Source organism: Oncorhynchus clarkii, chromosome 32 (genome assembly GCF_045791955.1).
Source record: "Oncorhynchus clarkii lewisi isolate Uvic-CL-2024 chromosome 32, UVic_Ocla_1.0, whole genome shotgun sequence".
Taxonomy (NCBI): Eukaryota; Metazoa; Chordata; class Actinopteri; order Salmoniformes; family Salmonidae; genus Oncorhynchus; species Oncorhynchus clarkii.
Genome location: NC_092178.1, coordinates 39,966,965 through 40,039,053, shown reverse-complemented (window position 1 = coordinate 40,039,053; position 72,089 = coordinate 39,966,965). Strand labels below are relative to the sequence as shown.

The 72,089-nt window shown below is 41.1% G+C and overlaps 2 protein-coding genes across 6 annotated transcripts; both read right to left on the bottom strand.

Annotated features, from left to right (window-relative positions):
* Window positions 1-20,936: 20,936 nt before the first annotated feature.
* LOC139392208 (myelin basic protein-like) lies at window positions 20,937-27,661 on the bottom strand. Of its 4 annotated transcripts, XM_071140012.1 has the most exons (7): window positions 27,364-27,641; window positions 24,330-24,422; window positions 24,017-24,052; window positions 23,749-23,769; window positions 22,634-22,717; window positions 22,500-22,517; window positions 20,937-21,783 (listed from the first exon to the last, which is right to left on the bottom strand). In XM_071140012.1, the coding sequence occupies exons 1-6, from the start codon at window positions 27,481-27,483 to the stop codon at window positions 22,512-22,514; spliced, it is 360 nt and encodes a 119-aa protein (XP_070996113.1). In that variant the 5' UTR covers window positions 27,484-27,641; the 3' UTR covers window positions 20,937-21,783; window positions 22,500-22,511. The 4 variants fall into 4 exon arrangements, with proteins under 4 accessions (XP_070996113.1, XP_070996111.1, XP_070996114.1 ...); XM_071140010.1 differs by lacking the exon at window positions 22,500-22,517 and having other exon boundaries at window positions 27,364-27,661; XM_071140013.1 differs by lacking the exon at window positions 23,749-23,769.
* A 16,783-nt stretch (window positions 27,662-44,444) lies between these two features.
* On the bottom strand, window positions 44,445-64,092 carry LOC139391976 (sodium channel regulatory subunit beta-1-like). Of its 2 annotated transcripts, XM_071139586.1 has the most exons (8): window positions 63,797-64,017; window positions 60,621-60,793; window positions 60,235-60,456; window positions 59,909-60,075; window positions 51,148-51,385; window positions 50,814-50,955; window positions 49,248-49,322; window positions 44,445-44,813 (listed from the first exon to the last, which is right to left on the bottom strand). In XM_071139586.1, exons 3-7 carry the CDS (start codon window positions 60,281-60,283, stop codon window positions 49,253-49,255), a joined length of 666 nt encoding a protein of 221 aa, XP_070995687.1. In that variant the 5' UTR covers window positions 60,284-60,456; window positions 60,621-60,793; window positions 63,797-64,017; the 3' UTR covers window positions 44,445-44,813; window positions 49,248-49,252. The 2 variants fall into 2 exon arrangements, with proteins under 2 accessions (XP_070995687.1, XP_070995688.1); XM_071139587.1 differs by lacking the exon at window positions 60,621-60,793 and having other exon boundaries at window positions 63,797-64,092.
* Window positions 64,093-72,089: the final 7,997 nt, after the last annotated feature.

The following is a 72,089-nucleotide window of genomic DNA, read 5'->3' as shown; positions in this document are numbered from 1 at the left end:
ATCCATAATAAATACAAAATGCAAAAAAAAAATCTAGCTAGTTGTCTTGATTACTTTCTTCTCTCTTTCTTGCATCAAAGGTTAAAAAAGTATTGATAAGAGGCAGAATATGATCGGATCATCATCAAATTGGCCTTCACGTAATTTACAGAATTTCCACGCTGACGGGGATATTGGACATTTTATCAAAGTCTGCTGGAGGACAATTTTTTTTAAACTAAGGCAAAATAATTTATACCTGAATTTTTCCAGTGCAATATAGGTTCAGCAAATCCCCTTACTTTTTGGGATACCTTAAAATGTACCTTCAGAGGTCATTCAATTCAATATTCATCAATAATAAAAAAGCAGTTTCTGTCTAGACACAAGACTGACAAGGGAAATACATGAACTAATAGTACAGGTAGATAGCAATAAAGATGATACCACAGAGATACAAAATAAGTTAGATGAAAAACAAAATGAACTGGAGGAACTTATTTAAGAATGATCTAATGTAATCTATTACAATAATAAAGCAAACTGGATGGAAAATGGACAAAAATTCAACAAATTCTTCCTGAATCTCCAACACAGGAACACTACCAAAAATAATTTGGAAAAACTTGTTACTAAAGGCAGAATCATCTATGATTGTCCAAATTATATTTTAAAAGAGGAAGATAAATGTTTTAAGCAGATGCGTTCTGCTTTCTTTACAAAAAAAAATTAAATAATTAACTAAATGTATAAAAAGGGCTTGATGCGTACTGTAATATCAAGACGTTTTTATATACAGTACCAGTCAAAAGATTGGACACACATACTCATTCAAGGGTTTGTCTTTATTTATTAATTTTTCTGCATTGTAAAATAATAGTGAAGACATCAAACATATGAAATAACACATATGGAACATGTAGTAACCAAAAAAGTGTTGAACAAATCAAAATATATTTTAGATATTAGATTCTTCAAAGTACTTTGCCCTTTGCCTTGATGACTGCTTTGCACACTCTTGGCACTCTCAACCAGCTTCATGAAGAATGCTTTTCATTCTTGAAGGAGTTCCCACATAGGCTGAGCACTTGTTGGCTGCTTTTCCTTCGCTCTGCGGTCCAACTCATCCCAAACCATTTCAATTAGGTTAAGGTCGGGTGACTGTGGAGGCCAGATCATCTGACGCAGCACTCCATCACTCAATTTAGAACTAAGAACAGATATAGCCCTTGGTTCACTCCAGACTTGACTGCCCTTGACCAGCACAAAAGCATCATGTGGCACACTGCACTAGCTTCGAATAGTCCCCACGATATGCAACTTTTCAGGGAAGTCAGGAACCAATATCCACAGTCAGGTAGGAAAGCAGAGGCTAGCTTTTTCAAACAGAAATGTGCATCCTGCAGCACTAATTCCAAAAGGTTTTGGGACACTGTAATGTCCATGGAGAATAAGAGCACCTCCTCTCAGCTGCCCACTGCACTGAGGCTAGGAAACACTGTCACCACCGATAAATCCACAATAATCAAGAAATTCAAGAAGTATTTGTCTACGGCTGGCCACTCTGTTCACGTGGCTGCCCCAACCCTGGCCAAAAGTTCTGCACCCCCCGCAGCAACTGGCCCAAGCCCCCCCACACACTTCTCCTTCACCCAAATCCAGACAGCTGATGTCCTGAAAGAGCTGCAGAATCTGCATCCCTACAAATCAGCTGGGATAGACAATCTGGACACTCTCTTCCTAAAATTATCCGCCGCCATTGTCGCAACCCCTATTACTAGTCTTTTCAACCTCTCTTTCGTATTGTCTGAGATTCCTAAAGATTGGAATGCGGCCGCAGTCATCCACCTATTCAAATGGGGAGACACTTTAGACCCAAAATGTTACAGACCTATATGCATCCTGCCATGCCTATCTAAAATCTCCGAAAGCCAAGTGAACAAACAGATCACTGACCATCAAGAATCCCACCGTACCTTCTCCACTATGTAGTCCGGTTTCCGAGCTGGTCACGGGTGCACTTCAGCCACGCTCAAGGTACTAAACTATATCATAATGACCATCGATAAAAAACTGTACTGTGCAGCAGTCTTCATTGACCTGGCCAAGGCTTTGACTCTGTCAATCACCATATTCTTATCGGCAGACTCAACAGCCTTGGTTTCTCAAATGACTGCCTCGCCTGGTTCACTAACTACTTCTTAGATAGAGCTCAGTGTGTCAAATCGGAGGGCCTGTTGTCAAGACCTCTGGCAGGCTCTATCGGGGTGCCACAGGGTTCAATTCTCGGGCCGACTCTCTCTCTCTGTATATATCAATGATGTCGCTCTTGCTGCGGGTGATTCTTTGATCCACCTCTACCCTTACGACACCATTCTGTATACATTCTGTATACTGTATTCTGTATATATCTGGCCCTTCTTTAGACGCTGTGTTAACAAACCTCCAAACGAGCTTCAATGCGATACAACACTCCTTCCATGGCCTCCAACTGCTCTTAAATGCTAGTAAAACTAGATGCATGCTCTTCAACCGATCGCTGCCCACACCCGCCCGCCTAGCATCACTACTCTGGACCGATCTGAGAATATGTGGACAACTATAAATACCTAGGTGTCTGACAAGACTGTAAACTCTCCTTCCAGACTCACATTAAGCATCTCCAATCTAAAATTAAATCTAGAACCGGCTTCCTATTTCGCAACAAAGCCTCCTTCACTCATTCTGCCAAACATACCCTCGTAAAACTGAATATCCTACCGATCCTTGACTTCGGCGATGTCATTTACAAAATAGCTTCCAACACTCCACTCAGCAAATTGGATGTAGTCTATCACAGCCCATCCGTTTTGTCACCAAAGCCCCATGTACTTCCCACCATTGCGCCCTGTATGCTCTCGTTGGCTGGTCCTCGCTACGTATCTGTCGCCAAACCAACTGGCTCCAGGTCATCTATAAGTCTTTGCTAGGTATAGCTCCACCTTATCTCAGCTCACTGGACACCATAGCAACAACCACCCATAGCACGTGCTCCAGCACCTATTCCACCTCGCCGCACTGGTCGGGCTACGGGGAGCATTCAACCAGGTAAGGTTGGGCAGGCTCGGTGCTCAAGAGCTCCAGTACGCCTGCACGGTCCGGTCTATCCTGTGCCACCTCCACGCACCAGCCCTCCGGTGGCAGCCCCCCGCACCAGGCTGTCTCTCCGTCTTCTGCCTACAGGGTCTCCCGCCTGTCCAGCGCTGCCAGAACCTTCCTCCTCTCCAGCGCAGCCAGAGTCTCCGATCTGTCCAGAGCTGCTAGAGTCTCCCGTCTGTCCAGAGCTGCTAGAGTCTCCCGTCTGTCCAGAGCTGCTAGAGTCTCCCGTCTGTCCAGAGCTGCTAGAGTCTCCCGTCTGTCCAGAGCTGCTAGAGTCTCCAGTCTGTCCTGAGCTGCTAGAGCCGCCAGTCTGTCCTGAGCCGTCAGTCAGCCAGGACCTGCCAGAGCCGTCAGCCAGCCAGGAGCTGCCAGAGCCGTCAGTCAGCCAGGACCTGCCAGAGCCGCCAGCCAGCTAGGAGCTGCCAGAGCAGCAAGCCAGCAAGGAGCTGCCAGAGACGTCAGTCAGCCAGGCGATGCCAGAATCGCCCTTCACTCCGGAGCTGCCAGAGTCTCCCGCCTGTCCGGCGCTGCCGGAATCCCCCATCCATTCGGGACCCATGTCTAGGGTTCTCAGTCCAAGGTCGGTGGCGAGGGTCGCCGCTTTAAAGGCCACAGAGGTGGGCGAAGAGGCGCATTAGAACTATGGTGAAGTGGGGTCCAGAACCGTCACCGTGGACAGACGCCCACCCAGACCCTCCCCTATAGGTTCAGGTTTTGCGGCCGGAGTCCGCACCTTTGGGGAGGGGGGGGGGGGGTACTGTCACGTTCTGACCTTTATTTTTCTTTGTTTTGTCTTTATTTAGTATGGTCAGGGCATGATTTCGGGTGAGCAGTCTATGTTTTGTGTTTCTATGTTTAGGTTTCTGATTCAGCCTAGTATGGTTCTCAATCAGAGGCAGGTGTCGTTAGTTGTCTCTGATTGAGAATCATACTTAGGTAGAATGGGTTTCACTGTTGGTTTGTGGGTGTTTGTTTCCATGTCTGTGTGTCACCACACGGGACTGTTTCGGTTTGGTTTTCGTTCATGTTCACATTTATTGTTTTGTAGTTCTTAGTGTTCAGTTTATGTTTTATAATAAACAATATGGACACATACCACGCTGCGTTTTGGTCCGATCCCTGTTACACCTCCTCTTCAGACGAAGAGGAGGAAATCTGCCGTTACACTTATAGATCACCGCAACTGTACACAGACCATCTGTAAATAGCCCATCCAAACAACTACCTACCTCATCCCATATTTGTTTTTTGTTTTTTTCTGCTCTTTTGTGCACCAGTATTTCTGCTTGCACATCCTCATCTGCACATCTATCACTCCAGTGTTAATTGCTAAATTCTCCACTATGGCCGATTTATTGACTTACCTCCTTACTTCATTTGCACACAATGTATACAGATTTTCTATTGTGTTATTGACTGTGCGCTTGTTTATGTGTAACTCCGTGTTGTTGTTTGTGTCACACTGCTTTGCTTTACCTTGGCCAGGTCGCAGTCGTTTTTTATTTAATCTTTATTTAACAAGCCTACCTGGTTAAATAAAGGTTAAACAATCAATCACACCTCCTGCTCCATGCTTCAAGATCAGAACCACACATGCGGAGATCATCCATTCAACTACTCTGAGTCTCAAAGACATGGAGGTTGTAACCAAAACTCTAAAAGTTGGACCCATCAGATGAAAGGACAACAGATTTCCACCGGTCTAATGTCCGTTGCTCATATTTCATGGCAAGTCTCTTCTTATTATTGGTGTCCTTTAGTAGTGGTTTCTTTGCAGCAATTCGCCCATGAAGGCCTGATTCACGCAGTCTCGTCTGAACAGTTGATTTTGAGATGTCTGTTACTTGAACTCTGTGATGCATTTATTTGGGCTGCAATTTTTCAGGCTGGTAACTCTAATGAGTTATCCTTTGCAGCAGAAGTGACTCTGGTCTTCCTTTCCTGTGGTGGTCCTCATGAGAGCCAGTTTCATCATAGCACTTGATGGTTTTTGCGACTGCACATGAAGAAACTTTCAAAGTTCTTAAAATGTTCCGGATTGCGTGACCTTCATGTCTTAATGTTCTCTTTGCTTATTTGAGCTGTTTTGGGCATAATATGGACTTGATCTTTTACCAAATGGGGATGTATTTTGTGTACCACCCCTACCTTGTCACAACACAACTGATTGGCTCAAACGCATTAAGAAGGAAATTCCACAAATTAACTGGCACACCTGTTAATTGAAATGCATTCCAGGTGACTACCTCATGAAGCTGGTTGAGAGAATGCCACGAGTGTGCAAAGCTGTCATCATTATGATTTGTTTAACACTGTTGGTTACTACATGATTCTATAGGTGTTATATATCCTTCCTGTTTGGCCCTGTCAGGGGGTGTCTTCGGATGGGGCCACAGTGTCTCCTGACCCCTCCTGTCTCAGCCTCCAGTATTTATGTGTCGGGGGCTAGGGTCAGTTTGTTATATCTGGAGTACTTCTCCTGTCCTATTCGGTGTCCTGTGTGAATTTCAGTGTGCTCTCTCTAATTCTCTCTTTCTCTCTTTCTTTCTCTCTCTCGGAGGACCTGAGCCCTAGGACCGTGCCTCAGGACTACCTGACATGATGACTCCTTGCTGTCCCCAGTCCACCTGGCCGTGCTGCTGCTCCAGTTTCAACTGTTCTGCCTTATTATTATTGGACCATGCTGGTCATTTATGAACATTTGAACATCTTGGCCATGTTCTGTTATAATCTCCACCCGGCACAGCCAGAAGAGGACTGGCCACCCCACATAGCCTGGTTCCTCTCTAGGTTTCTTCCTAGGTTTTGGCCTTTCTAGGGAGTTTTTCCTAGCCACCGTGCTTCTACACCTGCATTGCTTGCTGTTTGGGGTTTTAGGCTGGGTTTCTGTACAGCACTTTGAGATATCAGCTGATGTACGAAGGGCTATATAAATAAATTTGATTTGATTTGATTATTTCATAGTTTAGATGTCTTCACTATTATTCTACAATGTAGAAAACAGTAAAAATACAGAAAAACCCTTGAATGAGATGGTGTGTCCAAACTTTTGACTGGTACTGTACTCAAAACTCCATTATAAGCTGTATTTAACTACTCCAATAGAAATTGTAGTGTGTCAGGTACTCAGCAGGAAGTTCTGATTTCACTATTAAAACAAGACCCAGATAGCAAATATAAAGATCCAGACAATCTTAAAAAACCTGAGGCCTCTTACACTTCAAATCAAAATGTATTGGTCACATATACACATGGTTAGCAGATGTTAATGAGACCATAATCTAACAAATTCACAACGACTACCTTATACACACAAATGGAAAGGGATGAATAAGAATATGTACATATAAATATATGTATGAGCGATGGCGTGCGGAATGGTATAGAATACAGTATCTACATATGAGATGAGTAATGTAGGATATGTAGACATTGTTAAAGTGGCGTTTTTTAAAGTGACTAGTGATACCTTAATTAAATCAATTTATTAAATGTATTAAAGTGGCCAGAGATTTGAGTCTGTACAGTGCCTTGCGAAAGTATTCGGCCCCCTTGAACTTTGCGACCTTTTGCCACATTTCAGGCTTCAAACATAAAGATATAAAACTGTATTTTTTTGTGAAGAATCAACAACAAGTGGGACACAATCATGAAGTGGAACGACATTTATTGGATATTTCAAACTTTTTTAACAAATCAAAAACTGAAAAATTGGGCGTGCAAAATTATTCAGCCCCTTTACTTTCAGTGCAGCAAACTCTCTCCAGAAGTTCAGTGAGGATCTCTGAATGATCCAATGTTGACCTAAATGACTAATGATGATAAATACAATCCACCTGTGTGTAACCAAGTCTCCGTATAAATGCACCTGCACTGTGATAGTCTCAGAGGTCCGTTAAAAGCGCAGAGAGCATCATGAAGAACAAGGAACACACCAGGCAGGTCCGAGATACTGTTGTGAAGAAGTTTAAAGCCGGATTTGGATACAAAAATATTTCCCAAGCTTTAAACATCCCAAGGAGCACTGTGCAAGCGATAATATTGAAATGGAAGGAGTATCAGACCACTGCAAATCTACCAAGACCTGGCCGTCCCTCTAAACTTTCAGCTCATACAAGGAGAAGACTGATCAGAGATGCAGCCAAGAGGCCCATGATCACTCTGGATGAACTGCAGAGATCTACAGCTGAGGTGGGAGACTCTGTCCATAGGACAACAATCAGTCGTATATTGCACAAATCTGGCCTTTATGGAAGAGTGGCAAGAAGAAAGACATTTCTTAAAGATATCCATAAAAAGTGTTGTTTAAAGTTTGCCACAAGCCACCTGGGAGACACACCAAACATGTGGAAGAAGGTGCTCTGGTCAGATGAAACCAAAATTGAACTTTTTGGCAACAATGCAAAACGTTATGTTTGGCGTGAAAGCAACACAGCTCATCCCTCTGAACATACCATCCCCACTGTCAAACATGGTGGTGGCAGCATCATGGTTTGGGCCTGCTTTTCTTCAGCAGGGACAGGGAAGATGGTTAAAATTGATGGGAAGATGGATGGAGCCAAATACAGGACCATTCTGGAAGAAAACCTGATGGAGTCTGCAAAAAACCTGAGACTGGGACGGAGATTTGTCTTCCAACAAGACAATGATCCAAAACATAAAGCAAAATCTACAATGGAATGGTTCAAAAATAAACATATCCAGGTGTTAGAATGGCCAAGTCAAAGTCCAGACCTGAATCCAATCAAGAATCTGTGGAAAGAACTGAAAACTGCTGTTCACAAATGCTCTCCATCCAACCTCACTGAGCTCGAGCTGTTTTGCAAGGAGGAATGGGAAAAAATGTCAGTCTCTCGATGTGCAAAACTGATAGAGACATACCCCAAGCGACTTACAGCTGTAATCGCAGCAAAAGGTGGCGCTACAAAGTATTAACTTAAGGGGGCTGAATAAATTTGCACACCCAATTTTTCAGTTTTTGATTTGTTAAAAAAGTTTGAAATATCCAATAAATGTCGTTCCACTTCATGATTGTGTCCCACTTGTTGTTGATTCTTCACAAAAAAATACAGTTTTATATCTTTATGTTTGAAGCCTGAAATGTGGCAAAAGGTCGCAAAGTTCAAGGGGGCCGAATACTTTCGCAAGGCACTGTATACTAATAAGTACACTCAATCCCAGGATTACACATAGTGCCTTTGCTTACTCCCTTTTAGTGCTATTCAGCTTTTTAACAAGAAACACATTCTCTTAACAGAAAACACACATAATAGAAATTTAATTCAGTTACCTTAGCTTGCTTGGTAACAGGAACAATGGTAGCCATCTTGAAGATGTGGGCACAGCAGACTGGGATAGGGACTGATTGAATATGTCCGTAAACACACCAGCCAGCTGGTCTGTGCATGCTCTGAGGACGCGGCTAGGGATGCCGTCTGGGCCGGCAGCCTTGCGAAGGTTAACACATTTAAATGTTTTACTCACGTTGGCCACGGTGAAGGAGAGCCCACAGGCTTTGGTACCGGGCTGTGACAGTTGTATTGTCCTCAAAGCGAGCAAAGAGGTTGTTTAATTTGTATGGGAGCAAGACGTTGATGTCCGCGAAGAGGATGGTTTTCCTTTTGTAATCCGTGACTGACTGTAGTCTCTGCCACATACGTCTCGTATTTGAGCCATTGATTTGCAACTCCATTTTGTCTCTGTACTGACTCTTTGCTTGTTTGATTGCCTTGCGGAGGGAATAGCTACACTGTTTGTATTCGTTTGTGTTTCCAGTCGCCCTGCAATGATTAAAAACATTGGTACGCGCTTTCAGTTTTGCGTGAATGCTGCTATTAATCCCCAGTTTCTGGTTAGGGAAGGTTTTAATAGTCAGTGGGTACAACATCACCGATGTACTTGCTAATAAACCCGCTCAACAAGTGTAGTATACGTCAATGTTGGTGTCTGAGGCTACCCGGGAACATATCCCGGTCCACGTGATCGAAGCAATCTTGAAGAGTGGAATCCGATTGGTCAGACCAGCGTTGGATAGACCTGAGCATGGGCATTTCCTGTTTTAGTTTCTGTCTAGAGGCTGGGAGCATCGAAATGGAGTCATGGTCAGATTTGCTAAAGGGAGGGCGGGGGAGGGCTTTGTATGCATTGTGGAAGTACCAATGGTCCAGAATTCTACCAGCTCAACATGAAACATCTAAGAGGCCAGGCCTGGTGTTTATAGCAGATTTTGAAAAAGCCTTTGTTAAAGTAAGACTGGATTTTATTTATAAGAGTCTCTTATAAAATGGGTAAATGTAATGTATAGCAACCCCAGGTGAATAGTAAATAGTAAAATCGTAAATAGTGGCTACTTCTCAGAGAGTGAATTGTCAAGAGGAGTATCTGCTGCCACCTTATCTTCTCGTTATGGCCACCATAACTAGCTATTATATTAAAATATGATCAAATAACAACATTAGAGGATTACAAATCCAAGGCTTGAAAACAAAGGTGTATGTGTCACGTTCTGACCCTAGTTCTTGTGTTATTTCTTTGTTTTAGTTGGTCAGGATGTGAGTTGGGTGGGTATTCTATGTTTTGTTTTTCTAGGTTTGGTTTCTTGTTTGGCCTGATATGGTTCTCAATCAAAGGCAGGTGTTAGTCATTGTCTCTGATTGGGAAACATATTTAGGTAGCCTGTTTTCTGTTGGGGTTTGTGGGTGGTTATTTTCAGTCTTTGTGTGTCTGCACCAGATAGAACTGTTTCGGTTGTGTTTTTGAAATGTTCAGTTTTCCATTAAAAAGATTAATACTAACCATATCAACTCTCTATCTCCAGACGACAACCGTTACAGTATGCCGATGACTGAAGTTTTATATTAAGTCCTCAAGCTCGATCCCTGCAATGTCTCATTGAAGATGAAGATAACTTAATTATGATAAATATTACGTATTGGATCTTTAAAAAAATTAACTTTTACATTACCTTGCAGTTTCCCTATAAAATGGGCTGAAGGTGAAGTAGACACACTTGGTATTCATATATAAGTATCTCTCTTTTTCAAACAACCATTGCAGAGCTTGTTACAATTTCAATTTCTTGCCCCTGAAAAGATAAGACAAATATTACAACAAATGTGCTGGTTTATAAAAGACCTGTGTATATAGAAAAGGGTATTTTGTTAATTGGAATGCTAGAGTTATGTCTATCATGGAGTTATCAGAATATCAATCCAAGATTACAACCAAATGATTACGGCATTACCCCAAAAATGGAGGAGGCAGGTGGCAGCGGGAGGAGGTAGGAAACTGGTCTGTCTGCCCAATATAAAGGATCAAAACTGGCGGAGGAATAAAAATGGCATAAATAGGAAAGTATACCAGTTTCATTTAAGAACCAGGATGTTGGCAGCTGTGCAATACAGATTGCAAAATAGATGGGAAGATATGTTTTGATGTAATGATTCCATGGTACAGGGTGTATGAGTTGATATATAGAATGACACAAGATTCAAGCCTTCATTTTTTTCAGCTAAAATTAGTCTACATAATTTTTGCCACCAACGAAATTGTAAATACTTGGGGAATACAATCATCGCAGCGCTGCAAATTTTGTTGTGAGGATACAGAATCAATAGACCACTTGTTTTGGTATTGCCATCAGGTAAACTGTTTCTGGTCTCAGGTTCAGGATTGGCTAAAAAAGCAAAATATTAATCTAAAATTGACCCTAGAAACAGCATTGTTGGGAGATCTGGAGAGGCCTGGTCAGTCAATTACTAATATACCAATACTCTAATTAAAAGTATTTATGTTCATCTCGTCATCTGTGGATTCTAATCGATTAGATAGATTCAAATTGTATGCTAAACATCACAGCATAGTTGAAAGATACTGTATGTGGTGTGTAGAAATCTGAAGAGGGTGGCCAGCAGAGATAGGTGGGATGGGCTGAGGGAAGCTAAGGGTTGGGATATGGAATTGGAGACAAGTGGGAGTGGAGTTGCTGGACATGGGATAGAATGAAAAAAATACAACAAATCAAAAAGTAAGTTGACACTGAGGGGCAACAATGTAACATCGAACGCATGTTTGCCTGAGGCTGATGCCACGCAGGTGTTTCTACTCATGTACACATGCATATAACACACACTCATTCAAACGCATACACATGCACATACACGAACACACACACACACACACATACAGTGTCTTCGGAAAGTAGTCAGACCCTTTGACTTTTTCCACATCTAAAATGTATTTAATATTTTTTTTTACCTCATCAATGTACACACAATACCTCCATAATGACATAACAAAAACAGGTTTTTAGATTTTTTTAAAGTAATTTACCATAAAATAACAATGGAAATATCACATTTACATAAGTATTCAGACCCTTTACTCAGCACTTTGTTGAAGCACCTTTGGCAGCGAATCCAGCCTTGGGTCTTCTTGGGTATGATGCTACAAGCTTGGCACACCTGTATTTGCTCTGTTAGGTTGGATGGGGAGCGTTGCTGCACAGCTATTTTCAGGTCTCTCCAGAGATGTTCGATCAAATCAAATCAAATGTATTTATATAGCCCTTCTTACATCAGCTGATATCTCAAAGTACTGTACAGAAACCCAGCCTAAAACCCCAAACAGTAAGCAATGCAGGTGTAGAAGCACGGTGGCTAGGGGAAAAAAACTCCCTAGAAAGGCCAAAACCTAGGAAGAAACAGAGAGGAACCAGGCTATGAGGGGTGGCCAGTCCTCTTCTGGCTGTATAACAGAACATGGCCAAGATGTTCAAATGTTCATAAATGACCAGCATGGTCAAATAATAATAATCACAGTAGTTGTCGAGGTTGCAGCAAGTCAGCACCTCAGGAGTAAATGTCAGTTGGCTTTTCATAGCCGATCATTAAGAGTATCTCTACCACTCCTGCTGTCTCTAGAGAGTTGAAATCAGCAGGTCTGGGACAGGTAGCACTTCTGGTGAACAGGTCAGGGTTCCATAGCCGCAGGTAGAATGGTTGAAATTGGAGCAGCAGCACGGCCAGGTGGACTGGGGACAGCAAGGAGTCATCACGCCAGGTAGTCCTGAGGCATGGTCCTAAGGCTCAGGTCCCCCGAGAGAGAGAAAGAAAGAAAGAAAAAGAAAGAAAGAAAGAAAGAAAGAGAATTAGAGAGAGCATACTTAAATTCACACAGGATACCGGATAAGACAGGAGAAATACTCCAGATATAACAGACTGACCCTAGCCCCCCGACACATAAACTACTGCAGCATAAATACTGGAGGCTGAGACAGGGTTCAAGTCCAGGCTCTGGCAGGGCCACTCAAAAACATTCAGAGACTTGTCCCGATGCCCCTCCTGTGTTGTCTTGGCTGTGTGCTTAGGGTCGTTGTCCTGTTGGAAGGTGAACCTTCACCCCAGGCTGAGGTCCTGAGCACTCAGGAGCAGGTTCTCATAAAGAATATCTCTGTACTTGCTCCGTTCATCTTTGCCTTGATCCTGACTAGTCTCCCAGGCCCTGCCGCTGAAAACATTCCCACAGCATGATGCTACCACCAGCATAATTCCCTGTAAGGATGGTGCCAGGTTTCCTTCAGACTTGGCATTCAGGCCAAGGAGTTCAGCCTTGGTTTCTTCAGACCAGAAAATCTTGTTTCTCATGTTCTGAGAGTCTTTAGGTGCCTTTTGACAAACTCCAAGCGGTTGTCATGTGCCTTTTACTGAAGAGTGACTTCTGTCTGGCCACTCTACCATAAAGGCCTGATTGGTGGAGTGCTGCAGAGACGGTTGTCCTGGAAGGTTCTCCGTCTCCACAGAGGAACTCTAGGGCTTTGTCAGAGTGACCCTTGGGTTCTTGGTCACCTCCCTAACCAAGGCTCTTTTCCTCTGAGTGCTCAGTTTGGCCGGGCGGCCAGCTCTAGGAAGAGTATGGGTTGTTCCAAACTTCTTCCACTAAGAATGATGGAGGTCACTGTGTTCTTGGGGACCTTCAATGCTGCATGAATGTTTTGTGCCATTCCAAATCTTGTCCAATCAATTGAATTTACCACAGGTGGACTCCAATCATGTGTAGAAACATCAAGGGTGATCAATGGAAATGGATGCTTCTGAGCTTAATTTCGAGTTTCATAGCAAAGGGTCTGAATACTTTTTGTAAATTAGGTATTTATGTTTTCTATTTTTAATACATTTGGTAAGATTTCTAAAACCTGTTTTCACTTCATCATTATGGGGTTTTGTGTGTAGATTGCTGAGAATTGTATTTATTTAATATGTTTTAGGATAAAGCTGTAACGTAAAAAATGTGAAAAAAGACAAGGGGACTGAGTACTTTCCAATGGCACTGTACACACATGTAAATAGATAGTGCCAGAAATGCACTCAAACGTATTTAGTTGACCTTGCTGTTAGGATTTTTGTTGGCCTTTGTCTTTTTTTCTTTTGTTTATTTTGTTGGTTGTTGGTGCATTGGGGGACGGGGCTGGGGGGGGGGGGGGGGGGCTGGTGATTGGGAGTTTGGGCTGGTGGCTGAGAGGTGTAGACTGTGGATTGTGGACTGAAATGGAATGCAGAAGAGAAGGTAAAATTGGTCAGCAACGCTGAGATTGCGATTGAAAATGTTTGTGCTGCTTCTTGGTTGTCTTGGTTTACTGCACGCCAATACTGCAATGACCAACGAGTTCCCAATCACACCGAGGAGAAAAGTTAGCCAGAATATTAGAAAGGTAATAAAGTTGTTTGTACCAACACCGAACTAAAGATTGTGCCTCCCTCTTACTTTGGTTAACTAACCCTTCACTTTGATTATTCATTGCTGACTTGTGCATCTCCCCCAGTTAGTCAACATACAATAACTGAAAAGTTCATTTTTACTCTATCCATCGTTATGTATGCTAAAATTGGCAAGTGTCTTCTTCAGTAGAACCAATCGTTTTGTATTTGAGGTAGAGAGCAATGGTGGCTATTTTGTGTTAATGACAATGATGATAATAATAATAATGATAATAATAATAATAATAATAAGTAATAATGATAATGTATTACATTAATTCAGAATCATTTAGAAGGGGATAAATGTGTTTGCTTTTCTGTGTCCATCTGTCACGACTTCTGCCGAAGTCGAAGCCTCTCCTGGTTCTGGCGGTGCTCGGCGGTCGAGGTCACCGGTCTTCTAGCCATCATTGATCCATTTTTCATTTTCCATTGGTTTTGTCTTGTCTTCCTACACGCCTGGTTTCAATCCCATTCATTACCTGTTGTGTATTTAACCCTCTGTTTCCCCTCATGTCTTTGTCAGAGATTGTTTGTTATTTCAGTGTTGTGTTGTTTTGTATTGGTGTGCGATCAGGTCCTCGTACCCACTTTGTTTTATTTGTTACATTTAGTGTTGGAGTTATGTTTTCGTCTGTTGTTATTAAATAACTCCATTACACTCAGTTTGATTTTCCTGCGCCTGACTTCCCTGCCACCTATACACACGACTCTGACACCATCAAAGACAAAACGCAATTTACAAGATCATTTTGGCTAAAGTTGTCCTCAGGGGCTGACAATTGATCAGGGTTGGGCTCAAACTTGCATGCGTGTAGAAAAGACGTAGAAAAGACAAGGCCCTGTTTGAATGGCGCAAGTTGTTTCTTTCACTCCTCCCTAATAGACTTATTATAAACACATGAATTGGTAAACTCTGAACAATGTAGCCTAATATATTTGTCAGTGTGCGGAGATCCCAAGTTTTTTTTAAATCAACTTGAAATGGGGAATGTTAAGCCGACTGGTTGCTCAGGAGACAAAGGCAATGTCAGACATATGGAAGACATTTGACTTGAGCTCATAGAAAGAGGAAGGAGCCAGCGCTGCGTGCATGTGCCAAACAAATCAAATTGTATTTGTCACATACGCCGAATACAACAGGTGTAGGAAGACCTTACAGTGAAATGCTTACTTACAAACCCTTAACCAACAATGCCGTTTTAAGGTTGGTCAATGCAATGCTGTAGGCTACTACATTTTTCTTGTCTAATTGCTTGGTACAGTGTAAACAACACAAAATAAAGTATACGTGTACAAGAGAGTTGATCTGTACTAATGAAAAAAATGATAAAGCCTTTATTGTTATTATTAGGCCATTGTAGGCTAATTATTCAAGAGAATGCTTGACTGCATTTAAATGCAGGACTAGTAGGCTGTGTGATGAAGAGAAGTAATAATGACTAATTGATAACAGGCCAGAAAGCTAAACAAAACCAGCATAATGACATACTAGAGTCTGCTCTAACGAAGAAAAAAATGGTAAAGAATTTATTAGGGCTACAGCATAGGAACATTTAAAAAAAAATAGAATTAGAGAAAATGTCACGCTGGGCGGACCGTCATACATTTTTAGAACTTGGGGGTCAATAGGTTAATAGGCCATTAAGGTCACGTGATTACCTCATTCAAAATTGGCAAGCTCCTAAAACCATTCTTTGCAAAGATGGACTACACAAATTACCACCATGCAAATTAATAATTTGTTTAGAAGAATCTAGCCTATTAAAACAGACAGAGCAGGTCATTTTGATTGTGCGACCCTTTAAGCAATGGGAGGGTGTAGTAAAGGCTTTTCTTATGCACAACGCAACTCAGCGTAACTGGATACAGACTGTAACCATGTATTGTCTGGTTACGGTACCACAAAACCCAGAAAACGTTGCTTTTACGGCTATGGCACTCACAGCCATGATAAAAATGTGATTATAACACATGGGCTCTCATGTATTATTGCTTAAATATACCATGGCTGTCAGCCAATCAGCTTTTAGGGCTCAAACCACCCATACAAAATATACTACAGAATAATGACATGTTTGTAGGTACCGTTGACAACAGAGTACACAGATGTGTTTCCTAATTCCCACTTTGTGTGATGGCCGTTGAAGTTGAAGAAGGACATCAGGCCATTGGTAAAGAGCCTGAAAGTCAAGCACACATAGGATGTACTTTATGAATTGAACACTTTCAAACTGCTGAGGAGATAAGGCTGGATTGTTGCTTTGTTGTCTTTGATGCTGACAGTTTGTATCACTAACGATACCTTTAAAATTACTTTGTTATTGGATCCATTCTAAAGATATGACAACCCTATCTATGACCTTGTTGGCACAGTCCTTTGTGTCCTCACCACCAATTTTGCTTAACCTTGCAATCTGTGTCAAGAGACTTTGTTTGAAACATCGGAAGTTATGCAGTAACAACTGTTTCTGAATGACTACTTTTTTTAGTATTATACAGGCATTGCTTGTAAGAGTGGAATTAACTAATTGTATCACTTTAGGTAGGGTGAATAATGCTGACTAAATCTACAGTGTAAATTAAATGTCAAAATAAATTTCAGTTTCACCATCAGATTCTGTGCATCCGCACTTTGGAGCTGCTGCCCTAGTTGCTCAACGTCTTGCTCTGTCTCCATCCTCTTGACATGGAATTGGGGCTCTGCTCTCCCAACACGTTTCACCTCCTCCTTCAATATCTCCACCAATTTAGTTAGGACACACTTCTGAAATTCTGAAAGAAGAACATTTTGTTGACACTTGAAATATGTGGTTGTCACACGCAAGAGGATCCTGACAGATGAGATTGTGGATTGCAAATATAAGTTACATTTTACTTTCAATAATACATATAATTCAACGTTTCAATAGTATTCTATATTCTAATGGATTCAGTGTTGAACTTTAACACAAGTTTCAATTTTGTAGTACATTTTGAGTCGTTCCACGAAATAGGTGCCTTTTGAATTAGTGCATAATTGATAAATCAAATCAAATCAAATCAAATCAAATTTTATTTGTCACATACACATGGTTAGCAGATGTTAATGCGAGTGTAGCGAAATGCTTGTGCTTCTAGTTCCGACAATGCAGTAATAACCAACAAGTAATCTAACTAACAATTCCAAAACTACTGTCTTGTACACAGTGTAAGGGGATAAAGAATATGTACATAAGGATATATGAATGAGTGATGGTACAGAGCAGCATAGGCAAGATACAGTAGATGGTATCGAGTACAGTATGTACAAATGAGATGAGTATGTAAACAAAGTGGCATAGTTTAAAGTGGCTAGTGATACATGTATTACATAAGGATACAGTCGATGATATAGAGTACGGTATATACGTATGCATATGAGATGAATAATGTAGGGTAAGTAACATTATATAAGGTAGCATTGTTTAAAGTGGCTAGTGATATATTTACATCATTTCCCATCAATTCCCATTATTAAAGTGGCTGGAGTTGAGTCAGTGTCAGTGTGTTGGCAGCAGCCACTCAGTGTTAGTGGTGGCTGTTTAACAGTCTGATGGCCTTGAGATAGAAGCTGTTTTTCAGTCTCTCGGTCCCAGCTTTGATGCACCTGTACTGACCTCGCCTTCTGGATGATAGCGGGGTGAACAGGCAGTGGCTCGGGTGGTTGATGTCCTTGATGATCTTTATGGCCTTCCTGTGACATCGGGTGGTGTAGGTGTCCTGGAGGGCAGGTAGTTTGCCCCCGGTGATGCGTTGTGCAGACCTCACTACCCTCTGGAGAGCCTTACGGTTGAGGGCGGAGCAGTTGCCGTACCAGGCGGTGATACAGCCCGCCAGGATGCTCTCGATTGTGCATCTGTAGAAGTTTGTGAGTGCTTTTGTTGACAAGCCGAATTTCTTCAGCCTCCTGAGGTTGAAGAGGCGCTGCTGCGCCTTCTTCACAATGCTGTCTGTGTGAGTGGACCAATTCAGTTTGTCTGTGATGTGTATGCCGAGGAACTTAAAACTTGCTACCCTCTCCACTACTGTTCCATCGATGTGGATAGGGGGGTGTTCCCTCTGCTGTTTCCTGAAGATGATACATAAACTATCAGAGAGAATTAAATGGCACACATTTCATGGAACAATCCACTTACTGGCATTATTCATGGGAAACAGTTCTGGTCTAGCGGAGGGAAAGGGAGGGTGAGAGCTGCGATGCCCTTGGCTCCGTTAGGATTGGCAAGCAGAAGCCCTGGATGAATCTGCAAAATTCAAAGCCAACTCAGTGTCAACACAAGAGGTAAACAGCAAAAATAAATAGCATTTGATTTTTGTAAACCTATGCACTACAATGCATATTTTAAGGATAGTTTTAATCTTCAGTTATCAAGACTGAACATGATGTGTATAATTTCTGCTCATTGTAAGGAAACCAGCAATGATGAGCGAACGTGTCCCCATCGTGTGCTTGTTGTCTGTGTGTGCTCTTTAGTTACTACATATCTGCTCTCACCTTGTCTGATAGAGTAACAGGATGGAGATGGAGAACATCTGTGCTCTCTGCTCTGGAGGTGGGACTGGCTAGTAGAAGCCCTGGATGATTCTGCAACATTCAACCAATGAACAAACCTTCTTAAAAACTTTAAGAAGTTTAAGACCGGTTAGCTGATTAAGAATTCTAGACTTGTCTGGCAAGCTTTACTCTTGACCTACTGTGTGCGAAGTGAGATGTGGAAGGAGAGCATCTGGAACGGCCGGCTGAATCCCTGAATTTCCCTGAAACACAAATAAAAACCCAATCTGTGTTTAGTCCAGATAGCAAACAGGTACACCAAATGGCAGAGGGAGAGTTCGAGCTGTTGTGTCCGCTGAATCGACTCCTGGCCAAACTGTTGGATGGTCCTGAAACACAAACATTATCTAAACCTTTTTCTGTCTGTAGGTGGACTACACATTTGATTACTTAACTATTGTCACTTACCAAATACATCCCGAACATGGCTAGAGGAGGAAGAACGAGAGCGGTTTCGTGAGGCAAGGAAACCTCTCAAGCCAGCGAGGGCGTGAAAGCCCGATGTGGTGGCTTAGGCACCCCTGGTTCAATCGGCGGTGGAATCCACCCCGACGTCACCAACAAAACAAAAAAACAAACAAAAGAACTCCTGGACCGACTGGAGGAACAAGAACTGATAATCTGGATGAGGCCCGACGTGGGATGGGTGCCATCCGAGCCAACTGGGGCAAGGAAATCTCTCGAGCCAGCTAGGGCGTAGATCACGACGAGCTGGATAGGCACTCCCAATTCCATCGGTGGCGACCCAGAGCCGATGCCACCATACCAACCAGAGCGCCAGTACTCCCCGATGCTTCGTTTAATGTCTTCTGCATTCTGTCACATTAGTTGACGCTGGAGAGACGAAGCAGTTAATCATTTAATAAGGATCGGACATGGAACGAGACAGGAACAGCGTCAGCATACAAGAAAACATAGACAAAAAAAACAATCAATGCAGAAGCGGGGAACAGAGCAGGGAAACTGACAAGTATAGCCAAGGTAATAACAGGTGATGAGTGAGTCCGGGTGAGTCCAATATCGCTGATGCGCATGACAAGGGAAGGCAGGTGTGCGTAATGGATGATAGGAGTGCGTGATGCATGGCAGCCCTCGAGCGCCAGGTGTGGGGGGAAGAGCAGGAAGAGCAGGAGCAGACGTGACATAATTTGTGCATGACAATAATTTTTCCAACAATTGTTTACAGACAGATTATTTCACTTATAATTCACTGAATCGCAATTCCAGTGGGTCAGAAGTTTACATACACTAAGTTGACTGTGCCTTTAAGCAGCTTTGAAAATTCCAGAAAATGATGTCATGGCTTTAGAAGCTTCTGTTAGGCTAATTGACATAATTTGAGTCAATTGGAGGTGTAACTGTGGATGTATTGCAAGGCCTACCTTCAAACTCAGTGCCCCTTTGCTTTACATCATGGGAAAATCAAAAGAAATCAGCCAAGACCTCAGAAAAAAATTATAGACCTCCACAAGTCTGGCTCAGCAAGGAAAAAGTCACTGTTCCAAAACCTCCATAAAAAAGCCAGACTACGGTTTGCAACGGCACTTAGGGACAAAGATCGTAAATGTCCTCTGGTCTCATTAAACAAAAATAGAACAGTTTGGCCATACTGACCATTGTTATGTTCGGAGGAAAAAGTGGGAGGATTGCAAGCCGAAGAACACAATCCCAACTGTGAAGCACGGGGGTGGCAGCATCATGTTGTGAGGGTGCTTTGCTGCAGGAGGGACTGGTGCACTTCACAAAATAGATGGCATCATGAGGGAGGAAATTATGTGGATATATTGAAGCAACATTACAAGACATCAGTCAAGGAAGGTAAAGCTTGGTCGCAAATGGGTCTTCCAAATGGACAATGACCACAAGCATACTTCCAAAGTTGTGGAAAAACGGCTTAAGGACAACAAAGTCAAGGTATTGGAGTGGCCATCACAAAGCCCTGACTTCAATCCTATAGAAAAATTGTGGGCAGAACTGAATAAGTGCGAGCAAGGAGGCCGACAAACCGGAGTCAGTTACACAATCTCTGTCAGGAGGAATGGGCCAAAATGCATTTATTGTGGGAAGCTTGCGGAAGGCTACCCGAAACATTTGACCCAAGTTAAACAATTTAAAGGCAATGCTACCAAATACTAATTGAGTGTATGTAAACTTCTGACCCACCATTCTCTCTATTATTATTCTGACATTTCACATTCTTAAAATAAAGTGGTGATCCTAACTGACCTAAGACACGGAATTTTACTAGGATTAAATGTCAGGAATTGTGAAAAATGTAGTTTAAATGTATTTGGCTAAGGTGTATGTAAACTTCCGACTTCAACTGTATAAGACACTTATATGTACCGACATTTGTTGTTTCTTTAAAATCTGCGATCTTGACACAAGGCGCTGCATGATTTACAATTGTCCTGTTGGCGGGACGCCGTTCCCTAAGAAGTCCTCTTAAACAGTTTTGAAAAGGTTTAACAGTGCAGTTTGGAAGGGCATTTGTTTGTTGTTGTTTTATTAGGCATGGACAACATAACAGTACACAACATTGATTATTTAAGTGCATAAGTTAACCAAGATTTTCGTAATATGACTAAACTAATCAAATGTAATTGTTGTTATATTACAATAGAATATTACATAATGTTAGTTTATAATTTGTACAGGTATTTTTCCCATTACATTTTCAAATGCAAAAACACTGCATTCATGAAATACTTTTCACAAGACAAGTTTTACTATTGCATGCATAACAAGACCCACAAACACTTAATCAGACTAGATTTCACATCAATGGCAACATACAAAACAAAACACCGTTTTGTGTGAGCTCCTAAAAGCAGCAAAGGGGAATATAAAGCATATTTTTATGCATAGAAGAACAGATACAAAATGCAGACAAATAGAAAAACACATAACATGAACAACAACTCATTGATAGCAGACACTAGCGTCATTAGAACACGGTGCTAGGATGAGGTGAATAGCCCTTTGAGCCAAATGTTACAGTAGAATCATTTTGAAGCATTACCCTAAAAATCTGAAAGCTATGAAAAATACATCTAAACAAGAACTTTCCCTTAGAGCTAAGATTATAAGGCTATTGATGAACTCAAAGACTGCATATTGTGATCCCAGCAGGCTAAATATTAGGTGCCAAGATTGTGTCACTATGTACAAACAAAGGAGACTGGCTGGTGTTAGTGTGTTAATGTTGTCGAGGGTTGTTATGAGTTTTTCAAATGGATATATTATTTCTCTTCATCCTTTTCCCTCTCTGTTGGATCTAAAGACAGCTCAGAAGATGGTGCTCCAGCGTTTGGGAGGAGGGCGGGACTTGGTCTCCTGTAGACAGAGGGAAGTAGAAGTAATACATTAGATGATTGACATCTGAATAATAAATTATATACAACCAAAGGAGGAAATAAAGAGTTTAAAAGTGCTTGTCATGGTTTGACTGGAGTGTCTCTGTATTAGATGGAAATAAGTATTTATATTTTCCATGAGATAAGATTGGGGTTTTAAATTGTTATTTGTATTTATATGATTGTCAAATGTCACATTTTCAGGGATTCTTAATTAGTACATACTCTCGGGAAAGGGAGGTAGGTATGAGGTAGGTATAAAGACATCAATAAAAAGAGTGATGCAATAGAGATTAAACTGAAAAAGCATGAAAAAGCAAAACTGAAAAAGCAAAATACACAGTTTGTAATTCATTTCCCTAATACCCATATATTTACATGAAAATTGCCTAGCCAAATAGTGTAATTACAGTGCACTTACATATCTGTTTGCTTACTGTTATACCTGTTTATAACAATGTGTTCCTACACTGTGATTACACTGTAACTACTATGTAAATGTATAGGAACGTATATCAAGTGGAACCCAACCTTAAATATATATGCTTTTTTCATTTAATTAATTGCTGATGCATATTTGTTAGCTTATTATGATGGCAAATACATCTCAATGTAATTAGCTTTTTGGGGATTTTATGTATGTATGAATGATGATTCAGGATGGATATGGCTAGGTTACAACTCTAATTTACTCACTGATTCATGATATCACCACTGTTGTTTTGAGAGGTAAAAAAAACAAGAAAACAATGTTTATCAGGTGCATCTTTAGACAGTGTAACTGTGTAGTGACAAGATAAACTTGCGACACAAAAGTCAGGATGTCTCACCAGGTTGAAGATTTTGGACAGTGTTCCTTGGTCTCTGCGGCGTCTGTGAGGTGACTTTGTGGCATCAGCACGCGGTGGCGTGGCCTAGAACAAAATGCTTTATAAACACAAGGAACATGGCTGGACCTGAAACCTTATCAGTGCTCAGTTCTTATTAGATGAAGTAGGGAGAGAGGACACCAAAATGGTGTCGAACTAGTAGTTATGTTGAGTTTGAAAATATTTTGATAAATACAATGGGTATAAATGTTATAATACTACAATTCTCGTTTGCATTAAATCTAGAAATGTCATGTTGCTATCCAAATGAATTGGCTTCATTCAGTTATCTATTAGTGTAAAAGAATGCTGTGAATTAGACAGGTAGAGAGATAAATAAAGAACGACCAGCATTACAGCGCCCTTTAGGGGGAAAGATGGAAGTCAAAGGCATGCATTACTTCAGAACACACATAACACAGAGAACTGGTGAAGAGCACATTTCAACTCTTACACACTGGACAGCTCACTCTATGGACACAGAGGAGTTGAATGAAGAAACACACAAATGCAGGAAGATTAGTGAGTCACTATGAACAGAGGAGGGGGCAGAGAGGAAATAGTCTCAGACTGGTAAGGAAAGGAAAGGTGGAACTTTTGTATATAGGGGTCCCTGAGTCCTTAACGGTTGTGGTTCAGAAATAGTTGAGGAGTGTCAAAGTCATCCAGAAGCAGTGACTGAATTGAATCGTCAGAAACACAATGAAATATAATGGCACTGTAGTCTAAGCTACTTTTCCAGGAGAACGGCGTTCAACGTTGACATTTTCCATCAGAGTAAGAATAGTAACATTTCACGTAAACAATGTTTGTACTTAGCAAAATTCAATTCAAGCTATGTATGGAAATATATATATTTTTGATGTTAACTGTCTTGAAGAATCACACAAGGGAAAGGATGCAGAGCTGGGAGAGTAAGAGTTAAGTAAAAGGGAAGAACAACATATCAAGACGGTCACAGAACGACATTAGAGAACGTCTTCAGACAGAGGGAGACATTGAGATGTCATTATTACGCACAGGGATGTAAAGTCAGCAGTGTTTGGGGGGTTTAGGACTGAGTTTGAATGACCTACCAAGCCCAACACCTTCCTCCACTAGACATGAAAGAGAAAGAGAGGATCAGGAAGATTCATGAAGGCCTACTGGAGCAGCGCCTGTTACTATGACTGCTGAAAGTCTAGCTACCCAACTTGCACAGGCCCATGAAGAGATGTAAGTCATGCAATGTAAAAAGCAAGGACAGTTTAAAAGCTAATTAACATTGTTTTCTTGACAGAGGCCTAAAGAAACTGTAACCACAGTAAATACAAAAATAATACAAAATGAGGAAATGAAACTCACCCTGGACTTGGGATGGGGAGAGGATGTCGCCTGAGGCTACAGAACACAACAAATGATGAGGTCCTATTCTATGAGTTCAAAGATGGTTACATGAAGACATTGGCTAATTGGTCAAATCCTTTGCAACACCAGAATTTGATTTTAAAAAACTGTATTTTTTTCAAGATTTTCAAGCAACGGTGCAGACCTAGAGACACAACTTGTCTTGTATTAAATAACTACTTTTTCAACTTTACAATTGTTTATATAACTAATCAAATACATGTTATAACAGATACAAATGCAGTGAGGTATTCAATCCTAAAATACTCACGCTCAAGCTCCTGAAGAAATGCATTACAGCATTCTCATTAGCCCGACGTCGAGGGGCTGGCTTGGGGGAAGTGGCATGACCCCGGAAGGACCCCTAAAGTTATAAACATGAGTCAAAAACTCACTGATGTCTTACTGCTACCGTTGGACATTCAGGCTCAATGAAATGTCTACATGGTTATAGAGCACATGTTAATCTACTCCATAAACATCTTGATATGTATTTGAAATACCGTTTTCAACCTGAGGTGACTTTCTGAACAGATACTATGCTCTGTATCTCTTCATAATAATAATTTGTTAATTTTATTTGTCATTTGTTACCTATCTATTTTTTACTTTAACACCTATTTTTCTTAAAACTGCATTGTTGGTTAAGGGCTTGTAAGGGGGAGGTGGTATGATTCAGCGCATGTGACAAATAAAATTTGATTTGATTTAATGTTATGCATCTTAGTTCACCTAGTTAGTATTCTTACATTGTCTGCTCAATGGAATTAGAAATTAAATTAAATGCATACAGATGAGTACAAAAAGGGTTGCATAACCAAATCCTCCCTCATGAAGGTGATTAGGAGTTGTTTTTTTAAAGCTGTCTGACTGGAGGATTGCACTTCAATGGAAGATGCTCAAAACCTGTATAAAGAAACTATTCTAAAAACTATAATTGGGCAGAAAGAAATTCAGATTTCCAAGAAATTGGCAAACAATGAACCTATCTAGAAGTACAACTTTACTACAGCAAGAAAATTCAGCCGGAATTCGAGAATCCTCCCTTTTTTTTTAGATGTATGCAGATCATAACTACAGACGTAGGATCTTAATTTGATCACTCTTTTGTTGCTGCAAATGTTCCTACACTGCAGGAAATGCAGATGAGCTTCGTGATTTAGATACATTTCTGAAAACCCGTACTAACTCACGTTTATATTAACAGTATTGCACTTTGTAGCCTACTTTTGTCCAGCCTAACTGCCAATCAAGAAACATTATTGGCTAAATGTTCAAATCTTGTTGGTGCAGGATTATTTTGCTACGACAATACTGGTCAAATTAAGATCCTACATCTGTAACACAAACTACGGCATTATGTTCATTTACATTCTCATATCTGTAAGTGTTTAACACAAGCACAGAGCAGAGTAGAAGACAGGATATTCTTTCAGTATGTCTTCAATGGGAAAATGCTCAAATTTTCTGGTCTAAAATGCATATATATTGATAAAACATTACAAACAAATGCATATCACCAGGGATAAGCTGTTGTTGACCTGCCATCACTCTGCAACGTGCCCCCTTCCTTAGATTTGGTTGCGATAAACTCTAGAGAAAATAAGCTAAAGGTGGAGCTCAGAATCATTTGGGGGTGTTTGATCGACATGCTCAGCATTAGGAAAAAACATTCAACCTTATAACCCGCAGAGGACCACCTGGTGCCTAATGCAGACAGATCACATTTGATATTCTGTTTGCTATCAAATCTGTACAGCTAAACCAATGGTGGTCAAAGTTTTATGAATTAAAATAAACTATGCAGTAGTTGTATTTCAAATACAAACACCAACTATCCAAGATCTTCCCACAAGTTCCCCTGAGAGCTGCCCCTAAAACTGACTGTTGATTCTAACTATTTCAATAATTTGAGGAACTCTAACTGCAAATATATTTTATGAGGTAAGGCACTGATTTTTCTACATTGGTAAAAACATTAAAGACATGCTTTGGAACTTTGGCAACTAGTAAGTATTTATTTTTACTCTTTTAAACTCTGGGCTGGATGTGTCAATATGTAGTTCATACATGCATAATCTACGATCAGAATTACTGTTGTACCTCAATTAGCCACGAAATCCCTAGTTTGAAAGTGACTGTTTACTGGAAGCTGTGCGGCGCCATTTTCCCCCATGTGGGCCAGTCCCCTAGCAATTCAGGTTCCAGTCAATGAGCTTTAGCCCCTCCCCATTTGAGTGACAGCTAGCAAGATGCACATACAACAGAGCGAGATAGAGAGAGAGCAATGGCGTGGTGCACATACTGTACCTGCACCTAAACTGAGTAAACCAAACATTAGGAACACCTTCCTAATATGGGGTTGTACCCCCCCTTTTTCCCTCAGAACAGCCTTAATTCGTTGAGGCACAGACTCTACAAGGTGTCGAAAGCGTTCCACGGGGATGCTGGCCCATGTTGACTCCAAAGCTTCCCACAGTTGTGTCAAGTTGACTGAATGTATCTTGATACACACAGAAAACTGTTGAGCATGAAAAACCTAGCAGCATTGCAGTTCTTGACACAAACCAATGAACCTAGCACCTACTACCATACCCCATTCCGAGGCACTTGAATCTTTTGTCTTGCCCATTCACCTTCTGAATGGCACACAATCAATTGTCTCAATACTAAAAAATAATTATTTAACCTGTCTGCTCCCGTTCAAATACGTGGATTGAAGTGGGTTTAACAAGTGACATTAAAAAGGGATCCTAGCTTTCATCTGCATTCACCTTGTATACTCAGTGTACGTGACGTAGTACACCATTTTCGGGGACCACTTTTGGCTCGTGAATGCTACTCTCTTAAAGAGAAAATAAATTAAATGTATTCCTGTTCATCAAAGCGAATTCCTGTTATCTTTAGCGGTTCTATAGCTAGCCTAAAAATATTCCTCAACATAGCAGCCATAGCATTAGCTACTCTTCCTGGGGTCCAGAAAAATTAAGTCAGTTATATACAATTTTACAAAAATTATATTACATTTCACAATAGATTTCACAACACATTAGCTCTAGAATATAAATTACATTTAACCAATTATCTGAGATTATTACATTACATCAGGTATTCTAGCTCTACAAGTATTTTAGTTCTGCACAATTAGTAAATCACACATTTTCAAAGAATCTCTTTCTTGTCCGCAGACTTCAACACAAAAACTGGACAGATGCATCCTTACCATTGTCATCTTAGACCTCTATAGACTGGAAGAGTCTTTGTGAGGCAATTGGTTATGTCAGTTGGTAACTCCAGATGCTCACCTTGCTCCCTTTCTTTTTGTCGCCTCCAAAGAAAGTGCTAATCTGATCCATCAGACCAGGGGCCTTCTTCCTCCTGCTCAGTCCAAATGAGCTTTGCCCTGAGCTACTCGCTGTGGTCATGCTGGACGATGGTTAGGTTGGGTGGGGTTGAATGCTCTGTATCTGGGAGTAAGACTTCTTGCAAACAATCCAAACCAACTCTGTAAACTCTCTGCTGTTGCTCCTCTATCTATGTTACTTTTCTATCCGTCTGACGTTGGATGGGCAGTGTTTGAAGGTGTCGTCCCCATGCTCCAATGCACCATGGGAGATGATGCGGGTAAGGTGGGGGTAGGCGACCACAGTAGCATCCATGGTGCTGGCTTGACTCCAGGCATTCTTTGGTCCCTCAGTGCCTGCAGAGTCAGTCACTACCGCCCTCTGCATGGGCCAGCCATTGTTCTCTCCCCTCCCCCATATGCCTCACCAAGTCTGAGGAACAACAAGGGTTATGTATGAGGCTGAACTAGGGCCCTGATGAGTAACAGTCTCCAGCACTGTGAACTCATTGTTGAAATGGACCCCATTTATCTTTTTGATAGATTATATTGAAATAGGATTTAAATTAGCCCTGTTTTCCATACAGAGTTGACTAGAAAAGGAAACACCCAAAAGCTAACAAATGTTCAAACATATGGAAACATATTAAAACAAACTATTTTAAAGAGAAATAATAACTACACAAATGTTATGGTCAGCCATGGAAAGAGCTTTGACCTCCATTACTGTTAATATGATATTGTAGGGCAGCCTCCAAAGAAACTCTTCTTAAAAACTGTATGCAAGGATTCTTCTGTGTTGTTTGAGGAATGCCTCATTATCTTTCCAACCCCCAATGTCACGCTTCTAGGTAGCAGAGGTTCTGTTGTCTTTACAGGTCAGTAGGTCTGATATCTGATTGGAGGTTAACTTCACAGTAATGCTATTGGTAAACAACTCAGATGTTTTAAAAGGGTCTTATATGTATTTTGTTCCTAAACTGCTGTGGTTCTTTCTTTCTGTTTCTCCCATGGTTCCTTCCTCTCTCTATCTCTCTCTCTCTCTCTCTCTGTCTCTCTCTCTCTCGCTCTCTCTACCATGCTTAGAATAATGCCTTGTAAAGCTTGTTAATGCTTTGTAGCTTATGCTTTACGCCTTGTATGTGAATCCATTCATTTTACAAAGTAATTAAATACTATTCTATTTAGAATTCCATTCTCAGACATTTGCTGATTGCCTATTACTGTAACTCAACTATAGCCTTGCATGTTTTAATTACAGTGCCTTGCGAAAGTATTCGGCCCCCTTGAACTTTGCGACCTTTTGCCACATTTCAGGCTTCAAACATAAAGATATAAAACTGTATTTTTTTGTGAAGAATCAACAACAAGTGGGACACAATCATGAAGTGGAACGACATTTATTGGATATTTCAAACTTTTTTAACAAATCAAAAACTGAAAAATTGGGCGTGCAAAATTATTCAGCCCCCTTAAGTTAATACTTTGTAGCGCCACCTTTTGCTGCGATTACAGCTGTAAGTCGCTTGGGGTATGTCTCTATCAGTTTTGCACATCGAGAGACTGACATTTTTTCCCATTCCTCCTTGCAAAACAGCTCGAGCTCAGTGAGGTTGGATGGAGAGCATTTGTGAACAGCAGTTTTCAGTTCTTTCCACAGATTCTCGATTGGATTCAGGTCTGGACTTTGACTTGGCCATTCTAACACCTGGATATGTTTATTTTTGAACCATTCCATTGTAGATTTTGCTTTATGTTTTGGATCATTGTCTTGTTGGAAGACAAATCTCCGTCCCAGTCTCAGGTTTTTTGCAGACTCCATCAGGTTTTCTTCCAGAATGGTCCTGTATTTGGCTCCATCCGTCTTCCCATCAATTTTAACCATCTTCCCTGTCCCTGCTGAAGAAAAGCAGGCCCAAACCATGATGCTGCCACCACCATGTTTGACAGTGGGGATGGTATGTTCAGAGGGATGAGCTGTGTTGCTTTCACGCCAAACATAACGTTTTGCATTGTTGCCAAAAAGTTCAATTTTGGTTTCATCTGACCAGAGCACCTTCTTCCACATGTTTGGTGTGTCTCCCAGGTGGCTTTTTATGGATATCTTTAAGAAATGTCTTTCTTCTTGCCACTCTTCCATAAAGGCCAGATTTGTGCAATATACGACTGATTGTTGTCCTATGGACAGAGTCTCCCACCTCAGCTGTAGATCTCTGCAGTTCATCCAGAGTGATCATGGGCCTCTTGGCTGCATCTCTGATCAGTCTTCTCCTTGTATGAGCTGAAAGTTTAGAGGGACGGCCAGGTCTTGGTAGATTTGCAGTGGTCTGATACTCCTTCCATTTCAATATTATCGCTTGCACAGTGCTCCTTGGGATGTTTAAAGCTTGGGAAATATTTTTGTATCCAAATCCGGCTTTAAACTTCTTCACAACAGTATCTCGGACCTGCCTGGTGTGTTCCTTGTTCTTCATGATGCTCTCTGCGCTTTTAACGGACCTCTGAGACTATCACAGTGCAGGTGCATTTATACGGAGACTTGATTACACACAGGTGGATTGTATTTATCATCATTAGTCATTTAGGTCAACATTGGATCATTCAGAGATCCTCACTGAACTTCTGGAGAGAGTTTGCTGCACTGAAAGTAAAGGGGCTGAATAATTTTGCACGCCCAATTTTTCAGTTTTTGATTTGTTAAAAAAGTTTGAAATATCCAATAAATGTCGTTCCACTTCATGATTGTGTCCCACTTGTTGTTGATTCTTCACAAAAAAATACAGTTTTATATCTTTATGTTTGAAGCCTGAAATGTGGCAAAAGGTCGCAAAGTTCAAGGGGGCCGAATACTTTCGCAAGGCACTGTATATTTATGGAGTCAGATAAACATTTTAATAGGCTAATTAAATAGTCTTATCACAGGTCGCATGTAAGGTACATACAATATACACATATCAAATATTACCCCACTACAGTAAATGGTGACCCCAACGTGCTCTATCATTAGGATTTTGGAAGTGTAGTAAATGGTGACTTCCGACTTGATCTTACGGATTCTTTGGATTAAGTTAGCGTTTATTATATTATATTCCTCGATATATAACGAATACGTACTTTACGTGATGTCGAATATGCAAGCAACAGATATTTCTGAGCTATGGCAATCAACTTGTATTAATGATTTGATCAAATGGAACCAAATGGAACCTAGTCTTTGCTAGATAGACAGAGAGACCAGTACAGAAAGAGAGAGAGGAAGGAAGTGAGAAAGAAAGTGACAGAGGCAGAGAGAGAGGTGGGAAGAGAGTGAAAGACAGGGAGAGAGAGAGCGAAAGAGAAAGACAGCAGTGCAAATTTACTTAGAATTTTCATGTGTCTTGTTTGTCTCATGTCGTCAATGTGAGTGAATTTCTGTCCATCGTGTCCATCGTCCGTCATCTGTTTTGTCTGTTTTCCCCACCCTTGTTTTCACTGCTTGGCCGGCTCCCCACCGCAAGAAGGTAGGTATTTTACTACATTGCATCCTGTTGTGAATTGTATGTTATTATAAATAACCTTAATAACCTGTTGTAATGTTGTTTTTAATTTATATAAAGATGTGTTTTCTTGCAGACATTGGCTGTGAGTATAAGTTGGTTGGTAGGTATATAGTACATAACTGTCTTGTATTGTAAAGTAACGTTTACAAGCATGTAAATAATTGTATATTTTTCCATTTGTTTGCTGGTAAATATTTGAAACTTGCTCGAATTGGCTGTAAATGTATACATTTGCATATTAAATGTATTCATTGCAAGTTGTCACTTGTACTCCCTATCACCAGGTCACCAGGCTGCTCATTATTACGCACACCTGTCACCATTGTTACGCGCACCAGCCTCATCAGACTCACCTGGACTTCATCACCTGCCTGATTACCTTCCCTATACAGTGGGGCAAAAAAGTATTTAGTCAACCACCAATTGTGCAAGTTTTCCCACTTAAAAAGTGGGATCATTTTGACCCCACGGGGTGAGATCTTGCGTGGAGCCCCTGATCGAGGGAGGTTATCAGTGGTCTTGTATGTCTTCCATTTCCTAATAATTGCTCCCACAGTTGATTTCTTGAATCCAAGCTGCTTACCTATTGCAGATTCAGTCTTCCCAGCCCCGTGCAGGTCTACAATTTTGTTTCTGGTGTCCGTGGACAGCTCTTTAGTCTTGGCCATAGAGGAGTTTGGAGTGTGACTGTTTGAGGTTGTGGACAGGTGTCTTTTATACTGATAACAAGTTCAAACAGGTGCCATTAATACAGGTAACGAGTGGAGGTTAGAGGAGCCTCTTAAAGAAGAAGTTACAGGTCTGTGAGAGCCAGAAATCTTGCTTGTTTGTAGGTGACCAAATACTTATTTTCCACCATAATTTGCAAATAAATTCATAAAAAATCCTACAATGTGATTTTCTGGATTTTTTTCTGCTCATTTTGTCTGTCATAGTTGAAGTGTACCTATGATACCTATGATGAATTACAGGCCTCTCTCATCTTTTTAAGTGGGAGAACTTGCACAAATGGTGGCTGACTAAATACTTTTTTTGCCCCACTGTATATGTCACTCCCTTTGATTCCTTCCCCAGGCGTTATTGACTCTGTTTCAGATTTATGTCTGTGTGCTTTTCTTGTTTTGTATTATGTTCCATTTATTTATTAAATGATTCACTCCCTTTACTTGCTTCCCGACTCCCAGTGCACGTTACACAAGTAAAATGTTAAATTGACTGTTCAGTTGCCCAGTTCATTAATGGTCCTTCTCCCTAGCCATTAATCTTTTGTGTCCAAATAAAAATTTTGCCCAGGTTTGGTATGGAATTGGATATTGGTTTATAGTTAGTGTTTGCATATCTGGAGGGTCTACATTTGTGTACGTAATATGGCAGGAGTGTCCGGGAGTCCATTACACAGCAGGGTTGAGTCATCACCATATTGCTATGCTTATTCAAGCCCCATCAGCTCAAACACTAAAAAAACAGAGTAGGGGGTTATAGAGGCCTTAATTAAATTGGCCTGTACCTTGACGTGGTGAGAGGGCTTCCAACTAAACCAAGCCAATGTTATTGAAAATAAAGTATCCATTGCTTGCTTTTCCATCCCACCACCCCTGACTGAGAGTGGCTGCCTTTCGAGGACACAGGAAGAACTTGCCGCAGCACCTGTCTCTTGATTTTGCCTCTTTCCTCATCCTCTCTCCTGTCTCTCCAGATGAAATTCTGCATCTAGTGACGTCTGATTGCCCAACAATCTGCCCACTCATTCCATCCCCTCCATCTCATCAAACCATCTAAATCTGTTAATGTCATGTCATTCATTATCTACTAAAAACATTTGCTAACCGTATCGTACTGGGCACATAATATACACAGATGAACTAAAAACACTAGCACTGCAAACACAGAACAAAGAGAGCAGCAGTGCATGGACTTCGTAGTCTCCCTCTTCAAGTCCCCCTTCTGAGACTAGCTGCCTGTTGACAACCACTGACAAAAAAAAAACTAAACAAAAAAAAAAAAAAATCTGTGAAAATAAATGAATGACAAGCCTGTGTCACAAAAATACAAATGTTTATTTATTAAAATCAGATAGGTTTTCATAGCTGTTTCACAAGGTATTCATTATTGTAAATTGTAAGGTATACTTTGATGGTATTTATTTGTTCCACATTATTAATTATTGTATTATAGAATAGTTTGGACACATCTAATATTTATTTTTACTATTTTCTACTTTGTAGAATAATAGTGAAGACATCAAAACTATGAAAAAACACATATGGAATCATGTAGTTACCAAAAAAGTATATATATTTTAGATGTTAGATTCTTCAAAGCAGCCACCCTTTATCCTTGATGACAGCTTTGCACACTCTTGGCATTCTCTCAACCAGCTTCAGGAAGTAGTCACCTGGAATGCATATCAATTAACAGGTGTGAATTCTTAAAAGTTCATTTGTGTAATTTCTTTCCTCAAAGAGTTTGAGCCAATCAGTTGTGTTGTGACATGGTAGGGGTAGTATACAGAAGATAGCATGTGTGGTTCCCAATGTGAAGCATGGAGCAGGAAGTGTGATGGTGTGGGGGGGCTTTGCTGGTGACACTGTCAACGATTTATTTAGAATTTAAAACACCCTTAACCAGCATGGCTGCCACAGCATTCTGCAGCGATACGCATCCCACCTGGTTTGCGCTTAGTGCGACTATAATTTGTTTTTCAACAGGACAATGACCCAACACACCTACAGGCTGTGCAAGGGCTACTACCAAGAAGGAGAGTGGTGGAGTGCTACATCATGTTGAACTGGCTTCCACAATCACCTGACCTCAACCCAATTGAGATGGTTTGGGATGAGTTGGACCGCAGAGTGAAAGAAAAGCAGCCAACAAGTTCTCAGCATATGTGGGATCTCATTCAAGACTGATGGGAAAGCATTCTTCATGAAGCTGGTTGAGAGAATGCCAAGAATGTGCAAAGCAGTCATCAAGGCAAAGGCTGGCTATTTGAAGAATCTCAAATATAAAATATATTTTGATTTGTTTAACACGTTTTTGTTTGGTTACTACATGATTCCATATGTGTTATTTCATAGTTTTGATGTCTTCACTATAATTCTACAAATAAAAACTCTTGAATCAGTCGGTGTGTCCAAACTTTTGACTGGTACTGTATATATTCAACCACAAGGGTGTACTAATGTGCTATGCAAGATAGGAAAAAATTATCATAATAGAGGACTTCTGAAATTATATTATTTCAGTTTAGATAAGCGAAGGGCAGGTTAAACTAAAAACATGACAGCGAGACAAGCCAGTGCATGAATCAAATGGATTTGCATATGAATGGATTGGGAATTAGCTGACTTCGTGATCTGTAAGGTAAGTAACTTTAATGTGTCAAGCAGATTACACGTTTTCTTTGCCATTTCCCAAAATTAGAAATGTTTAAATCAAATAAAATTAAATATATTTATATAGCCCTTCGTACATCAGCTGATATCTCAAAGTTCTGTACAGAAACCCAGCCTAAAACCCCAAACAGCAGGCAATACAGGTGTAGAAGCACGGTGGCTAGGGGAAAAAAACTCCCTAGAAAGGCCAAAACCTAGGAAGAAACTTAGAGAGGAACCAGGCTATGAGGGGTGGCCAGTCCTCTTCTGGCTGTGCCGGGTGGAGATTATAACAGAACATGGCCAAGATGTTCAAATGTTCATAAATGACCAGCATGGTCAAATAATAATAATCACAGTAGTTGTCGAGGTTGCAGCAAGTCAGCACCTCAGGAGTAAATGTCAGTTGGCTTTTCATAGCCGATCATTAAGAGTATCTCTACCACTCCTGCTGTCTCTAGAGAGTTGAAAACAGCAGGTCTGGGACAGGCAGCACGTCCGGTGAACAGGTCAGGATTCCATAGCCGCAGGTAGAACAGTTGAAACTGGAGCAGCAGCACGGCCAGGTGGACTGGGGACAGCAAGGAGTCATCATACCAGGTAGTCCTGAGGCATGGTCCTAGAGATCAGGTCCTCCGAGAGAGTGAAAGAAAGTGTCACGTTCTGACCTTTATTTCCTTTGTTTTGTATTTATTTAGTATGGTCAGGGCGCGAGTTGGGTGGGCAGTCTATGTTTGTTTTTCTATGATTTGGGTATTTCTATGTGTCGGCCTAGTATGGTTCTCAATCAGAGGCAGGTGTCATTAGTTGTCTCTGATTGAGAATCATACTTAGGTAGCCTGGGTTTCACTGTGTGTTTGTGGGTGATTGTTCTTGTCTCTGTGTTTGCACCAGATAGGACTGTTTTTTGGTTTTCCACATTTATTGTTTTGTAGTGTTCGTGTTTATCGTTTTTTCATTAAACATGAGTAACCACCACGCCGCAATTTGGTCCGCTTCTCCTTCACAACAGGAAAACCGTTACAGAAAGAGAGAAAGAGAGAATTAGAGAGAGCATACTTAAATTCACACAGGACACCGGATAAGACAGGAGAAGTACTCCAGATATAACAAACTGACCCTAGTGGAGGCTGAGACAGGAGGGGTCAGGAGACACTGTGGCCCCATCCGATGATACCCCCAGACAGGGCAAAACAGGAAGGATATAACCCCACCCACTTTGCCAAAGCACAGCCCCACACCACTAGAGGGATATCTTCAACCACCAACTTACCATCCTGAGACAAGGCTGAGTATAGCCCACAAAGATCTCCGCCACGGCACAACCCAAGGGGGGGCGCCAACCCAGACAGGAAGATCACATTAGTGACTCAACCCACTCAAGTGACGCACCCCTCCTAGGGACGGCAAGAAAGAGCACCAGTAAGCCAGTGACTCAGCCCCTGTAATAGGGTTAGAGGCAGAGAATCCCAGTGGAAAGAGGGGAACCGGCCAGGCAGAGACAGCAAGGGCGGTTTGTTGCTCCAGAGCCTTTCCGTTCACCTTCACACTCCTGGGCCAGACTACACTCAATCATATGACCCACTGAAGAGATAAGTCTTCAGTAAAGACTTAAAGGTTGAGCCCAAGTTTGCATCTCTCACATGGGTAGGCAGACCATTCCATAAAAATGGAGCTCTATAGGAGAAAGCCCTGCCTCCAGCTGTTTGCTTAGAAATTCTAGGGACAATTAGGAGGCCTGCGTCTTGTGACCGTAGCGTATGTGTAGGTATGTATCAAGACGAACAGTCTTGATATGTTCGTCAAAAGAGAGATCAGGGTCCAGAGTAATGCCGAGGTCCTTCACAGTTTTATTTGAGACGACTGTACAACCATTAAGATTAACTGTCAGATTCAACAGAAGATCTCTTTGTTTCTTGGGACCTAGAACAAGCATCTCTGTTTTGTCCGAGTTTAAAAGTAGAAGTTTAAGGCTTGGATTTCATGTTGTAATGTTAACAAGGTACCCAAAAGTAGTTTGAATTATTGTTTTCATTTTATTAGCTAAACAAAACATGTTCAAACAGCAAAATTGATGATGAAAAGAATGTCATTTAGGCAGTAATGATCTCCAAAATTCTAATCATTAGGACGTTTAGTTTATAGTTTATCGAATCCCATTGTGATGCAGAGCGGGACACTATATTTGGCCGGGGGACATTATTTGGAATGACAGGCCCCCGTGTTGAGGATCAGCTTTGGCAGATGTGTTGTTGCCTACCCTTACCACCTGGGGGCGGCCCGTCAGGAAGTCCAGGATCCAGTTGCAGAGGGATGTGTTCAGTCCCAGGGTCCTTAGCTTAGTAAGAGCTTTGATGGCACTATAGTGTGAACGTTGAGCTGTAGTCAATGAACAGCAATCTCAAATAGGTGTTCCTTTTGTCCAGGTGGGAAAGGGCAGTGTGGATCTTTTAGGGCGGTACGCAAATTGTAGTGGGTCTAGGGTTTCTTGGATGATGGTGTTGCAATGAGCCATGACCAGCCTTTCAAAGCACTTAATTTCTACAGACATGCATGCTACAGGGCGGTAGCCATTTAGGCAGGTTGCCTTAGCTTTGTGGGCACAGGTACTATGGTGGTCTGCTTGAAACATGTAGGTATTACAGACTCAGTCAGGGAGAGGTTGAAAATGTCAGTGAAGACACTTGCCATTGGTCAGTGCATGCTCTGAGTACGTGTCCTGGTAATCTGTCTCGCTCTGCGGCCTTGTGAATGATGATGACCTGTTTAAAGTTTTTACTCACATCGTCTATGGCTACGGAAAGCATGGATGGAACAGCTGGTGCTCTCATGCATGCTTCAGTGTTGCTTGCCTCGAAGAGAGCATAAAAGGCATTTAGCTCATCTGGTGGGCTTGCGTCACTGGGCAGCTCGTGACTGACTGGGTTTACCTTTGTAATCCGTAATAGTTTGCAAGCCCTGCCACATCTGACGTGTATGAGAGCTCATGTAGTAGGATTCAATCTTAGTCCTGTATTGACGCTTTGCCTGTTTGATGGTTCGTCGGAGGGCAAAGCGGGATTTCTTATGAAGTATCTCATTAGTTTCCCACTCCTAGCAAGCAGCAGCTCTAGCCCATAGCTCAGTGCGGATCATGGCTTCTGGTTGGGATATGTACGCACATTCACTGTGGGTACGACGTCGTTGATGCACTTATTGATGAAGCCGGTGACTGATGTGGTATACTCCAAAATGCCATTAGATGAATCCCGGAACATATCCCTGTAGCTTAACATCTGCGTAATCTGACCACTTCTGTATTGAACAAATTACTGGTACTTCCTGCTTGAGTTTTTGCTTGTAAGCAGGAATCAGGTGGATAAATTAATGGTCAGTTTTGCCAAATGGAGGGCGAGGGAGAGCTTTGTACACGTCTCTGTGTGTGGAGTAAAGGTGGTGTAGAGTTTTTTTCCCCCTTTAGTTGCACATGTGACATGCTGATAGAAATGAGGTCAAACGGATTTAAGTTTGCCTGCATGAAAGTCCTCGGCCACTAGAAGCATCGCTTCTGGTTGAGCATTCTCTTGTTTGCTTATGGCCTTACACAGCTTGTTGAGTGCGTTCTTAATGCCTGCATTGGTTTGTGGTTGTAAATAGACAGCTACAAAAAATATAAATTAAAACTCTCTCAGTATATAGTGTGGTCTACAGCTCATCATGACGTTCTCTACTTCAGGTGAACAAAACCTTGAGGATTCCTTAATAGGCCTATAGCCTACAGGTCTGTAGGTTTGATATTTGATTGGAGGTTAACTTTACAGTAATGCTATTGGTCAAAAACTCAGATTTTGAATCCAAAGAACCAAAATGTTATAAAAGGGTCTAGATTCCTTGTCTCTTTCTTTTTGTTGTTGTTTCTGAACTGATGTGGTAAGATACTGCAGTATCTCTCTCTTCCTTCTTTCTCTCCCTATCCCATGAGATATGGGCCATGGCTCAAGTCATGGTTTCTTTGTCTCTCTCTCTCGCTCTCTCTTTCTCTGATCATGCTTAGAATAATGCCTTGTAATGCTTTGTAACTTAAGCTGTATGCCTTCTATGTGAATCTATTTATTTTACAAAGTAATTAAATACACTTGTATTTAGAATTCCTTTCACAGACATTTCTTGATTGCCTATTACTGTGCCACAACTATAGTCTCCATAGTCAGATAAACATTTTAATAGGCTAATTGCGTAGTCTTATCACAGGTCACATGTGAGGTAAATATAATATAGACATATCAAATATTACCCCACTACAATATTCTCCCCCTCAAATCTGAACAGACACAAAACCATACCTACTTAATTATTTCATAATTAATCATGTTCAATGCATTTTATAGGTAATAGTAATTATAGCCAATATTTATGAATGCTGTTTTGTCAATGCAATATTGAAGTTTACCAAATAATGTTTATCAAACTGTATTGTGTCATTTTTACCCATAGAAGCTGCAGCAGTTGTGAAACAAATCTGATTCTGTAGCGCTTTCCAAACATTCCAAATAGTACTTTCACAGAACTCACTCCGGTGATTGATGGTGTCTAAAGTTTCTGTTTTCTGACTAATTCAGAGACCTCTGCTCTGCACACCAAAGTAGAGTACAGATAATAGCGTTGACAAAGTGAGATTAAACATGAGAGTAGAATCTCAGACTGCTTTGAAACATCAGAAGAACACATGAGCTAAATTAAAATGGAAGTGTTATGAGAGAAACACACTAATCTCAACTAGTCTAAGTCTAAAAATGCAGCAAGCTTCATTTCCCCCAATACAATTAGAAGGAACTTAAAAGAAAATGTTTCGTCAGAAAGTGTGAACTACACATTGTATGCCATGTCAAAAAAAGCTATTATACTTTAGCCTGACACATAGGCCTATAAACGAAACGTAGGAGATGTGTCAAATTAAATCTGCACAATGCTGGTGATGAGAGTCAAAACTCCATGAGAACTGTGGCTTGCACAATAGAGTTATGCTGTTCGTGGGTGAACACATTGCTTTTCTTTAGAAATAGTAGCACGGTTTTAATGGCTTTTGGCCATTCTATAAATGGAGTACACTTGGAGGGAGACATGTTTGACATTTATCTAATGTCTACAGTCGTCCATCTGTTTTGTCAGGGAGGGTCTATGAACAGAGATAGAGAGCAGGAATGCATGGAGTGGGTTGACTGCACTGCATGTGCCCTCGTGTCCAGAAGACTCTTGGCTTTGTCCCTCCAGTTTGAAGGTTAAGAGAGACTGCGGGGGAAACAATATGGGCCATGGAGGAAGATAACCTTGAACCACGAGAAGAATGTAGATCCAGAGACCAAGACACCCACCTAGGGTAGCAGCTGAGAATCTGCTACTTCACAAGGCATTGTGTTGCCACTGTGCCTTAGGAGCCCACCAGCCAGGGAGACAGCTCTCCTCTGTTTCATCACGTGTGGATGGGGAAAGATAATATAGGAGGTTGTTTGCTAGGCCTCTAATTGCAACAGCAGTTATACTGGTTGTAACTTAACCTGGTGCTTTCTTGCCTAGTTCAATCAAATCAAATTGCATTGGTCACACACACATGCAGATGGCTCGGGTGGATGATGTGTTTGATGATGTGTTTGTCCTTTCTGTGACATTGGGTGCTGTCGGTGTCCTGAAGGGCAGGCAATGAGTTGGACAAACTGCACCACCCTCTGGAGAGCCCTGTGGTTAAGAGCTGTGCAGTTGCCATACCAGGTGGGGATACAGCCCAACAAGATGCCCAACAGGATGCTCTCAATGGTGCATCTGTAAAAGTTTGTGAGGGTCTTAGGGGCCAGGCCGAAATTCTTCAGCCTCCCGTTGCGCTGACTTCACCACACTGTCTGTGTGGGTGGACCATTTTAGATTGTCATTGATGTGTACATCGAGGAACTTGAAGCTTTTCAACTTCTCCACTGCAGTCCTGTCGATGTGGATAAGGGTGTGCTCCCTCTGCTCTCTCCTGAAGTCCACGATCAGCTCCTTCGCTTTGTTGACTTTGAGGGAGAGGCTATTTTCCTGGCACCACTCGGCCAGGGCCCTCACCTCCTCCCTGTAGGCTGTCTTGTCATTGTTGATAATCAGGAACTTGATGACTAAGTTGGAGGCGTGCGTGGCCACGCAGTAATGGGTGAACAGGGATTACAGGAGGGGGCTGTGCATTCACCCTTGTGGGGCCCTGTGTTGAGGATCAGCGTAGTGGTGTTGTTTCCTACATTCACCACCTGGGGGCGGAACGTCAGGAAGTCCAGGACCCATTTGCACAGGTCGGAGTTCAGACCCAGGACCCCAAGCTTAATGATGAGCTAGGAGGGTACTTTGGTATTGAAGGCTGAGCTGTAAATTAACAGCATTCTTACATAGGTATTCCTCTTGTCCAGATGGGATAAGGCAGTGTGCAGTTTGCATAGACGATTGCATCGTCTGTATATCTATTGGGGAGGTATGCAAAGTGAAGTGGGTCTAAAGTGTCAGGTAAGGTGGAGGTGATATGATCCTTAACTATTCTCTCAAAGCTCTCAGGGCTCCCGAGTTGCGCAGCGGTCTAAGGCATTACATCTCAGTGCTAGAGGCGTCACTACAGACACCCTGGTTTGAATCCAGGCTGTCTCACAGCCGGCCGTGATTGGGAGTCCAATAGGGCAGCGCCCAATTGGCCCGGTGTCGTCCGTATTTGGCCGGTGTAGCCCGTCATTGTAAATAAGATTTTGTTCTTAATTAACTGACTTGCCTAGTTAAATAAAGGTTAAATAAAAAAAATATATATTAAAATGCTCTTCATGATGACTGAAGTGAATGCTATGGGGCGGTTGTCATTTAATTCAGTTACCTTTGCTTTCTTGGGTTCACGAACAATGGTTTGTACTTCATTCATTTCAGACATTCAATACGGTTGAAAGTATGAATTATATCCCTCGTGCTCTGCGCAGGTTGAGTAATAATAACAACAAAGTCACGCCGGTGACATGATAGCATGGGAGGACCACACACGGTCTCTTATTTCTTCTTGCAAAATTAGCTTAGTTGTCTCACACAAGTTGACTGCTCCTGTTTTTTTTTTCAGATTGCATCTTCCCAGGTCCCGTTAGGGTAAGCTAAACTCTGTGTGAGTTGTGTGTACTGTCAGTCTGTCATCAACAGGTTGTGACCTGTGGGTCAGAGTGCAAAATTCACCCTCCAAGGCTGTATGACAGCTCTCCCCTACCTATCCATTTTATTGGAAAATATCGGGCTTCTTTGTCTTGTGCTGACTTAGCCCACCAGCTAGTGTGTGTGATGGCCACCGTACTCCGGGGCTAACCTTGTCAAGATATCCTACACTGCTATGCACGTTATCGAGGCCACAGGGCACTAGTCATCTTTCGACTATTTAAAACTCGAACAAATCACTTCCCTACATATCCACCTCTAGGAAGGTTGTCAGCTTCAAATTGCCTCCCCTAGGCATCCCTCTCCCCTAGTTTACCAACTCAATCTAGCTGCCACTGTGTGTTGTCAGCTAGCTAACCAACTCAACCGAGTTGCCGCTGTGTATTTGTTAGCTTGGCTTACCAAACGACAGCCATTCGTGCGTGTTTTGCATAAATAAGCCTACATTTAAAAATGATATCTCTCCTGCTCCTGCTCCAGCCCTGTGGTAGTTGTTGTATACAGTCTCCGGTTACTATTACATTAGTTAATTTGATGAGTCACTATATTGCATAAGAAATACTTTTCTTCACATTCTGAGCTGAGAGAACACTGCATCACCATGATGCTGGGCATGCATGGCTGCTCCTGTTGTGGATCTGAACTACAAGTAGAAGATTATCATGACCTGTGCCCCGCCTGCCTAGGCATTGGGCAACTGCCTGAGGCCCGTTCTTACCCCTGCTTTTACTGCGCCATCCTGCCTGTGGTAAGGGAAGCGCGACTCAGATAGTCATGATGATGACCTGCTCTCCACTCGGGCATCCAACCACCACTTCAGTTACCAGGATGTAACCTCCTTCACCTCAACATGGTGAAGGAGGTGCCAACTAGTGTTGTGGATCCATTCAGTCTCAATGCTAAAGATGGGTTAGAGGAATCATTCCCAGGCTCTGATCACACGGAGTCAGAAGAAAGCTCTGCCTGACTATGCGCTGTCCTGCTTGATGGCCACAGCCCCTGCAGCTAACCTGTTCTTTAAGAAGGCCCGGGCAGCTACACTGTTCAGTGTGCCACCTTGACCGGCTTTTCTTACGGAGCTTCAGAGATGCTAGGCCGACACGCAAAATGGCTTTTACTCATCCAATTTCCTGGTTCTGAAGAAAGACGGAAGCTTCAGTCCAGTTCTGGATTTAAAATGGTTCAATGTTTTCCTAAAAGTTCTCCCCTTTCACACGTTCTCCAGACCGTAGCCACAGGTTAATGGTTCACGTCCCTTGACTTAAAGGATGCTTACTTTCACGTTCCTGTGTTACTGGAACACAGGCATTTTCTACAGTTCACCTTTCATGGTCAGGCATACCCTTCGGTCTCTCCCTGGCTCTTCGTGTCTTCACAAGATGTGTGAGCGCAGCCCTGAACTCCCTCCACCTACAGCGAATCAAGATCCTTCCTTACCTCAACGACTGGCTCATCTGCGTCCTCTCTCACGAGCGTGCAGCCAAGTGCACAGCGCTGACACTGACCCACGTCACCGCACTGGGTCTTATTGTGAACAACAAAAAGAACAACTTCACACCAAGCCAAAAGGTCTACTTTTTTGACATGTCTCTGAAATCCCACACTATTAGGGCATGTATAACATCCCAGTGCATGGATAGCATTCTTCTTCTTTTGCAACAATTCCAGTTGAGTGCATTGGTGAAGGTACGAAAGTTCCAACAACTGATGGGCATGCTCGGACTCCAAGCGGGACAGAAATACCAAAATATGGGTTACAAGGTCATGCTACCCTACTCTTCGTGCCGTAGAGGAAGAGAGTTACCTGACTGCAGGTGTCCCTCTCAGATTCCAGCAAGGCGGGAAGTAGTGACGACCGGAGCTTCACTAGCAGGCTGGGGAGCAGTGTGGTAACACAGGTCTGTACGGGAAGAGAGGTGCCCCCACTGTAGGAAAGAGCACATCAACGTACTAGAACTTCAGTTTACCTGGCCCTGAATCACTTTCTGCCGGTTCTCAAACATAAACATGTCCTGATACGATCAGACAATACATTGGCAGTGTTCCACATCAACCATCAAAGGGGAACGAGGTCTGTACGGTCCCTACAGGTGGCACAACAGCTCTTGATATGGGCCCCACCACATCTGGCCTCCCTACGAGTCATTCATCTCCCAGGCAAGGTGGTAAAATGCCCAATGCGTAAAAATACGTCACAATGCTGTAGACACCTTGGGGAAAGAAAGCGTAAGCTCATTCGTAGCCAATTCACAGCCATATAAGGAGTCATTGGCATGCAGCGCTTTCAAAATATGGGGCACTTCCTGATTGGATTTTTATCTGGGTTTCGCCTGTAACATCAGTTCTGTTGCACTCACAGACAATATCTTTGCAGTTTTGGAAACGTTAGAGTGTTTTCTATCCAAAGCTGTAAATTATATGCATAGTCGAGCATCTTGTCGTGACAAAATATCCAGTTTAAAACGGGAACGTTTTTTATCCAAAAATGAAATACCGCCCCCAGAGTTTCAAGAAATTTGTGGAGTGGTTTAAAAACTAGTTTTAATGACTCCAACCTAAGTGTATGTAAACTTCCGACTTCAACTGTATACGTTAACTAGGCACTACATAATTTTGGTTAAGTAGTTTTGAGCAGTTTGATTAAGTGATAGTTAATTATATTGTAAAAAATGACAAGAAAATCATATCAAAGTAAAGTGAATATTGCATTTTGAAGAACAGATACTTAAATTTAATATATATTCAAATTAAAAGAGTGACTTGGTGCAGTGTTACAAGTGGCTTTGTGAATTTGTTTTGTTGTACTCAGTCAATTGAAAATGTGCTTAGTTTTGAAACATGAGCCATTTTGATGATCTGTTTTGATTTTTGTGCTTAGAGTTGTGAAAATTTACCACATATCGTACTCGTGAAAATTGCACAAAAGTCAATGAAAACTTAAATACAGTGTGTGATAAAGCTCTCTTGATAACCATTTAATCAGATGAATTCTCTCACAATAACTCTTAATATAAATGTACATTCACTTTAGAGAGAGATCGATACAACCCAAAAAATACCTTGATGAAGGATTCATACACATAAGGATTCATTAGTTGAATTAGTTACATGCTTTTGTGTGTAATACATACAGAGGTGGTGATATCATGCTACTTTCAAAGTAATGATGTCATCATATCACATTTATCCATTAATAACGTAACAGGAAAAGTAATAAAGACTCAGAGTGTAGATACTGTGCATCTTCAGGATGTCTTCATGCGATCCAAGGGGTCGTATAGCTGATGCGGCCAGTACATAGATGGAATCCCTTTGCATGCCTGAAAGCAGAAGCAAACATCAATAGATTACACATGGCATACAGTGCCTTCAGAAAGTATTCGCACCCATTGACTTTTTCCAAATTGTGTTGTGTTACAGCCTGAATTTAAAATTGAGTAAACTAACATTTTGTGTCACTGGCCTACACACAATGCCGCATAATGGAGTTCTGTTTTTAGAAATGTTTACAAATTAATAAAAAAGAGCACATCAACGTACTATAGACCTGTAGAAATATAGATTTAAAAATAATTTAAATCAATGAATGTCAAGTTCTGTTACTGTATGTGTGGAAGACCATATACTGTAGTGTCAAATTAAAGGCAACATTAAAATATTGAAGTGATGTCTTGAGTGAATATTCAACCAAAAAAGGTCAGGATTAAAAAGTCACATAATAAGTTACATGAACTCACTCACTCTCAATAATAGTGTTAATAGTGTTTTTTTTTTGACTACTTCAATTATCTGTATGGTCCCTCAGTCGAGTAGGTGGAAATTATAGGCAATTAGCAAGACACGCTCAATAAAGGAGTGGTTCTGCAGGTGATAACCACAGACCACTTCTCAGTTCCTATGCTTCCTGGCTGATGTTTTGGTCACTTTTGAATGCTGGCAGTGCTTTCACTCTAGTGGTAGCATGAGACGGAGTCTAAAACCCACACAAGTGGCTCAGGTAGTGCAGCTCATCCAGGATGGAAAAAACAATGCGAGCTGTGGCAAGAAGGTTTGCTGTGTCTGTCAGCGTAGTGTCCAGAGCATGGAGGCGCTACCAGGAGACAGGCCAGTACATCAAGAGACGTGGAGGAGGCCGTAGGAGGGCAACAACCCAGCAGCAGGACCGCTACCTCAGCCTTTGTGCAAGGAGCAGCAGGAGGAGCATTGCAAGAGCCCTGCAAAATGACCTCCAGCAGGCCACAAATGTGCATGTGTCTGCTCAAATGGTCAGAAACAGACTCCATGAGGGTGGTATGAGGGCCCGACGTCCACGGACGTTTGGCATTTGCCAGAGAACACCAAGATTGGCAAATTCGCCACTGGCGCCCTGTGCTCTTCACAGATGAAAGCAGGTTCACATGTGACAGACATGTGACAGACGTGACAGTCTGGAGACGCCGTGGAGAACGTTCTGCTGCCTGCAACATCCTCCAGCATGACCGGTTTGGTGGTGGGTCAGTCATGGTGTGGGGTGGCATTTCTTTGGGGGGCCGCACAGCCCTCCATGTGGTCGCCAGAGGTAGCCTGACTGCCATTAGGTACAGAGATGAGATCCTCAGACCCCTTGTGAGACCATATGCTGGTGCGGTTGGCCCTGGGTTCCTCCTAATGCAAGACAATGCTAGACCTCATGTGGCTGGAGTGTGTCAGCAGTTCCTGCAAGAGGAAGGCATTGATGCTATGGACTGGCCCGCCCGTTCCCCAGACCTGAATCCAATTGAGCACATCTGGGACATCATGTCTCGCTCAATTGCACCACAGACTGTCCAGGAGTTGGCGGATGCTTTAGTCCAGATCTGGAAGGAGATCCCTCAGGAGACCATCCGCCACCTTATCAAGAGCATGCACAGGCATTGTTGGGAGGTCATACAGGCACGTGGAGGCCACACACACTACTGAGCCTCATTTTGACTTGTTTTAAGGACATTACATCAAAGTTGGATCAGCCTGTAGTGTGGTTTTCCACTTTAATTTTGAGTGTGACTCCAAATCCAGACCTCCGTGGGATGATGGTGTGTGGGGGCTGTGCTTTGGCAAAGTGGGTGGGGTTATATCCTTCCTGTTTGGCCCTGTCCGGGGGTGTCCTCGGATGGGGCCACAGTGTCTCCTGACCCCTCCTGTCTCAGCCTCCAATATTTATGCTGCAGTAGTTTATGTGTCGGGGGGGCTAGGGTCAGTTTGTTATATCTGGAGTACTTCTCCTGTCCTATTCGGTGTCCTGTGTGAATCTAAGTGTGTGTTCTCTAATTCTCTCCTTCTCTCTTTCTTTCTCTCTCTCGGAGGACCTGAGCCCTAGGACCATGCCCCAGGACTACCTGACATGATGACTCCTTGCTGTCCCCAGTCCACCTGGCCGTGCTGCTGCTCCAGTTTCAACTGACCTGAGCCCTAGGACCATGCCCCAGGACTACCTGACATGATGACTCCTTGCTGTCCCCAGTCCACCTGACCGTGCTGCTGCTCCAGTTTCAACTGTTCTGCCTTATTATTATTCGACCATGCTGGTCATTTATGAACATTTGAACATCTTGGCCATGTTCTGTTATAATCTCCACCCGGCACAGCCAGAAGAGGACTGGCCACCCCACATAGCCTGGTTCCTCTCTAGGTTTCTTCCTAGGTTTTGGCCTTTCTAGGGAGTTTTTCCTAGCCACCGTGCTTCTACACCTGCATTGCTTGCTGTTTGGGGTTTTAGGCTGGGTTTCTGTACAGCACTTTGAGATATCAGCTGATGTACGAAGGGCTATATAAATACATTTGATTTGATTTTGATAAATTTGATTTCCATTGATAATTTTTGTGTGATTTTGTTGTCAGCACATTCAACTATGTAAAGAAAAAACTATTTAATAAGAATATTTCTTCATTCAGATCTAGGATGTGTTATTTTAGTGTTCCCTTTATTTTTTTTGAGTAGTGTATGGGTATCAATACACACAGTCACTACAAAGATAAAGTCGTTCTTCCTAACTTATAGTAAGAACATCTCAAATAAGCAAAGAGAAACGACAGTCCATTATTTCTTTAAGTCATGAAGTTCAGTCAATATGGAACATTTCAAGAACTTTGAAAGTTCAAGTGCAATCACAAAAACCATCAAGCGCTATGATGAAACTGGATCGCATGAGGAACGGCACAGGAATGGAAGACCCAGAGTTACCTCTGCTGCAGAGGATGTTCATTAGAGTTACCAGTGTCAGAAATTGCAGCCCAAATAAATGCTTCACAGAGTTCAAGTAACAGACACATCTCAACGTCAACTGTTCAGAAGAAACTGTGTGAATCAGGCATTCATTGTTGAATTGCTGCAAGGAAACCACTACTGAAGGACAAAAATTAGAAGAAGAGACTTGCTTGGGCCAAGAAACACAAGCAATGGACATTAGACCAGTGAAAATTTGTCCTTTAGTCTAGAGTCCAAATTGGAGATTTTTGGTTCCAACCGCCATGCCTTTGTGAGGCGCGCTGTGGGTGAACAGATTATCTCTGGAATGTGTATTTCCCACTGTGAAGCATGGAGGAGGAGGTGTTATGGTGTAGGGGTGCTTTGCTGGTGACACTGTCTGTGATTTATTTAGAAATCAAGGCACAAATAACCAGCATGGCTACCACAGCATTCTGCAGCGATACACCATCCCATCTGGTTTGGGCTTAGTGGGACTATCATTTGTTTTTCCACAGGACAATGAGCCAACACTTGTTGTATTCGGCGCATGTGACAACTAAAATTTGATTTGATTTGAAAATGTATTGACTCAGGGGTGTTAATGTAACTAACAATTTAACCGGTAAGTCTAAGTCATTGTTTTTTTGTTTGAATTGTTTACGTGTTCGCTATGCGGGGGAAATGATAAGACAAGTGGAACTACGTGGCTAAGAACTGTTGTAACGGGGATTATTATCGTTGAAGGCAATCCCGCGCTGTGTTAGCTAAGTTTCCATGTTTTCGGGGGTAGTAAAGCTAGTAAAGGTTGAAGTGTGTATGTTAAGAGGGTAACGTTATAATAATTAAGCATGAAGCGTGAATTCATGCCAGGAATAATACGTTTTTGATTTCCTCCCTTCTGCAATAAGCAGACAATGAGGTATTTTTCCTTTATTCATGTGTTTAATCTGATACTGTTATAGCTCCGGCTAAACTGTTTGTGTGTAAGCACTTCGGAGTTATATCAAGCTAATAAGTCACTCGTAAGACAAGAAAGTTGTAAGAGTGTGCTTAACTGTATTTTCATTTACTTTATTGTTCTCACGGAAGGTGATAATTCTGACTAAAACTACAGAATAAAGCCACCAGGGAACAGCTGTGCTCGTGGTTACTGGAGTGAGCTACCGTTAATAAATGAGATATTTCTGTATTTAATTTCCATTACATTTGCTAAAATGTTAAAAAATATATATATGTTTCACATTGTCATTATGGGGTATTGTGTGTGTAGATGGGTGACAAAACAAATATATTTAATCAGTTTTGAATTCAGGCTGTAACACAACAAAATGTGGAATAAGGGGTATGATACTTTCTGAAGGCACTGTATTCTGTGCCAAGAGAGAGGTCAAGGACAGTTGAACTCTGTTAGATGAAAATGCCTCTCCATGTGCATGAATCTGATAGTTTAATTGTGTAGGCTACTATGTGCTGTGCTGCCTTTACATTGTTTATACTTTGAGTTTACTTATCTTTTTACTTGCTGATAGCCGTTTTTTTCATGACATACCTGGGTTATTCTGCCACTTGCACCCCTGCACAGTTATCTTTACTCTCTGAGGCTATAGCTAAATATTCTGCATTCCTGGAAAGAAAGGAGAAAGATAGAAATGGTTAGAATATCATCATCCGCTTATTACCTAAAAACCTGATATTTCATCTCATGGAGATTGATAGAGGACTCTAGTGCCCAAATACCTGTTTTAGCATAGGCAGAGCCATTAAGGACTTACACCATTTTGACATAGTCAACTTCCTATGGATTAAGGAAGGATCACAAAATTCCATGCAGGTCATCAGGAGGGATCAGCCAATGAATTATACGTGTGAGAAAACATTCCATAACTACAGGTGGCATTAAATCGCTAGGCTTTGCTCTATAACTGTTCAAACAACAAACACACTCCACCCTTTCAGTTTGTTTATTAACTCATAGTGGGACAGATAAAATGTTGCATCCTAACTATCTCTATGTTTTCATCCTAACCTTAATCATTCATCCCTCCATCTATCCATCTATAACCATTCAAACCACTCTCATTACTTAAAGCATTTCAATAAGTTAAACTACACTGCATATCTCCTACTATTCCTATGTCTATTCCACTCTTTTTTTATCTATTCATTCATATCCTCTATCAATCCACGTACTCCTCTAACCTCTCTATCCATACAACAACACATCTAACCTTCTTTCATCACTCCATCCATCCATAATAACTTTCTTTATCCTTCTATTAAGCAACCATGCATCCAACTTAAGTAACCAGATGTATTACTTTAATGTAGCAAAGCGAAGCAAGCAGTGTCGACTGAGCTAACATTCAATCAGAGACTGAATATCATTTATTTAAATGGCAGCTTATTCAGTTTCGCCATTCAGCAAGCACCATCGCTTGTACTTTTGCCATCCAGCTCCCCAGCCTCCACCCGCTTTTGGTTCTGTTATTCTATCTATGCGGGGAATGGCAGATACTCTGCTCCCTACCTATAGCTTGCTTTTGGTTGTATACTGAGCATATTGAGCACTTTTCCCACATTGGCAGCACCCCACAGAGCACAGCCTAAACACCAAGGCTAAATGTAGTATCATACACATTTTATGTTCAATGAAATGTGATGTCAACGGAATACATGAGTTCCCCTCCTGACACAACTATATTTAACTCCAACTTGAATTTTACATGAGCTTTTAAGCTATTTAAACATACTTCTAGACTGCTGAAGCAAGCAAGCAAACGTTTTTCAGGAAAAGTACCTTCTTTGGCTTTTCTAGAGAGTGGAAAATGTGATGATTGTGAGACACAGAGATGGAAATAATGAGAGAGAATGGGAGTGGCAAGGAAGATGAAGATCGAGAGAAAGACAGACAAGGGAGAGAATATTGAACAAGGAGGAACAGAGGAATTGCACTACTCAGCACTATGGAAGAGAGAGGAGAGAACACAAATCAACAGGATGGACAGGTTCATAACAGACAAGGGCAGTGAGATTTTATGTAGGGAGACCGTAATAGAGGACCTAAAACGAAAGGATACAGCTGCAGGAGAGGAAGTAGGGTTACAGTGTTACTCACGCGCTTTCTCGTAATGCTTCCTCTCCTGCAGCTGAGATCTTTCTGAAGCAGTATACCATCTCTATGTAGAGCCAAGCCTGTAGCCCGATGATGGACACATACATCATCACCTCAGAGACTATGGAGGCTGTCCCTCTGGTGGCTAGAGAGAGAGGGAGAGAATGGGAGAAAGAGGGGGGAGTCAAAGCACTCAGTAGGCACCACATAGGCTCTTAGCACTTACAAAACACTTACAAGCTTCATTTCAAGTCCTAAATGTTTCCTAACAATCGGGATAATTGACATCGGAATTCAAATTGCTTACAAAAAGCATGTCTGTATTGTAATACTGAACCTTTAGCCACCACTTTCAGGTGCACAAGTTTGCTGACAACAGTCTGGTATTCGTAGAACTCATACGTCAAGAGCCGGTGGAAGTGGCAACTGTAGGTGCCCGAGTCATTGAAGGTGACATTGAAGAGGTAGATGGATGCATCCTGTATGTCTTGGCTCCTCTTACTGCCGTTCCAGTCGACACGCTCCTCAAAGCGCTCATCCACAATGTGGGGGCCCTCCTCATCGTAATTATATATCTAATGACACAATGAAATCTGGGTTGTTCCCCTGGCACTGAAGATCTCTCGGTTCACTTCCTAGATCCCCACCCATACCTGGCAACATCCAAAGGATACAGCTGTGTTTTGAGAGAGGTCCCTTGATTAGGAAAGTATAGCCAAAGTTACATACAGTAGCTCTGAGCATTCGGAAAGTATTCAGACCCCTACACATTTTGTTACAGCCTTATTCAAAAATGTATTTAAAAAAAATATATATCATCAATCTACACACAATACACCTTAATGACAAAGCAAAACAGGTTTTTAGAAAAGTTTGCACATTTGTGACTCGTTTCAGGAAACTAGGCATATGTCGAAGGGTCACTACTTCACAGGAGAGCCATTTGAATGTCAACTTTTTGATTTTATCAAAATGCGTTTTTTTGCAGAAATGCCTTCTGGAACTTTCATGTGCCTTAAAAACAAAGTTTTATGCCATCTGTAAATAAGAATAACATTGTTAAATTACGAGTCTAGTTGGTTTAGTCACAGAAAAAGACAGCAACCATGATTGGCTGAGATAATGAGTGGGCTGGACATGCCGAGAGATGAGTTCAGATTGGTCTGCAACATAGCACGCTTCTGTCTATTTGAGCTGATCAGTATGTGTAGGTAATCCTGTCTAACGCGGCTTAAAAATATATATATTGCGTAGTAGAACTGCATAAGTATGGCACTCCACTTTCTGGAAGACTGAGTTTTGAAATCAGTGGAATTAGAGTATGATAGCTAAGGAGATGGAGGAAACACCTGTCTCCGGATTACATCTTCAAACTAAGGGCAACCATGGCTCCTGAGTGGCGCAGCGGTCTAAGGCACTGTATCTCAATGCTAGAGGCATTATTACAGGCCCTGGTTCAATCCCAGGCTGTATCAGAACCAGCTATGATTGGGAGTCCCATAGGGTGGTGCACAATTGGCCCAAAGTTGTCTGGGTTTGGCCAAGGTAGGCAGTCATTGTAAAATAAGAATTTGTTCTTAACTGACTAGTTAACATTAGCTGGTTCACTCAATAACATTACATGCATAATCTTATTATTTGTATCTCTGAGCAATTTACTTGTTAGTTATAGCTAGCTAACATTGAACCTGGATGGTTAGCTACCTGTAAATTCATGCAGGGTAGTAACGTCATGAGTTGGGATTATGGTTAATTGTTTACCTACAGTTGAAGTCAGAAGTTTACATACACTTAGGTTGGAGTCATTATTAAAACTAGTTTTTCAACCACTCCACACATTTCTTGTTAACAATCTATAGTTTTGGCAAGTCGTTTAAGACCTCTCTACCTTGTGCATGACACAAGTAATTTTTCCAACGATTTTTTACAGGCAGATTATTTCACTTATAATTCACTGTATCACAATTCCAGTGGGTCAGAAGTTTACATACACTACGTTGACAGTGCCTTTAAACAGCTTGGAAAATTCCAGAAAATTATGTTATGGCTTTAGAAGCTTCTGACATCATTTGAGTCAATTGGAGGGGTACCAGTGGATGTATTTTAAGACCTACCTACAAACTCAGTGCCTCTTTGCTTGACAGCATGGGAAAATCAAAAGAAATCAGCCAAGACCTCAGAAAAAAAGTGGACACCCCAAGTTTGACTCATCCTTGGGAGCAATTTCCAAACGCCTGAAGGTATCACGTTCATCTGTACAAACAATAGCACGCAAGTATAAACACCATGGGACCGCGCAGCCGTCATACCACTCAGGAAGGAGACGCGTTCTGTCTCCTAGAGATGAACGTACTTTGGTGTGAAAAGTGCAAATCAATCCTGGAACAACAGCAAAGGACCTTGTGAAGGTGCTGGAGGAAACAGGCAGTTTCCTATATCCCAGTAAAGCGAGTCCTATATTGACATAACCTGAAAGGCCGCTCAGCAAGGAAAGAGCCACTGCTCCAAAACCGCCATAAAAAAGCCAGCCTATGGTTTGCAACTGCACATGGGGACAAAGATCGTACTTTTTGGAGAAATGTTGTCTGGTCTGATGAAACAAAAATAGAACTGTTTGGTAATAATGACCATTGTTATGTTTGGAGGAAAAAGGGGAAGTCTTTGAAGCCCAACCGTGAAGCACGGGGGTGGCAGCATCATGTTGTGGGGGTGCTTTGCTGCAGGAGGGACTAGTGCACTTTACTAGTGGACATTTTGAAGCAACATCTCAAGACATCAGTCAGAAAGTTAAAGCTTGTTCGCAAATGGGTCTTCCAAATGGACAATGACTCCAAGCATACTTCAAAAGTTGTGGCAAAATGGCTTAAGGACAACAAAGTCAAGGTATTGGAGTGGCCACCATAAAACCCTGACCTCACTCCTATAGAAAATTTGTGGGCAGAACTGAAAAAGTGTGTGCGAGCAAGGAGGCCTACAAAATTGACTCAGTTACACCAGGGGGAATGGGCCAAAATTCACCCAACTTATTGTGGGAAGATTGTGAAAGGCTACCCAAAACATTTGACCCAAGTTAAACAATTTAAAGGCAATGCTACAAAATACTAATTGAGTGTATGTAAACTTCTTACCCACTGGGAATGTGATGAAAGAAATAAAAGCTGAAATAAATCATTCTCTCTACTATTATTCTGACATTTCACATTCTTAAAATAAAGTGGTGATCCTAACTGAGGTAAAACAGGGAATTTTTACTGAGATTAAAAGTCAGGAATTGTGATAAACTGAGTTTAAATGTACAGTGCCTTGCGAAAGTATTCGGCCCCCTTGAACTTTGCGACCTTTTGCCACATTTCAGGCTTCAAACATAAAGATATAAAACTGTATTTTTTTGTGAAGAATCAACAACAAGTGGGACACAATCATGAAGTGGAACGACATTTATTGGATATTTCAAACTTTTTTAACAAATCAAAAACTGAAAAATTGGGCGTGCAAAATTATTCAGCCCCTTTACTTTCAGTGCAGCAAACTCTCTCCAGAAGTTCAGTGAGGATCTCTGAATGATCCAATGTTGACCTAAATGACTAATGATGATAAATACAATCCACCTGTGTGTAATCAAGTCTCCGTATAAATGCACCTGCACTGTGATAGTCTCAGAGGTCCGTTAAAAGCGCAGAGAGCATCATGAAGAACAAGGAACACACCAGGCAGGTCCGAGATACTGTTGTGAAGAAGTTTAAAGCCGGATTTGGATACAAAAAGATTTCCCAAGCTTTAAACATCCCAAGGAGCACTGTGCAAGCAATAATATTGAAATGGAAGGAGTATCAGACCACTGCAAATCTACCAAGACCTGGCCGTCCCTCTAAACTTTCAGCTCATACAAGGAGAAGACTGATCAGAGATGCAGCCAAGAGGCCCATGATCACTCTGGATGAACTGCAGAGATCTACAGCTGAGGTGGGAGACTCTGTCCATAGGACAACAATCAGTCGTATATTGCACAAATCTGGCCTTTATGGAAGAGTGGCAAGAAGAAAGCCATTTCTTAAAGATATCCATAAAAAGTGTTGTTTAAAGTTTGCCACAAGCCACCTGGGAGACACACCAAACATGTGGAAGAAGGTGCTCTGGTCAGATGAAACCAAAATTGAACTTTTTGGCAACAATGCAAAACGTTATGTTTGGCGTAAAAGCAACACAGCTGAACACACCATCCCCACTGTCAAACATGGTGGTGGCAGCATCATGGTTTGGGCCTGCTTTTCTTCAGCAGGGACAGGGAAGATGGTTGAAATTGATGGGAAGATGGATGGAGCCAAATACAGGACCATTCTGGAAGAAAACCTGATGGAGTCTGCAAAAGACCTGAGACTGGGATGGAGATTTGTCTTCCAACAAGACAATGATCCAAAACATAAAGCAAAATCTATAATGGAAAGGTTCAATAATAAACATATCCAGGTGTTAGAATGGCCAAGTCAAAGTCCAGACCTGAATCCAATCGAGAATCTGTGGAAAGAACTGAAAACTGCTGTTCACAAATGCTCTCCATCCAACCTCACTGAGCTCGAGCTGTTTTGCAAGGAGGAATGGGAAAAAATGTCAGTCTCTCGATGTGCAAAACTGATAGAGACATACCCCAAGCGACTTACAGCTGTAATCGCAGCAAAAGGTGGCGCTACAAAGTATTAACTTAAGGGGGCTGAATAATTTTGCACGCCCAATTTTTCAGTTTTTGATTTGTTAAAAAAGTTTGAAATATCCAATAAATGTCGTTCCACTTCATGATTGTGTCCCACTTGTTGTTGATTCTTCACAAAAAAAATACAGTTTTATATCTTTATGTTTGAAGCCTGAAATGTGGCAAAAGGTCGCAAAGTTCAAGGGGGCCGAATACTTTCGCAAGGCACTGTATTTGGCTAAGGTGTATGTAAACCTCCGACTTCAACTGTAGCTAGCTACATGTCTTAACAAAAGACTCCACTATGCAAGTAACCAATTCAATAGAAATTCACTGCGACAACTGTTTATAGACGTAGCTGTTAAATTTTCTCTGGCTATCAACTCTGATTTCAGAGCACTCTCATCTGAGTGTGCCAGAGCACAGAATAACTGCTGAATTTACGAACGCTCAACTCATTAAATATGTCCGGTGTCAGTAAATGTCGGCAATAAAGCGTAAAATGTTTCCAGCAGCACAGTTTCAGTCACCAACACCCTGGATAAAATGAAAACATCCTAACCAGCTCTGCTAGAGCTGCTCTCTCATTTGTGTTTGGAAGTAGCTAGCAAGCTAGACAACTTTAGCCAGTTAGCCTGGGTGCTTGACTGTTGTTGTTAGGACAGAACACTCTGATCAGTCCTTTAAAGAGATGGGTGGGGCTAAAGCTTAAGAGGGTGTGAACGATGCTAAATTGTTGTAGACAAAGAAGAACTCTCCAGTAGCTACCAACACATTCAAAGGCCATTTTCTCAAAAGTGAGGTTACAAGTTTAGCAACTTTCAAAGCAGAATTACACAACCGTTGGCACGTTGTGTTAGCTAATCCAAGAATCATTTTAAAAAGCTAATTGATCATTAGAAAAGCCTTTTGCAATTATGTTAGCACAGCTGAAAACTGTTTATCTAATTAAAGAAGCAATAAAACTGGCCTTCTTTAAACTAGTTGAGTATCTGGAGCGTCATCATTTGTGGGTTTGATTACAGGCTCAAAATGGCCAGAAACAAACTACTTTTTTTCTGAAACTCGTCAGTCTATTCTTGTTCTGAGAAATGAAGGCTATTCCATGCGAGAAATTGCCAATGAACTAAAGATCTCGTATAACGCTGTGTACTACGCCCTTCACAGAACAGCGCAAACTGGCCATAAACAGAATAGAAAGAGGAGTGAGAGGACCCGGTGCACAAATGAGCAAGAGGACAAGTACATTAGAGTGTCTAGTTTGAGAAACAGACACCTCACAAGTCCTCATCTGTGCAAACTGATCCAAGATCCAAGATGCCGTAGCAGTACAGACGTGGTTTGTCGTCCTCTCGTTTCCTTTTGTATTTTTCATCTTTTTTGTATATATCTCCATTTATTTTCAATCTCTTTGCCATTTTTAAATTAAATATAACTTCCGGTAACCCGCCTCACCCAATGTGACAGGGATCTGCTTTTTCTTTTAGACCTTATAGCCAGAACCTCCATCAGAAGCTAACCAGCTAATTAGCGACTAGCTATTTAGTCATTGTTAGCCACTGCTAGCAGCCTTTACCTTCTGCACAGACACCAGCCGTTTAAAAACCCTATTACCAGTCTGCACAGACACCAGCCATTGTTGCAACCCTATTACCAGTCTGTTCAACCTCTCTTTCAAATTGTCCAAGATCCCTAAAGATTGAAAAGCTGCCGCGGTCATCCCCCACTTCAAACGGAGTGACACTCCAGACCCAAACTGTTATAGACCTATATCCATCCTGCCCTGCCTTTCTAAAGTTTTCGAAAGCCAAGTTAATAAACAGATCATTTCGAATACCACAGTACCTTCTCCAGTGTGCAATCCAGTTATCGAGCTGCATGGGTGCACCTCAGCCACACTCAAGGTACTAAACAATATCATAACCGCCATAGATAAAAGACAGTACTGTGCAGCCGTCTTCATCGACCTGGCCAAGGGCTTTCGGCTCTGTCAATCACCGTATTCTTATCGGCAGACTCAACAGCCTTGCTTTCTCAAATGACTGCATTGCCTGGTTCACCAACTACTTCTCAGACAGTGTGTCAAATCGGAGGGCCTGTTGTCAGGACCTCTGGCAGTCTCTATGGGGGTACCACATGGGTTCAATTCTCAGGCCGACTCTTTTCTCTGTATATATCAACAATGTCACTCTTGCTGCGGGTGATTCCCTGATCCACTTCTAAGCAGACGACACCATTCTGTATACATCTGGCCCTTCTTTGGACACTGTGTTAACTAACCTCCAAATGAGCTTCATACAACACTCCTTCCATGGCCTCCAACTGCTCTTAAATGCTAGAAAAACCAAATGCATGCTTTTCAACCGTTCGCTGCCCGCACCCGCCTGCCTGACTAGCATCACTACTCTGAACAGTTCTGACTTAGAATATGTGGACAACTACAAATACCTAGGTGTCTGGCTAGACTGTAAAACTCTCCTTCAAGACTCATATTAAACATCTCCAATCCAAAATGACATCTAGAATCGGCTTCCTATTTCGCAACAAAGCCTCCTTCACTCACGCCGCCAAACATACACTTGTAAAACTGACTATCCTACCGATCCTCGACTTCGGCGATGTAATTTACAAAATAGCTTCCAATACTCTACTTAGCAAACTGGATGCAGTCTATCACAGTGCCATCCGTTTTGTTACCAAAGCCCCTTATACCACCCACCACTGCAACCTGTATGCTCTAGTCGGCTGGCCCTCGCTCCATATTCGTCGCCAGACCCACTGGCTCCAGGTCATCTAAAGCTCCTCCTTATCTCAGCTCACTGGTCATGATAACAACATCCACCCATAGCACGAGCTCCAGCAGGTATATCTCACTGGTCATCCCCAAAGCCAACACTTCCTTTGGCCGCCTTTCCTTCCAGTTCTCTGCTGCCAATGACTGGAACGAATTGCAAAAATCACTGAAGCTGGACACTTAAATCTCCCTCACTAACTTTAAACATCAGCTATCTGAGCAGCTAACCGATCACTGCAGCTGTACATACAGTAGCCCACCCAATCTCACTACCTCATCCCCATATTGTTTTATTTACTTTTCTGCTCTTTTGCACACCAGTATTTCCACTTGCACATCACCATCTGCTCATCTATCACTCCCGTGTTAATTTGCTAAATTGTAATGGCCTATTTATTGCCTTTCCTCCTCACGCCATTTGCACACACTGTATATAGACTTATTTTTCTATTGTGTTATTGACTGTACGCTTGTTTATTCCATGCGTAACTCTGTGTTGTTGTTTGTGTCGCACTGCTTTGCTTTATCTTGGCCAGGTTGCAGTTGTAAATGAGAACTTGTTCTCAACTAGCCTACCTGGTTAAATAAAGGTGAAATAGATTTTAATTTTTTTTACTGGCAGCTTCATTAAATAGTATCCGCAAAACACCAGTCTCAACGTCAAGAGGCGACTCAGGGATGCTGGCCTTCTAGGCAGAGTTGCAAAGAAAAAGCCATATCTCAGACTGGCCAATAAAAATAAAATATTAAGATGGGCAAAGGAACACAGACACTGGACAGAGGAGCTCTGCCTAGAATGCCTGCATCCTGGAGTTGCCTCTTCACTATTGACGTTGAGACTGGTGTTTTGCTCTATGGACAATTCCTTCAACCTCATAGCTTGGTTTTTGCTCTGACATCCACTGTCAACCTTATATAGACAGTTTTGTGCCTTTCCAAATCATGTCCAAGCAATTGAATTTACCGCAGGTGGACTCCAATCAAGTTGTAGAAACATCTCAACGACGATCATTGGAAACAGGATGCGCCTGATCTCATTTTCGAGTCTCATAGCAAAGGGTCTGAATAAATAAGTAATTAATGTAAAAAAAATTATACATTTGCAAAAAATATTCTAAACCTGTTTTTGCTTTGTCATTATGGGGTATTGTGTGTAGATTGATGAGGGGGAAAAAATATTTTATCAATTTTAGAACGAGGCTGTAACGTAACAAAATGTGGAATATGTCAAGGGGTCTGAATACTTTCCGAATGCACTGTATCTGCCTATCGGCTGTCCCAGTGGCCCTAGTGATCTCTGAGATCTAAAATGTCATCCAGATTGATTCTATCTGAACTGCACGCAGCACTCTGCCATATTATGTGGTTGGGCATTGTGGTATGTGCGTGCGTGTGTGCATGTGCATGTAAGCGTGCAAACCTTTGTGTGTTGTGCCTTGTGGTTGTGGGCTTAAGGATGGGCTCTGGACCATACGGAGTAAGACAGGTTTGTCTAAAGGACAACGTAAACCAATCTGCCATGACGCTGTCGGTGTGATTGAAGCGTAATCCTACAATCTACTGCTGTGGCAGCAATTTGGACTACTATAGCAATCATAATCCATCTCAGATACTCACATGAGCAAATTCAGCTTCCCCTTTGGCCTTGAAATACCAGTTGACCGTGGCAGAAGCCTCCACCTCAGGCCTCATCTTACAGGAGATGCAGCCCAGTTTGAACCCTTTGCCTGCAACGGCCTCAGTGTCCGAGTCCACCTCTGAACAGGCCCCATGGCACAGGGACACTTGATACAGAAGAGAGAAGACATGCTATTAGTGCTTAACATTTTGGTTGTAGAAATGGGTAGATTCATAATTCAATAGTACACTGAAGAATATCCATATACTGAAAGATGTGACTATACACAAATGGTCAATCCACAACGGTGGTCAACTCCACTTACCAAAATGGGAACAAAGCAGAAACAGGAGCAGCAGTCGCACAGCAGACATGTCCTTAAGTGTAATGTAGCAATGAAAGTACAGATCCTAGGGCTGAGAAGCCTAAAAAAGGCTCTTCTTTGAACACTTGACTGTAAGATATTCCTTTGAGATGTTATCCAGGAAGACGTTGTTTGAGCAAAGTAAGAAATGGTAGGGACTGAAGTTGCTTCCTCCAAAATTACCTTCGAAATAACAACAATAGAAGTCCCAACACCTTCAATATTACATTTGACATGATAAAATACTTAAACTAACACTTAATAAAATAATAATCAAAATATATGTCATCAAGCAGATGCTTTTATCCAAAGCAATTTACAGACATGCATGCATACATTTTACTCACTGGTGGTCCCGGGAATGGAACCCACCATCCTGGCATTATGCTCTTGGTGCTATGCTCTTGGTGCTATGCTCTTGCTGCTATGCTCTTGGTGCCATGCTCTCGGTGCCATGCTCTCGGTGCCATGCTCTCGGTGCCATGCTCTCGGTGCCATGCTCTTAGTGCCATGCACTTCTCTTTAAATGGAAAAAAATATTTTCATCAAAGACTATTGCATTAATTAATTTACTTTGTTACATAGGCTACTGTTTCCATGTACAGTGAGGATACATGCAAGTATTATCATGAATATTTGTTTACAATTAAAGTGTTATAGGAAGACTCTGGAGCTTGTTGATTTTAATTAAATAATGTTCCTTTGAGTGGATGATTACTCACACTAATAAAGTGTAAACTATTAAACGCCAATAGGCTAAGAACTGACCTTCTAGAGAACAAGCAGAAGAACAAGCACACATTTGTTGTTGTTTTGGCTCTGTACTCTAGCACTTTGGATTTTAAATTATATAATGACTATGAGGTTAAAGTGCAGTCTGTCAGCTTTAATTTGAAGGTATTTTCATCCAAATCAGGTGAACCGTTTAATTATAGCACTTTTTGTACATACAGTGCCTTGCGAAAGTATTCGGCCCCCTTGAACTTTGCGACCTTTTGCCACATTTCAGGCTTCAAACATAAAGATATAAAACTGTATTTTTTTGTGAAGAATCAACAACAAGTGGGACACAATCATGAAGTCGAACGACATTTATTGGATATTTCAAACTTTTTTAACAAATCAAAAACTGAAAAATTGGGCGTGCAAAATTATTCAGCCCCCTTAAGTTAATACTTTGTAGCGCCACCTTTTGCTGTGATTACAGCTGTAAGTCGCTTGGGGTATGTCTCTATCAGTTTTGCACATCGAGAGACTGAAATGTTTTCCCATTCCTCCTTGCAAAACAGCTCGAGCTCAGTGAGGTTGGCTGGAAAGCATTTGTGAACAGCAGTTTTCAGTTCTTTCCACAGATTCTCGATTGGATTCAGGTCTGGACTTTGACTTGGCCATTCTAACACCTGGATATGTTTATTTTTTAACCATTCCATTGTAGATTTTGCTTTATGTTTTGGATCATTGTCTTGTTGGAAGACAAATCTCCGTCCTAGTCTCAGGTCTTTTGCAGACTCCATCAGGTTTTCTTCCAGAATGGTCCTGTATTTGGCTCCATCCATCTTCCCATCAATTTTAACCATCTTCCCTGTCCCTGCTGAAGAAAAGCAGGCCCAAACCATGATGCTGCCACCACCATGTTTGACAGTGGGGATGGTGTGTTCAGCTGTGTTGCTTTTACGCCAAACATAACGTTTTGCATTGTTGCCAAAAAGTTCAATTTTGGTTTCATCTGACCAGAGCACCTTCTTCCACATGTTTGGTGTGTCTCCCAGGTGGCTTGTGGCAAACTTTAAACGACACTTTTTATGGATATCTTTAAGAAATGGCTTTCTTCTTGCCACTCTTCCATAAAGGCCAGATTTGTGCAATATACGACTGATTGTTGTCCTATGGACAGAGTCTCCCACCTCAGCTGTAGATCTCTGCAGTTCATCCAGAGTGATCATGGGCCTCTTGGCTGCATCTCTGATCAGTCTTCTCCTTGTATGAGCTGAAAGTTTAGAGGGACGGCCAGGTCTTGGTAGATTTGCAGTGGTCTGATACTCCTTCCATTTCAATATTATCGCTTGCACAGTGCTCCTTGGGATGTTTAAAGCTTGGGAAATCTTTTTGTATCCAAATCCGGCTTTAAACTTCTTCACAACAGTATCTCGGACCTGCCTGGTGTGTTCCTTGTTCTTCATGATGCTCTCTGCGCTTTTAACGGACCTCTGAGACTATCACAGTGCAGGTGCATTTATACGGAGACTTGATTACACACAGGTGGATTGTATTTATCATCATTAGTCATTTAGGTCAACATTGGATCATTCAGAGATCCTCACTGAACTTCTGGAGAGAGTTTGCTGCACTGAAAGTAAAGGGGCTGAATAATTTTGCACGCCCAATTTTTCAGTTTTTGATTTGTTAAAAAAGTTTGAAATATCCAATAAATGTCGTTCCACTTCATGATTGTGTCCCACTTGTTGTTGATTCTTCACAAAAAAATACAGTTTTATATCTTTATGTTTGAAGCCTGAAATGTGGCAAAAGGTCGCAAAGTTCAAGGGGGCCGAATACTTTCGCAAGGCACTGTAGTTATTCAGGATTCTCTGTAATCACGGTAGCATCCACATTAATGTAGAAGGGTTTACAAAACATACTATATTCTTATTTACAATAAAAGGGACTCCACATTTACACACACCATTCATTTATATTGGACACAAAATAATCTGAAGTCACAAGCTTGATGCAATCATTGCATGCTAGGAATATGGGACCAAACACTAAACATTTGACTACTTTAATACACATATAAGTGAATTTGTCCCAATACTTTAGGTCCCATAAAATGCGGTGACTATGTACAAAACATGCTGTAATTCCTAAACGGGTCACCCGATATGGATGAAAATACCCCTGACAGTCTGCACTTTAACCTCATAGTCATTGTATCATTTCAAATCCAAAGTGCTGGAGTACAAAGCCAAAACAACCAAAAAATTAGTCACTGTCCCAATACTTTTGGAGCTCAGTGTATCGCTAAACTATAGCTGTGATTATGGTCATATTTTTCTATTGTTCCAGATCTTTGTTGACACAAAGTGTTTACAAATCTACACCCTGGCCTGGGATTATCAGTTCCCTGAAGTCTTAATATCAATTACACTGAGCTATTATTATCTTTACAGGCTATTTATACCAACTGTAGTCTGATGTTCTATTAGAATAATAGGCCTAGTTCTAAATGATATTCACATGGTTATAAAGGCAGTGCACCACTAAAGATGGCATAGCTTTGAAATTAGTTGATATATTATGCTTATTTGAATAATCTGTCGATACTGTAGGTCTATGGCTAAATAGGCTAATGTAAAATCGCATGCCACAGAATAGGCTACATTAATAATTAATTGCATGCCATATGAAAGACGACCTAGGCTACATAAACTACATACCAATTATATATCTATATTTTTTAGGAACACTGTAAATATTTTATTGCACTATTTGGTTTAAATAATCATATTTTGCATTGTCTCACATTTGACTGCCCTCACGTTGTCCCTTCTGAAAAAAATAGGCTCCTTATCCCGATTTGTCCGCTCCCCGGGGAAAAATGTAGGCTATCCTTTCCTTCTGAAGGATCAACAAATTATTTAATGAAGCGCTGTTCTTTTGAGTGGCAAAAATTATCCCACGCATCAAAGGACCCTGGATATTTCTCACGGGCTGGCATTGCGAATAATACAGACTTCTTTCTCCCTCCCTGTCTGGCGTTATTTTTTACCGCAGTGCATCTGACTGCAGCATCTTCCAAGCTGAGCAGGACAACTGTGTGAAGCTAGCAACAAGGAATAGCCACAATAGTTGAATGAGGTTCGCCTTCACAAGAAAAGTCCTAGCAGTCCCAACACCTTACCACTGCTACAACTGGCTATCAGCGGAACCTTGTCTGGCAGCGAAACAGTTCATACAGCCTCTTTTACTGACTTAAAAAAAATAATATGCCGCGTCACCTTCCTGTTCAAGTGAGCACAGCACAACAAGGTGAGTTAAAAAAGGTATTGTATGCTGCAGTATAAATTATATAATATGCCAGGGAGATGTGTAATACTGTAGCTAAGAAAGTAATACTAACCGTATGTTGTGTAGTAAGCTGTTAGTAGCCCATGTGCCTCACCCTAATAATTTGGTCTATTTTGGGGGTTTTGTCATCAAACTTTGTCATCAAAGTCTGGCATTCTCTGGATTTATGGGGGGAACTCTGAAGAAAAAAATTCCATTGAATAGCAGGCTACCGGTTGCTTTGCACTGCCTGCAGTTAGCCAATGATTCCTGCCAAACAGCTCATTGTTGAATTTGCCATTTCCAACTTGTTGTGCAATCTTTATGTCCAATGGCCGATGAGCACCGATACCTTTTATCTATAATTTCTCTTCATTATTTCTCTTCATATGACAAGGATTAAAAATTATTTGACAGTAGATTGTCAAACTGATTCGTGATGATGACTGCTAGCTAAGTAAGATGTTGACATGATCAGTCCAATCAAAGCTACTGTACATATAATGCGATTTGATGTAATTTTATCTGTGGCCAATGACCTTGAGGCTTCTTGGAAGGGCACTTGTAATAAAACTCTATGGCAGGACCCAAAGATGTCTACCCTTACTAAGGACATTAACTTCGCAATGACATAGTGTCCCCATGAGTGACAGAACACAGAGCCAATCACAGCGCAACGCTCCTATTTTTTGCTGGCTCGCCCCACCACCACAGAAAGCACTGAGCTAGGCTAAAACACCGGCATTTTGGAGCTGCCTTACTCAAGAAAACAAAAAAAGAGTGTATGCGGCTTTATTAACTCATTGATATATTTTTTTTTTATGCCAAAATAGACAAGCCACCCAAAAAAGTATAATTATATATATATATATATTGCTAAAAATGTGGGGCTCAAAGCCCCACCGCCCAGGCCTCCACTGCAGCTGGCTACTCTTCTTCCAGGGTTTAACTCAAAGAGAGGTCACAAGTGTTTCCCTAAAAGCTGTCTGGGTTTAAACATCTTCTATTGTACAGAAAGTGAATACCTTAATCAATAAATATGGAGGGTCTTATTCTGGGGTCTTATTCTGTCTTGACTGCTGTTTGACAAATACAAATATTATCACTCTTATCCATAATAATCTCATAATGTAGACTAGACAACCTTCACAGACTAACCACACCGCACTGTATCTGTGAGCTGTTAGTCAGAGCGCAGGTTCCAAAACCAGAGTAGGCACATTTTCTATTTAACACAACAGTTTTTATGACAAAACTATTGTAGAGTTGAAAATGCGATGGAAACCCATTGAACATTAGATTTTTATTCGGTACATGAATACTTCAGCGAAAAAATAGGCTACATTTTGTGTGTTCTATGTCATCACTCACTGATTTTTATCCACAACAAGTCAATTGACCCCCCAAAAGACCGATTGACCCCCCAAAAATGAATCATTGCGACTTGTAACGGAAACAAAGATATAGGAGACATTTTCTAAAGATCGAAAACATTTTAATCCATTTGACAAGTGTGAATTTTTATTTTGTCAAACTTTTTTTACTGAGGCAAATTATGGCGAAAATGTGTTTTTCTAATGATTTATGATTGCCGAATACGTTTGAAGGTACGCAGGGCACATGATGTAATCACGTAACTATAAAATCCACTCCCCATTTAATTCTAAATGCCTACTGCTAGCAAAATAAAAAAAGTCAACTATAAAAATGACGTTTCTTTGCAGGACAACAATTGTCCTGCCTTTCAAAAATGCCTGAATTGCTTCCCTGCTTGTCTAGGTGGCAGGCAAGTTTCACAATCCAATTATTCCAAATCTACAGGAGTGAAAGTTTCACAATGGCATGGACCTTGGCGATATGTTGGCACATGATAATTATTAGAATATTGCAAATATTAGCCAATTATTGCATTCTATCCATGCTGGCTTTTGCGGGCTACCTAAGACTTGAAACAGATAGGTGGGAGGGCATACAGGCTGTCGCCAATTTATTAATGCGCAATTTGTCTAAATTGGTAGGCCTAATGGAAACACTTCAACAACTGCATTTTTATTTGACACTGTAGGTTTTTGCTTAAGCTGTTCTTTTTCATAGGTGTGACATCATTATGTCCAGCTCTTTTTTTATCGACACAAGACAGTTAGGCCTAAATAGAAACACACCCTAGCAGGCAATTGTCGATTCTGTTTTCCATGTGAACTAAATGTCGACAAAAAATCACTGGGCATAGCTACAAACCACGTTCCCATCCAACCATTTCATGATGTGTAATATTGTTATTATTGTTGCAATAAATAAATGTATATTTTTTTTTTAAACAACCCCCCAAAAATATATTATATTAAAAAAATGACAAAAACTTGTCTGTGGATGAATTACCTGAAGCTTTAAAAAAATTCACGACTGGGCTGATGGAAACATAAAATGCATGTACAATTTTATAAATGCAGACAGACAATTTGTTCGTTCGACATTGTGGGATCTCTGTCGGTAAAATTAATAACGTGAGAAATGCCGGTGGAAATTATATAATAACCATCCTATCGAAGTAAACGTCACGTGATGAAATGCCGTGTGGTCTACCCACTGTGATTTGGGAAAGAATGCCGTTTATTCGGCTACAGATTAAATAAATTATGAACTTCACAGGGTGGTAAATGTGCAAGGTGCAAGCTTGACGTGTCTTTCCAATAAATATCGAGGGTGTTATTCTGGTGACATGATGATTGATGCTTGGTTGCCATTTGTCAAATACAAATAATATCACTCTTATCCATAATAATTTCATAATGTAGGTAGCCAACCCGCACTGTATCTGCAAGCTGTTGGCTAGAGCGTATGTTCCAAGACCAGAGTGGGCACAGTTTTTGTGACAAACCATCAGTAGAGATGGAAATATGGAAACCCATTTAACTTGTATTTTTCATTCATGGGAATTTAATGGTAAAAGTATTTTGTATGTGCACTACGTCATCACGCACAGCCTTTTATCCACAAAAAGTCAGTTTGCTGGAAACACAACTCTTTTTGTTATTTTTGATCTCTTTTTATTCCCTTGCCTGTTTGCCTGTGAGCCAGTGCCACAGATGTAAAACAAAAAATATGGGTCAGGATACTACGTGTGTGATATTGGATGTGTGTATGATTTCTGGATAAGAGTACGATTATATGTGTGATGTCCAAATAAATAATTACCAAGCCAATTTGCATGGTTGAGTGTCTATGTTTGTAACATGAAGTGAATATGGCCTTAATATTCAGCATAATAATTGTAATCCATATCGTATCACCATCATAGTTGCATCATAATTACATTAAACATCATTTTAGTAGAAAAACACATCCCAGCATTTCCATAGTAATTGACGTTTCACATGATTATGAAAGAGACATTGCATTACTACAGAGTTGGCTTCACTACAGTACAAATGTATCCCGTACAATATGCTATTATTCCCCAACATCCCTGTTCTGATATCTTTCCATTGCTTGATGTAAACATAGGTAAACATGTGGACAAAGACATACAAAAGAAAGACAAACAAAAAACATAGAATTATAGAGAAGTTCTTGATAATAAAAGAGAGGGAGAGGAGAGGAGAGAGAAAGTGAGTGAAGAGAGCGAGATCAAGTGTGTGTGTGTCCATCCGTATGTGTAAGCAGAGCGTGTAATTGAGTGTGTGTGTGGGCGCATAATCGTCATAGTGTTCAGATATTTTTACGGTCCCCATTATTTTTCCCATGGCATTTAGTACAGCCATGGTGTTATGGAGCTGTCTCTGAAGAGCTGTCGGTCTGGAAAGAGTTGAACTGTAACTCTTGAACTGTTCAAGATAGACACATCAAACCAACTTTTAGATGTTGAGGCTATCCTAACTTCTAATTCTTAAAAACCTTTATCAATTTGAACTATATAAGTTAGCATAAATTAGCATAAAGTATCTCACTAACAGTTACTCTTGAACCATTGAAGCTAGAGATACCAAACCAATGTTCTCATGTTCAGGCTCTCCTAACTTCAAATGCTTAAAGAATTTCTATCAACGATAACTATATAAATTAGCATAATTGAACTCACCAACCGTAAATCTTGAACTCTTCAAGTTAGAGACACCAAACCAACTTTCTCATGTTCAGTCTATCCCAACTTCCAATTCCTAAATACTTTTAACAACTATAACTACATAAATGTATTTATTTAACATTGTATTCACGTTTTCAAGTACTGGTGGCAAATTATGCATTCTGATTCTTGCATGGGTTGTAATGTACAGTGGTTGAAAAAGTACCCACTTGTAAAGGTACCTTAATAGTAAATGACTCAAGTAAAAGTGAAAGTCACCCAGTAAAAACTACTTGAGTAAAAGTCTAAAAGTATTTGGATTTAAATATACTTAAGTATCAAAAGTAAATGTAATTGCTAAAGTGTACTTCCGTATCAAAAGTAAAAGAACATGTATAAATAATTTCAAATTCCTTATATTAAAGCAAAGCAGACGGCCACATTTTCTATTTTTTATTTCTTTACAGATAGCCAGGGGCACGCTCCCAGCTCTCAATTTATAAATGCAGCATGTGTTTACTGATTCCGCCAGATCAGACCCAGTAGGGATGACCAGGGATGTTCTCTTGATAAGTGTGTGAATTAGATAATTTTCCTGTCCTGCTAAGCATTCAAAATGTAATGAGTACTATTGGGTGTCAGAGAATATGTATGGAGTAAAAAGTCCATAATTTACTTTAGTAATGTAGTGAAGTAAAAGTAAAAGTAGTCAAAAATATGAATAGTAAAGTAAAGTACAGATACCCCCAAAAACTGCTTAAGTAGTACTTTAAAGTATTTTTAAGCCACTGATAATGTACACATATGATGTGTGTAAAATCTTTTTTTTAAGGTTGTACTGATTATGATGAGCTAATGCTAAGCTATTTGCCGGCTATGTATGGAGACATATTGACATCATTCAATGTATTCTGGATGTCACGTAAACGTTTGTCAGACCAAAGATGGTTTAGCAAAATGCGGTGAAGGGATGTTTCACTAATCTTTTGAGTAAACTTCCGGGAAATGAAGGATGGGAAGTGAATGAATGGTAGACGACCATGACAACTTTGCCAACATGCATACTGCAAACAAACCAAATTCATATTGTCACCCCTTCTTTTCTTTGGTTGACGAAGAAAAACAAACATGGAGGTGTGCAAAAACTACCCAACGTCGGATTACTTTTGAATTTTAGAAATAGTTAAAAAAATATATTTCGACCACTGATGAGCTCACCCGTGATGTGATGAATTGTAAATAGTAATTGCTATTAACTAATTCATATTATGGTTTCTATCAGCCGAGAGTTGGCTAAATATGATCGATTGTGTTAGCACTAGAAATAATATAGCTTACATTTTCAGACTTGGATGAGAATTGTGTTATGCTGTTGCTACTTCTATGAATGTCTGAACATTGCCTCCAAAAATAAACTATTCACATTGAGGACACAACATTGTAAATGTTTGTGCAAAATGTTTCTGTGAAAAAACTGTGTGGCCAGCTCAAACACTGACTGTTGCGTCAATCGTAACTAGACGTAGAACTAAGTGTTCTATTCATACTTGTTTGAGCGTATACTGTAGAATTATCACACCCGTGTGTTCGTACATGTCAATTATTTGAAATCAACTCTACACAATACCCAATAATGACAAAGTGAAAATATATATATATATTTTTTGTTGCAAACAGTACCAGTCAAAAGTTTGGACACACCTACTCATATTCAAGGGGTTTTCTTTATTTTTACTATTTTCTACATTATAGAATAATAGTGAAGACATCAAAACTATGAAATAACACATATGGAATAGTAACCAAAACAGTATGTAGTAACCAAAAACGTGTTAAAAATCGAAATATATTTTCATTTGAAATTCTTCAAAGTAGCCTTGATGACAGCTCTTGGAATTCCTGTCAACCAGCTTCAAATGAATGCTTTTCCAACAGTCTTGATGAAGGAGTTCCCACATATGCTGAGCGCTTGTTAAATTAATACATTTCTGTAAATTTCAGATAAATATGTACAGTGGCTTGCGAAAGTATTCGGCCCCCTTGAACTTTGCGACCTTTTGCCACATTTCAGGCTTCAAACATAAAGAAATAAAACTGTATTTTTTTGTGAAGAATCAACAACAAGTGGGACACAATCATGAAGTGGAACGACATTTATTGGATATTTCAAACTTTTTTAACAAATCAAAAACTGAAAAATTGGGCGTGCAAATTTATTCAGCCCCCTTAAGTTAATACTTTGTAGCGCCACCTTTTGCTGCGATTACAGCTGTAAGTCGCTTGGGGTATGTCTCTATCAGTTTTGCACATCGAGAGACTGAATTTTTTTCCCATTCCTCCTTGCAAAACAGCTCAAGCTCAGTGAGGTTGGATGGAGAGCATTTGTGAACAGCAGTTTTCAGTTCTTTCCACAGATTCTCGATTGGATTCAGGTCTGGACTTTGACTTGGCCATTCTAACACCTGGATATGTTTATTTTTGAACCATTCCATTGTAGATTTTGCTTTATGTTTTGGATCATTGTCTTGTTGGAAGACAAATCTCCGTCCCAGTCTCAGGTCTTTTGCAGACTCCATCAGGTTTTCTTCCAGAATGGTCCTGTATTTGGCTCCATCCATCTTCCCATCAATTTTAACCATCTTCCCTGTCCCTGCTGAAGAAAAGCAGGCCCAAACCATGATGCTGCCACCACCATGTTTGACAGTGGGGATGGTGTGTTCAGCTGTGTTGCTTTTACGCCAAACATAACGTTTTGCATTGTTGCCAAAAAGTTCAATTTTGGTTTCATCTGACCAGAGCACCTTCTTCCACATGTTTGGTGTGTCTCCCAGGTGGCTTGTGGCAAACTTTAAACAACACTTTTTATGGATATCTTTAAGAAATGGCTTTCTTCTTGCCACTCTTTGTTGTCCTCTTGGCTGCATCTCTGATCAGTCTTCTCCTTGTATGAGCTGAAAGTTTAGAGGGACTTGGTCTTGGTATATTTGCAGTGGTCTGATACTCCTTCCATTTCAATATTATCGCTTGCACAGTGCTCCTTGGGATGTTTAAAGCTTGGGAAATCTTTTTGTATCCAAATCCGGCTTTAAACTTCTTCACAACAGTATCTCGGACCTGCCTGGTGTGTTCCTTGTTCTTCATGATGCTCTCTGCGCTTTTAACGTACCTCTGAGACTATCACAGTGCAGGTGCATTTATACTGAGACTTGATTACACACAGGTGGATTGTATTTATCATCATTAGTCATTTAGGTCAACATTGGATCATTCAGAGATCCTCACTGAACATCTGGAGAGTTTGCTGCACTGAAAGTAAAGGGGCTGAATAATTTTGCATGCCCAATTTTTCAGTTTTTGATTTGTTAAAAAAGTTTGAAATATCCAATAAATGTCGTTCCACTTCATGATTGTGTCCCACTCGTTGTTGATTCTTCACAAAAAAATACAGTTTTATATCTTTATGTTTGAAGCCTGAAATGTGGCAAAAGGTCGCAAAGTTCAAGGGGGCCGAATACTTTCGCAAGGCACTGTATATATATATATATATATATGTATATATATATATATATATATATATATATATATATATATATATATATACTACCTGTCAAAAGTTTGGGGTCACTTAGAAATGTCCTTGTTTTTGAAAGAAATTTTTAAAAAATCAATTAAAATAACATCAAATTGATCAGAAATAAAGTGTAGA

Bases quoted from the DNA above. Each gene is read 5' to 3' on its own strand.
- LOC139392208 (XM_071140010.1), bottom strand. From the start codon at position 27,483: ATGACCACAGCGAGTAGCTCAGGGCAAAGCTCATTTGGACTGAGCAGG. The intron at 24,423-27,363 runs GTGAGCATCTGG...TTATAACTTTAG, and splicing joins ACAAAAAGAAAGGGAGCAAG to GGGTCCTTCCGGGGTCATGC. The intron at 21,784-22,633 runs GTGAGACATCCT...CTCTGTCTACAG, and splicing joins TGTCCAAAATCTTCAACCTG to GAGACCAAGTCCCGCCCTCC.
- LOC139391976 (XM_071139587.1), bottom strand. From the start codon at position 60,283: ATGTCTGCTGTGCGACTGCTGCTCCTGTTTCTGCTTTGTTCCCATTTT. The intron at 51,386-59,908 runs GTGAGTATCTGA...TTGTGTCATTAG, and splicing joins GGGAAGCTGAATTTGCTCAT to ATATATAATTACGATGAGGA. The intron at 49,323-50,813 runs GTGAGTAACACT...CTTTCTTTCCAG, and splicing joins GAAGCATTACGAGAAAGCGC to GAATGCAGAATATTTAGCTA.